The 72,089-nt window shown below is 34.7% G+C and overlaps 5 protein-coding genes across 6 annotated transcripts; 2 read left to right on the top strand and 3 right to left on the bottom strand.

Moving 5' to 3' along the window:
• Positions 1–6,381: 6,381 nt before the first annotated feature.
• LOC108846328 (protein-lysine N-methyltransferase EFM3) lies at positions 6,382–8,406 on the bottom strand. Of its 2 annotated transcripts, none has more exons than XM_018619551.2 (9): positions 8,254–8,406; positions 8,028–8,116; positions 7,871–7,938; positions 7,669–7,788; positions 7,324–7,397; positions 7,190–7,247; positions 7,005–7,106; positions 6,804–6,915; positions 6,382–6,727 (listed from the first exon to the last, which is right to left on the bottom strand). In XM_018619551.2, the coding sequence occupies exons 2-9, from the start codon at positions 8,108–8,110 to the stop codon at positions 6,607–6,609; spliced, it is 738 nt and encodes a 245-aa protein (XP_018475053.1). In that variant the 5' UTR covers positions 8,111–8,116; positions 8,254–8,406; the 3' UTR covers positions 6,382–6,606. The 2 variants fall into 2 exon arrangements, with proteins under 2 accessions (XP_018475053.1, XP_018475054.1); XM_018619552.2 differs by having other exon boundaries at positions 8,028–8,157; positions 8,254–8,380.
• Positions 8,407–10,455: 2,049 nt separating this feature from the next.
• On the top strand, positions 10,456–11,502 carry LOC108845094 (uncharacterized). The gene is made up of 2 exons (XM_057006282.1): positions 10,456–11,053; positions 11,126–11,502. The coding sequence occupies exons 1-2, from the start codon at positions 10,456–10,458 to the stop codon at positions 11,500–11,502; spliced, it is 975 nt and encodes a 324-aa protein (XP_056862262.1).
• Positions 11,503–20,072: 8,570 nt separating this feature from the next.
• On the top strand, positions 20,073–22,039 carry LOC130509457 (uncharacterized). Its single transcript, XM_057005459.1, has 5 exons — positions 20,073–20,305; positions 20,401–20,944; positions 21,028–21,127; positions 21,191–21,525; positions 21,595–22,039. Exons 1-5 carry the CDS (start codon positions 20,212–20,214, stop codon positions 21,926–21,928), a joined length of 1,407 nt encoding a protein of 468 aa, XP_056861439.1. The 5' UTR covers positions 20,073–20,211; the 3' UTR covers positions 21,929–22,039.
• A 19,478-nt stretch (positions 22,040–41,517) lies between these two features.
• Positions 41,518–43,412, bottom strand: LOC108832548 (uncharacterized). The gene is made up of 4 exons (XM_057006281.1): positions 43,220–43,412; positions 42,658–43,133; positions 41,937–42,377; positions 41,518–41,838 (listed from the first exon to the last, which is right to left on the bottom strand). The coding sequence occupies exons 1-4, from the start codon at positions 43,410–43,412 to the stop codon at positions 41,518–41,520; spliced, it is 1,431 nt and encodes a 476-aa protein (XP_056862261.1).
• A 1,774-nt stretch (positions 43,413–45,186) lies between these two features.
• LOC108832550 (Holliday junction resolvase MOC1, chloroplastic) lies at positions 45,187–46,519 on the bottom strand. Its single transcript, XM_018606026.2, has 5 exons — positions 46,146–46,519; positions 45,955–46,060; positions 45,819–45,871; positions 45,608–45,739; positions 45,187–45,529 (listed from the first exon to the last, which is right to left on the bottom strand). The coding sequence occupies exons 1-5, from the start codon at positions 46,479–46,481 to the stop codon at positions 45,347–45,349; spliced, it is 810 nt and encodes a 269-aa protein (XP_018461528.1). The 5' UTR covers positions 46,482–46,519; the 3' UTR covers positions 45,187–45,346.
• Between the last annotated feature and the right edge of the window lie 25,570 nt (positions 46,520–72,089).

Here is a 72,089-nt window from a genome sequence, read left to right as displayed (position 1 = left end):
TTCAGTTGTTGCTCCGGGAAGTGGAGGCTCAGATAGCTTCACCGTCGCCGTTCAAGCTTCCGGGGAGGTGGAGGCTTCTACAGCTTTATCGCCGCCGGCTTTGTCTCCGAGACGAGAAGGCTTTCCTCGCCTTTCGTCTTCGGCTTTTGGTTCCTTAGTTCTGTTCTAGGGTTTAGTTTATTCTGTTCTCGCGGTGTTGATTGAGACTCGGTAAGGAGTTTTTGTAGCAGGAAGAGAGAAGCTCCCTGGTGGAAGGCAGTGATGTTTCTCTCCGAAGGTCTTTGCTTTGGTGTGTGTGCTAGAACGGTAACGGCGAGATCTCGCAATAGCGATGGAGGCTCCCGATAAAGTAAACACCAGTTTCAAAGGCGGTTGTGGTGAAGAAGCGGTGAAGGTCATGAACTCCGGTTTGGTCCGGTGTGTCGAGTGAGGTTGACGGTTTCAGGGGCGAATCCGGTGAACCGCCTTGGGGTTGCCGGCGTTCGAGAAGATCAAGGGAATGAGTGACGCGTGTCCCGTGTGTCGGGGATCTAAACACGTGGGCCTGAAGAGTGTCGGTGGAGTCGACGTTTCGGGTGGTCATAAGGCTTCTCGTTTGGGCCTGGCCTATTCTCCCTTTATTTTCTCTGATCCCTTTCGTTGGGCTGTAAGCTTTTGGTGTAGAAGTTTGATGTGGGTTGTTTGTATTTCAGTAGTTTCTTGGGCTCGGCCCTATTAATAAAATATAACTTGACGGGAAGAAAAAAAAAAATGGTGGAGGCTCGTTTGAAAATTGACTTCGGAACAAAACTCTAAACAAGTGGAGTATGGTGCACCATTAATATGGTTAATGGTGGAGGCTCGTCATGCCATGGTGCACCATGGCATGACGGAATTACGGTCTATTAGTTTATGCAACGTTGGTTACAAAATTATCTCAAAAAGGCTTACTTTCCGGTTTAATATCAAAGACGCAATCTGTTTTCGTTTCAGGGAGATTAATTTCAGATAATATTCTTATTGCTCATGAAATGTTTCATGGTTGCGGACAAATAAGGCTTGCAAGGAAAAGTTTATGGCTATTAAGACGGATATGAGCAAGACCTATGATAGAGTAGAATGGTCTTTCATGAAAAGACTTCTTTTGAAAATGAAAATCTGTTCAATATGGGTTTCTAGAGTAATAAAATGTATTTCTTCGGTAAAATATAAGGTGTTATTAAATGGACAACCTAAAGTGAGTATTGTTCTAGAATGGGGGCTGAGGCAAGGGAATTCTTTTTCTCCATATCTATTTAGTTTGTGTATGAAGCTCTCATTGCAAATATTAGGAAATAGGAAAGAGAAAAGCGATTAACATGCTTAAAAATATCAAGGGGAGAACGATTAGTTTCTCATTTTCTTTTTGTGGATGATAGTTTATTTTTTTGCAAGGCTAACTCGGCTGAATGTGGAGTTATCCTTAAGCTTCTCAAAGATTATGAGGCTGTGTCAGGGCAGCTTATTAATTTCGACAAATCTTCTTTACAATTTGGTCACAAGATGCTGGATATAAAGTGGTTGGAAATCAAATCTCAATTAGGAATTACTACAATAGGAGGTATGGGTAACTATTTGGGTATACCAGAGAATATAGGAGGATCTAAGGTCCAGGTATTTGGTTATGTGAATGAAAGAACTAACCAAAAGATTAATGGTTGGACAGTCAGATTTCTTACTAAAGGTGGAAAAGAAGTTATGATAAAATCAGTAGCATCTGCATGCAATGTCAAATCACGTCATGTCTTGTTACAGATTACCTAAGACGGTTACGAAAAAAATTACAGGTGCTATTGCACATTTTTGGTGGGGTGGAAACGGAAACAAGAGAGGGATTCATTGGCTATCATGGGATAAAGTATGTAAACATAAGTGTAGAACCTAAAATGTACATTCAGTATTTTGTAGTGTTTGTAAAGTAAACTGGGGAATGACAAAGGATGTAGGCAACGATATCCTGAACACAACGATGTAATCGGAAATCAGTTGACAAAAATGAACTTTTATTGAATAAGAGATCGATTACAAGGAATAACAAAGAGATCGATTATAACAAAGAGATCGAACAAGATCGATTTCTAAGACAAAGTAAGAAAGGTAAAAGTGTGTGATATGCTCTCTCTCTCTCTCTCTCTCTCTCTCTCTCTCTCTAGGGTTTTCGCTGTGTCTCAAACGTTAATCTTGTTCTCCTTTTATAATCTCAACTCCGTCATCTTTGTAACCGGCTCCGCGATCTCCGGGATTACGGCGACCTCTCCTCGACTTCGTTGACGTCACCATGGACTTTTTCTATCTCGGCCCATCTGCTTTGATCACAGCCCATTTAATCTGGACTACAAAATTGGGTCCAACAATAACGACGAAAGGGGTTTGAGTTTTCAAAATCTACTAGGATTCAATACTGCTTTGTTGGCAAAAAAGTTATGGTGCTTGATGGACAAACCGGACTGTTTGTTTTCAAAAGTTTTTAAAGGTCGATATTTTCGGAAAACAGATCCTTTGGATCCACACAGAACTTATTCACCATCTTATGGCTGGAGAAGCATTTGTTCAGCTAGATCGCTAGTTAAAAATGGCTAATTAAAAGAGTGAAAATGGTCAATCTATATCAGTATGGAATGATCCTTGGATTCCCACTCCTCGTCCGAGGTCAGCAACTCCAAAAAATTCACCTCAGGTTTTAAACAATTCTCTGATGGTGGAAAATTCATTAACCGGACTACGTCTTCGTGGAATGTGGATATGCTTAATGCATACATACATACAAATGATGTTAAAATCATTAAAGGTTTGGCTATTAGTCGGTTACATAGGCTGGATTCTTATGGTTGGGCGTTTATGGATACCGGTAAATATATGGTTAAATCAGGTTATAAAATTGAATCTTTATATCCAGATAAGATCCTTCAAAGGGTTCCTTACGGACCAAGTATAAATCTTTTATTAAGTTATACTTGGAAACTTCAGTGTCCACCAAAATTACGACATTTTATTTGACAAGTTATTAAAGGAACTATTCTGGTTGCCAAAAATTTAAGGTCAAGGGGTAGTGATTGTGATTCACGATGCAGTATCTGTGGTGCTGAGGAAGAATCCATTAATCATGTTCTTTTTGAATGTCTACCAGCTTTGCAAACATGGGCGTTGTCGAATATACCTTCTCCTGTGGGTGTTTTCCCATCCCCATCGATTTTCAATAATATGGATTATCTTTTCCGGAGACTTCCAAAGGATTATGACTTTAATTCTTTTCTGTGGATTATGTGGTTTATCTAGAAGAATAGGAACTCTAAGCTCTATACAAATAGAAATGGTAATATGCAGCAAATTCTTCGTATAGCGGAAGCGGAAGGGGTTGTATGGACAGAGGCTCAACTTACAGTTCCTGAACGGAATCAACCAAATCTTTCGTCCTTTGATTGGCTTCAATTAGAGTGTTCCAAAGTCTATTTTGTTGGTGGTGGATGAAGAGCACAAGATAAGTTCTCAGGACACAGGAATGGTTCTGTAGACAGAGTGGTTCAGATGAGAAGATGATGGAGCGTAATGAATCTCCGAAGAAATTTATCCGCTTTACATGCATAATGTGGAGCCTTGATATGGGTTATGGAGTGCATGAAAATCCTTAATTTCTCAGACGTAGTTTTCGCAACCGATTGTTCCCAATTGGTGAAGATGGTGTCATCACCCGAAGAATGGCCAGTTTTTGCTATACACTTGGAAGAGTTCAGGCACAGTAAGATTTTCTTCCCTACCTTGGAAATCCGATATATTTCGAGAGCTCACAATCTAGTGGCGGACGAGCTTGCACGCGGTGCTAGATGTTCCCCTTCTGCTATGTTCTATGTCGACTCTATGTCACCGGCTTGGTTCTTTAAATCGGTAGAGCATATATAATAGTTTAGTCCTCTTTTGTTGTCAAAAAAGTGGAGTATGTAACATTTTCAGTGTTTTAAATAATAGAAATTGCTTGAAATAATTGGATATCAATTTTCAAAAATATATTTAATTAAAATATATTGAAAATTAGGTTTAAGGTTTATTGATTACAATTTAAGGTTTATTATTTAGATGGTAGGAGGTTTTTAAACTTCTAATGATTTATGAGGATTAATTGTATTTTAAAGAATTTATGAAATAGTTATTGTTTAAAGGTAAATTTAAAAAAGTAGTATTAATATTTAGGTAATAGTTATTTATTTTTAGTCAATGACAATATTAGTTTATTTAATACCATAGTATTTAGTATTAAAATACATAAAAGAGAGAAAAATTTCTAATAACTTTTGATATTAACACTAACTCTAATTATTTTATGATATCGTCAATATATTGCAAATAATTTTTCACAATAGTTTCATATTACCTAAATGACCTTTTCAGTGTAGAAATCCCTTTATATCTATTAATTCTGTATTTTTAAATATTTAAACTTTAGAATTTAAATAAATATTAATAAATTTTTAAATTCATATTTTTATTGCTTTTTAGTTTTGTTTTAAGTTTTTTTCTTCCCAGTATAATTATATTACTCATATTTTAGGATTTGTTTTTGTTAATTTTGAAAACCAAATAAATTACAGTTTAAGAATCAATCTTTTAAATACAAAAGCAAAAGTAAAAACATCAATATATTGTGTACGGCGAAATAGTGATTAATGAACTAGAATTTAGATTATAAAAATGTAATTTAATATACAATATAAAAATTAACTTTTTATAAAATTATTGGTGTGATGAAACTATGTTTCGTAAAAGTATACAAAATGGTGTAGTACTGTTCATATAAAAGTTCTTATAGTGTATAATAATAATAATAAAATAACTTAGTTATAAATTGCAATTTTAGTATAATAACTAAAATTTATTTAGCATCTGTGAATTTTATAATTACTAGGTTATAATAATTATAATATAAACTATAATTTGGTAGACTGTATTTCAAAATTATTTTGGCAAGTTTTTCAAATTTTAAAAATTTCACTAATAAATACTAAATTACTTTTGCATGCCATCTTTAAAAGTGTTAACATTTTCAAATATCTATATTTTAACTTTAGAAAATTTATTTTATATTTATATTAGATGCCCGTGACGTGTACGTGTAGGATGAACCAAATCCTCATTAAATTTGATTTTACTATTTTAATTTTGTTTAAAAATGAAAAACGTAAAATATTTTCCTTATTTATTTTTATTTGTCTTTCTTACACGAAATTTTGATCTAACTAACTCACATATATCAAGATCTTACTAAATACTAAAAGAAAAATGAAAACAGAGCCACCTTTTTCTTGATTTTATTATTTGCGTATTTTTAAATTTTAAGTTTAAGATATCAAAATTTACAGAATAAGATTCGACAAATTAAATTTCATAGCCTTTCTGAATTAATAATTTCAGAATTTATAGTTATAGTGACTTGGTGACTTGTTAAATAAAAACTCTGACTATGTGCTATAGGTGACTATCCCCAACGAAATATATTGGCCAGAATGCCTTTATAGTTGGTCAATTAGCCAACATATGCAACCATGTGTGTGTATTCTACCTAACCCTGACTGAACTTTTGATTATTGTGATTAGTTAATTGTGTAAATAATATTTTAACTAGAAACTTTTATATTCCTTATAGTATAATCGAATGCTCTCAACAAAATTTTAAAATTATTAAAAGAAGAAAAAAAAAAACACTTTGTCCTCCTAGTTTTTCTTAAAGGCTACGAAAGTTAGTACTATGTGAAATATCAACATTTTTAATGTCTATTTTTGGTGGGACATATCTGAAATAGAGAATGTAATGTTGTATTTGGCTTATGCGAAATACAAAGTTTCAACGATCCTTTATTAGCAAAACTCGAAGCCGAATTCTTTATCCTTATAAACTGGTAAATACTATTTAAAATAAAACATTTATAGACAGTACAGTTCACTCTCCGTCATCATCGTATGGTACAAAAGAAATCATGAAAGAAAGATATCTCCCGGCAACAAATCTTGCCAAAGCTATTGGAGATGGTAAATCAACTAGAATTTAGTATGATGACCATGGATCTCAGTTACCAAACATGTTCAGTCAATAGGACTGCCAACAGAGAGCACCAGTAAAACCAATTGTACTGTCGACAAAGAACACTTGTGACCTGAATTATATAGCATATAGCCAATCGGGGTTCTTATGTAATGCTTCATTTTGTCTTCTTTAAATTTAATGCTATAACAATTTACAAACCTCGTTATAAAGTATGCTAATCTCTTTAGTGCGACTCAAAGCTCGAATCCTTACATGATGAGACTGATATCACAGCTACTACTAGCCTACTAGGATCTATTCAAAAATTACTTTTGAAGGTCACGCAAGTGTATTAGCTCCAGTAAAGAGAGAGAAAATTCAGATCATAATAACGAACTGTATATAGTAACTCTATCAAAAAGAAGATAATCAACATTTCCTCACCAACCGGTGTGAATTATCTTCAAAGCATCCACAATGTCAATGCATACTTTTCAAAGACCAACTTGACTAATCAAGTTCACCAAATGTATACAGCTACAAAACCATAAAAGGAGGAAACTAGTCCAAATATTTTATTTAAGAGTGATCTCAAATATAACACCTTCCAAGTTTCCAACGGTACATCGAGTCCCAGGAACCTCATTCATCAGCATCCCGTGCAGAGAGCCTTCCCTCAAGATTGCTGAGTCCATCCTGAAACAATATTTCATTTACTTTTAACTTTTGGGACACAAATGAAAATCGATAACGTTGTGGCTGACAAGCTTACTGTCTAGCCCGAGATACGTATGCTAGTATGAACTTGCAATTTCCATGTCCTCTCATCCGCAGAAGCTGTTCTACACTGTCAAATAGCAACGGCACGCTAGATTGCTGAAAGCGTACGTACTGTCAAGGCTACAATTTTTCAAATCATATAGGAGTTAACTGAACCAAAACCAAAACCAAACCAAACAGAGGATAAGGATATAGATATCAGCTCCAAGAATAAGATCAAAGCCATCACTGTGTTTCTGCAAAATTTCACCAAGATGATCACTGTTTCCCCATTCTAGCTTTGCAGCCTCTAATTCTGTAGATAGAAACGCCAAACACATAAATAGGCATTGTTAAATATTGAGAATCAATAACAAAGTTGATTTCTCTCTCTCTCACCAGCTGAGGGGTCTAGACCGCTTGAATGTTCATGAAGCTCGATGTTTTTCTTCAGTATCTGAAAACAAGACCTGATTACGTTCAACCAATGGTGAATTATTCTCAGAGAAAATCTTTATCCAAAGCGACGTTACCTTGAGCACTTCATCGTTGTGGTCAGTAAAAACAACTTTACGGCAAAATTTGCTACAGAGGACTCCTGTTATACCTGTTTTATAACAAGATCAAAGATCAACGACTACAAATGAATTCAAACGAGAGGAAAAAACAAAGAGCCTCTACGCTTTGAAAGAACATTCAATATGTCATCAAAGACCAAAGAAAGACCAAATGTTCCAAAAAAAAAAACATTTCTATCACGGATTGTTGGTGTTTACTATATCGAACATTCCTATCTGAAACTTACTGGCACATAGCACAGGAGGAGGTGATTTGCTAGAAACAACTAGCATTAAAAAAAAAAAACAAAGAGGAGTTACCAACGCCAGATCCAAACTCCAAAACAGAACATCCCTGGAGAATGTCAGCATTATCAGAGAGATAACCGTTCATAAGCATAGCACCAGGCCAAACCAGTTGCCCTGTTAAATCAAAATCAGCTGCCCAAGATAACTTTAATGTTAGATAATAAGTAACTAAAGATTTGATATATATAAGAAAAAAGAAAATGAAAACACTCACTTGAAGCTGATTGGAGACAGTAGAGCTCAAGAACGTTGGACCCAAACGTAAAGCTCGTCAACTGATAACTGCATTAAAAAAAAAATGTCTACTTTACTAAGCAAACCACCAAAAACACTTTAAGTTAGTCAAGAAAAAAAAAGTGTTGAATAATTACTCATCGTTGACGAAGAAGGACTCATCTAAGCAAACTATATCTTCCTCTTCTTCTTCTCTCTCTTTCTCAATTTCGCTGCCCATCTTTGACTGAAGAATGGAACGATGCCCCCCAGTAATCAGACCAGAAACTGTTCAGTTTCTTAGATTGAATCCTAATTCATAATTTCGAGCCAACTATGCAAAGATAAGAGGTAAGGTAAGAAGGTAGGTAAAAATAGTAGTACATGAGAGAAGCGGAAGGCGCGGCAACAATGGCGTCGATGGCTACAGCTTGCGGCGGTGGGAACTGGGAACAGAGAAAAGTGTGTGATTATTTTGGGGGTTATTTCATTTTTTCATCCTTTTAATGTCGGTTTGTGGAGCAAAACCTCTGATTTTGATTTTAAACCGTAAGAGACTGTTGACAAAATATAAAAACCATAGGAGACTCGACTCAACCCTAGATGAGCATGATTTTCTTTTTTTATCATCTGTTAGATTAATAATATACTAAATTTTAACCCGTCTTTAACCGGGCAGGATTATTTTCGAATGATAGAAATTTTTATTTTTGATTGCGTATATACTTTTAAATATTACACATGAAGTATTATATTCAGTGTTCTGTAAGTCGATCCGGATCCGCAGTTAACCAATAACATCAATGACTCTATATGTAATCTGGTTAAACTCTATCTAAAAGTTATGCTAGTAACATTTAGTTCTCATAGCTTAGCTTGTGTAATAGCAAAATATATCCAGCGTTAAAAAAGATTAAAATAGAGGAAAAATTTCTCCTCTCGAGAGCGATTAAAAAGACAATCTTCTTTCTCTCCGTTTTGTCTCCGCCGTACTAGGTCATCATCCAGATGGCTCCGCCATCCCCTCCGCCACCGCTCCCGCCAGATCCGTCCGATTTATCTCTCGGCTCTGTCTCCGCTTCTATTCTAGGCTCTGTTCCCGGCTCAGCTCCTGCGGCTGGTTCCGTCTCTCTTGAAGCTCCGGCTTCTTCAGTTCTGTTCTCCGACTCGGCGGCTGGTTTTAAGGCTGGGCTTCTCAATTCCCCTGCAAATAGCGCTCTTTCTCCTATGGATATGGGCTCTCCTCCAACTACTGGTCAGGTTTCAAACAACCCAGTGCCAGGGTCTCCTCAAGACAAAAACTTCAGTTGGGCGAAGAACCTTCATTCGGCTGCCCATTTCCCTGTCACTGAGGTTCCATTATCTACGTCCGCCGAAGGAAGACCTAGAGTCCGTGTCTCAAATGGGATCTTTGAACGCGGTGCCAAACTCCATAGTGATTATATAGTGGGTATATTCTATGGCAAAGCCCCCTCATACGGGAAGATTTGGGGTGTGCTTAATTACTTATGGGGTAAGAATAAAAGGGTCACCATTCACCACTTATCAAAAAATGCCTACTTATTCTACAATTCCTTCGCTTACCTTAAGGAATCGCATCCTCCAACATGAGCTATGGCGAGTGGGGGACTCTCCTTTCTTTGTAACCAAGTGAAAGTCCTAATTTAGCATGAATCCTCCGTCGCTAGACAAGGCGCCGGTGTGGATTACGCTACACAACTTGTCTTTTGACCTCATCACGCCTGAGGGTCTGAGTTCGGTCTGCTACCCTCTTGGAAGAGTTGTGGACTCCAAACCGTTTACTAGTGTGACTTCGGCTGACGTCAAGGTTATCGTCGATCTGACCAAACCCCTTCCTCCAGAGGTTGAAGTCGAATGTGACGATGGGAATGTGTTGCTGATCTCTATCACCTACCCATGGTTGCCCCCCCCCCCCCCTTTGCTCCCTCTGTAACCAGATAGGTCACAAGGCTAATCTCTGTCCTCTGTTAAAGTCTCCGGAGAAAAAAAAAGGAAAAACAAAAAGGAAAACAAAAAGTGCATTCTGGTCATCAAGCAGGGTTCCAGAAGGACGCTCCTCCTCCTCCGGAATGGAGGCCTAAATCAACAGTGGAAAAAGGATCTACGTCTAACGATATCGACCATCCTACTGCGGTGTTGGGCTCTACTCCAGCTCCTGTTGAAGTTGCCAAAGTTTCTACTGCTGTTCCCACTCCCTCTCAAGAAGGAGAGTTAACCATAGCTCCAGTTTTTGGCCCCCGCCTCAAGGCCAACCTGAACTCTGTAGAAGACCGGATCAGGAGGAAGTACCCTTCACAGAAATAAAATCAAGAGCTTCCTCTAAAGGTAGAGCCCAGGCCAATACTCAACCGGTAACCACCACAAATCCGTTCCTGGTTCTTCAGATTGAAGGTCCACCTTTGGAAGATAAAGATAAGATGTTAGTTTGTGTTAATCAAGTTATATCTCCTTCCTCTTCGGCCTTGTTGAATCGGTCTCAGAAGAAGCGAAAGCTCCGAAACTCTCCAGGTCTCGGTGGTTTACTTCCCATTGCGTGGAAGGACAATCACCCCCTATATAATTTTAATGTCGGATACATTTTTTTGGAACGTGCGTGGATTAAACGAACCATCAAAACACTGCCCACTATCTAACTGGCTGTATAGAAGACCAGTATCTTTTGGGGCGCTTTTAGAAACACATGTTAAGGTTGAAAGCAAGCATCATATTTTGTCAGCTATTAGAGGGGGTTGGTCTGTGGTGACTAACTATGAGTTTTCGGATCTTGGAAAGATTTGGGTGCTATTCAGGGCACCAACGCAAGTGAGAGTTCTTTTTAAAGACCTGCAATCTATCACCTGCGATGACGGGACGGTTTTCTGTTACACGGCAATGTACGCTTCAAATGATGAGGATACACGGAAGGAGCTCTGGATTTCTCTGCGTGATACCTATGCTTCCTTTAACCTTCAGAATTTACCATGGTTAGTTGTTGGTGATTTTAACGAAATACTGCATCCGGACGAGACTTCTAATGCTAACATCTCGTCAACAACTAGAGGAATGAGATGTTTTGGTGATTTATTATCAGACACTAGATTATTTGACCTGCATTGGACCGGCCCTAAGTTCACATGGCTCAACAGCAGACCTTCTGATCCTATTGGCAAGAAGTTGGACCGCTGTTTGGTAAACGGCTGCTGGCTTCAGAAACTTCCATCAAGTCACTGTCAGTTTTAATCTCCCGAATTTTCAGACCACTCCCCGGGATTTATCAAGCTATCTTCTGACCCTCCGTCCTTCGGTACGAGGCCTTTCAGATTCTACAACCTTCTTCTAAAGAACTCTCAGTTCCTGAACAAGGTGGAACAATCCTGGTCAGTTGTTGGTTTTCGAGCTGGCTCCCTAAGGGACTTCGGTTACAAGTTAAAAAATCTAAAGCGCCCTATGAAATCACTGCTCAAAGACAACTACAGTGACATTGAGAAAAGAGTGGCAGTAGCTATGGAGGACCTTTCATTGAAGCAGTTGCTGGCTCTAAACGATCCCTCTTCTCTTAATGTTCAGAACGAGGTTGACGCTCGCAGAGTCTGGTCTGAATTAAGAGTAGCGGAAGACAGTTTCTTCCATTAGAGATCTCGCATCAGATGGATGGGAGGTGGCGATATGAATACTCCGTACTATCATTGTATCACCACCTCTAGAAATGCTGGAAATGCCATCAAATTCCTTTTCAAGCCGGATGGTTCGCTGACCGTTTCCCTGGAAGAGGTTCATCACGTGGCAATTGATCATTTCCAGTCTAAATTTTGCTTAGTCAAGGATGCTTTCTGTCCTGACCTTCCTGATTTTCTTGAGAGCCTGATTGTGGTAACATGTTCTACTGCTCAACAGTCCTTGTTCAACGATAATTTCTCGGAGGAGCAGATTCAGAGCTGTCTATTTAAGATGCCAAGAAACAAAACTCCGGGGCCAGATGGGTTTCCAGTTGAATTCTTCAAAGGTGCTTGGGCTATAATTGGACAGGAATTTATTGCTTCGGTAAAGAGTTTCTTTGTCCACTGGTTCATGCCAACTTCTCTTAATGCCACCTCGCTGATTCTCCTAGCTAAGCATCCAGGAGCAGATACTATAACCGAGTTTCGGCCTATTGCTTGTCTGAATACTCAGTACAAGCTCATCACTAGACTGCTATCAAACAGACTGGAGATGACTCTGCCAGGTCTGATTCTACCCAACCAAACTGCCTTTCTGACAGACCGGTTACTGGTGGAAAACGTCTTACTAGCCTCTGAAGTTATCCAAGGTATCATTTGACCTCTGACCAACCACGGATCACGCTGAAGGTAGATATAGCAAAGGCTTTTGACTCGGTGAGATAAAATTTTGTGCTGAGTGCGCTTGCTGCTTACGATTTGCCGGCAAAATTCATAACCTGGATCAGAACTTGCATCTGCTCCCCCTCCTTTTCAGTCAGCATCAATGGGGTTTCATCGGGCTATTTCAAAAGTAGAACTGGTCTTCACCAAGGGGACCCCCTCTCGCCTATCCTCTTTGTCATGATGATGAACATCTTATCTTTGATGTTAAACAAAGCGGCAGAGGACGGGAATTTTGACTATCACCTCGGCTGCGGAGATTTGAAACTAATGCACCTATGCTTCGCAGACGATCTGCTAATTTTCCTTGATGGCTCTGAAAAATCTCTGGAAGGAGTCTTGTAGGTCCTAGCTGATTTTGAGCTCATCTCTGGTCTTTCAGTAAATATAGCAAAGACTTCCTTGTTTAGCTGTGGAGTTCCTGAAGATATAATACAGAGGTGTCAGACAAGATTCGGTTTATCTCAGGCTGCTCTACCAATCAGATATTTGGGTCTTCCTGTAAGCTCAAAGAAGTTATCGCTAAAGGATTATGATCCCCTTCTTCTGCAAATCAAAAGGAAATTGGGGTCTTGGACTTCAAAGACTTTATCGATGGCCGGGAGGCTAACCTTAATATCTTCGGTTATAGCGGGAATAACTGGATTCTGGATGTCGGCTTTCCTGCTTCCCAAATGTGTTATGAAGATGATAAATAGTCTATGCAGCTCGTTCCTTTGGCATGGCACAATAGGCATATCCACGGGGGCAAAGGTTTCATGGAAATAACTCTCTATCCTGAAGGTGGATTGGGCCTTCTCAATATTATACATTGGAATGAGACATGTATTCTGAAGCTTCTATGGATGATCTTCTTCAGATCGGGCTCTCTTTGGGTAGCGTGGATCAGAAATAAGTACATCTCTTCTTCTTCCTTCTGGGCGTTGAATGAAAGAAACTACAACTATTCTTGGATGTTCAGAAAAATCCTTGGCCTGAGACCAAAAGCTTTGCTTTTCTTGAAAATTTCTGTGAGTAACGGTGACTCCACATTCTTTTGGTGGGATCCTTGGACACCTTTTGGGCCTCTTATTAAATTTTTGGCTTCTGATGGCCATTCTTTGCTGGGGATTCCCATTGACTCAACGGTGGCTGATCTCAGGACAGTATCGGGTTGGAACTTACCGCACGCGAGATCTGAAAAACAGCTACGCCTAAACGTGTACATCTCATCAGTTCAGCTTCGTCCGGGACATGACACTGCGACTTGGTCGGTTCATGGTACGCCTACAACATTCTTCTCTGCAAAGAATGTCTTTGACGCTATTAGAACTCAGCGCCCTTCCAAAGATTGGGCTACCTTGATCTGGCACAAAGCGGTGATTCCCAGGTACGCAACAACCGCCTGGCTTTTCACCCTGAACCGTAACTCCACCTTTGACCGTATTGCAGCTTGGAGTCCTGACGCAGAAACGGTGTGTTTGCTGTGTGGGGACAGCTCTGAAAGCAGAGATCATTTATTTTTCTCATGCCCCTACTCTTATGCTGTTTGGAACTCTGTTATGAGCAGATTCAACATCAATGCTTGGCCCTCAACATGGTTGGAGGTCTTAAATTGGTTGCTTCATTTCCAAGGGAACAATGCGCAGAAGACAGCCATTCTTCAAGGTTGGCAGGCAACAATTTACGAGCTTTGGAGAGAAAGAAATAGGCGTCTTCATGATGGCCTCACGTGGCCCCACTATCGGGTGTTTAAGTTCATCCTCTCTGCCTTGCGGGAAAAATGCTCTGCTATGTCTGCTCAAGGTCTTCTGAGAGGTCCTTTGCTGGCTTCGTTCTAGTTCGATCCACTCTAATGTTGTCCCTTTATCTTTCTTCTCTGGTTGTATTATTAGCCTAAACTGATCCTTCCCCCTTTCTTCTTAGCTGTAAACCTTAATGCTTGCTTGCAACCTTTATTATTAATGAAAACCCTTTAACAAAAATAAATAAATAAAAGTTATATCAAACCCGCAAATTTTTTGTAATATTTTATATTGGTAAAATTTATTTTATTATTATATTTTTTGGTCAGAATTATTATACAAATTAACTACTGTCATTCGACCCCCTTATATTTGATAATAATTTAAAAAAAAAAAAAATATATATATATATATATATATATATTAACTTATGAAATTATTTATTAGTTTATATATCATACTTTAATATTTGTTTTAATAAGTTGAGGTATGTTGAAAAATTCTTGCATTTATTTTATTATGTTATTTTATAATTTAGAAAATAGTTAATAGATGGATTAAGTTACTTTATATTTATTACTTGATGTAGCAATTTAATTAAGAATATAAATTATGTATATATAAATACTATAGAATTTTTATTTCTTAGTATATAAATAAAAATGAATTAAAAATCGTTTTTAACTACAGTTAGTTATTAATTATGACTTTTATGATTTAAAAGTAAATATTAAAAAGAAATGTGTATTTACGTTTTAAATAAAAGATATTAAAAGAAATTATTAAGATGTAATATTAGTAAAAAATACTTAAGAATATATTTTTAAAGTCTTGTTTTGAAAATTTAAATAATTGATTAGATATAGTATATATATTTAATAATAATTAAGTTATTTATAAGAGAAATAATAGGAAATTAAATAAATGTAAATGTATAACCTAAACTATTTTTAAATCTATACTATATAAAAGTTGAGGCTATAAGCCATTGAAAGCGTCCACATAGGATTTAGAACAACCAATCATATTATGACAACTTGTTATTTTACATAATTATTTTCAAAAATGTCAATAATTTCAAAATATAATGATTAATATGATAATTCATCTTTATAATTTATAATTCTACAAAATGTTAATATTTCCAAAAAAAACCTAAAATTAAAACGAATTTAGTATTGTATATAATTAAAACTAAAATAAGTATTAACATTTGACAAGTTACTGAAAATGTTAACTTTGTAGTAAAATAGAGATTCAAAAGCCAAATACAAAATATTAACAAAATTATTAGGTTTGCTATTTTGTATATATACTTATAGAAGTTGAGGGTATAAGCTATTGAGAGCGTCCTCGTGGGATTTAAAATAATCAATTGTATTATGAAAAATCATTATTTTACATAATTATTTTTAAAAATATCAATATTTCAAAAAACTATTTATTTCATAATAAAATAGAAACCAATTCGAATAAGGCAAACTAACAAAAGTAAAAACATTATACATATATTAACCCAATATATATATAATAATTTCGAAATTTAACATAAATAATTAAGAATATAATAATTAATATGACATTTCATCATTATTATTCATTATTTTTTATAATGTTAATATTTCTGAAAAACCAAAACTAAGACGAAAGTAAGTATTAACATTTGAAAAGTTACCTAAAAATCTTAACTTTAATAGTAAATAGATAATCAAAAGCCAAATAGTAATATTAACAAAAATATTACGTTTGCTATTTTGTATAATAAATCCAGAGTACATTTTTGGCCAAACTAAAATAGTAAATCAATGTAAAAATAGTTAAAGTAACAAAACATCTAAAAACATTGGCAATGTATAAAATAAAATTCTAATACCACTTAAATTACATAAATTATTAGTGTGATTTTAAGTAAATATATGTTCTTAACCATTTAGATTGTTTACGTCAGATTTAAAACCATGAATTGTCAAATTGTCAAAAGTTTATGTTTCTAAAATGTCAAAATTTTCAATTCTAGACTTTATATATAAAAGCTGAGATTATAAGTCATTGAGGATGTTCATATAAGAGTCAAAACAATCAATCAAAATATGACAATTCATTATTATAATCTCAAATAATAAAAAATGAAATTATTATGTTATATATAATTAAACTAATAAACAAATATTAAACTTTTACAAGTTACTTAAAAATACTAACTTTTATAATAAAATAGAAAATTAAAGGCAAAACAGTAAAATTAACAAAATTATTACTTTAGCAATTTTGTATAATAAATCTAAAATACATTTTATGCCAAAATAAAATGGTAAATTAAATGCTAAATTGATTAAAGTAATAAAATATTTAAAAACATTTTCAATGTATGAAATAAGAAACTTCATAATATCATTTAAATTACATAAAGTATTAGTGTGCTTATAAATAGTTGTCAAAATTTCATCATATCATTAAATAATTTATTATATACGAAAATTGTGGTTATAGAACCTGGATTGTCTACATCAGATTTAAAACCGCAAATTGAAACATGTCATATTATTACAAAATTTTATTATTTCTAAAATGTCAAAATTTCCAAATATCAAAACACTACAAAATGTTTACTATTTTTTTAAAAAAATTTCAGAATTTACAATTGTCAAATCATTACAAAAAGTTTTACTATTTTCGAAGATTTCAAAATTTTGAGAAACAATTCTTTCAAAATGAAATAGAATTCCATATAATTTAGATAAACAAAAATAAGAAAACTGATTTAAAAGAAACTAAATGGATATGTATACTAAGTTGAAATTTAACATAAAAATAATAATCTTAAAATGATAAAGTTAAGAATCAGAGCAATGAGTATTCAAAACAGATATATATTAAAATTTGAAGCTATGTAGTATTAAAAACTACATATAATTGTCCACAGATTTAAAATCACCAGTGAAAATATGAAAGCTCATTACAAAATTTTATTATTTTCTAAAACTAAAAAAATTCCAAGTATAGTTACCTCAAAATATTAGATTTCCATAAAAATTAAAAACTCAGTAGAAGAATCAACTTATTATAAACTAATTTTTGAAATTTACAATTAAATATTTTTAAAGAATACAAACTTTAATAATCAAAGCTAGAAATTTAAACACACAGTTCAGAATGTATAGCTACATAATATTAAAAATCTACACACAGAGTTTAAAAAATATCAAGATTTACAAAAAATATTTGAAAATAAAAATAAACAGATATCAAATATTGTAAAAAACATAGAAAAACTTATTTTTAGAAGATCTTTTAAATATTAAGGTCATTAAGATACATCTAACCAAATGATAACTTCTTAATATTATATATATATATATATATATATCTATAACCCGATTCAGTGATAAAAACTATGGACTTCATATAATACACAAAACTAAAATGATCTCATACGAATTTTTTGGATAAATATATTTAGATAATAATTTTTATAATAAATAATTTAATAATAAAATGTCTAAAGACGCATGTTAATAAGTTGGTTTCAATTTTAGATTAAATTTATATAGAATACCAATAAAATATTAGAGTGTGAATGGCAATTTAAATACAATATGAAGAATGGTTCAATATATATTTATTAGTATGATATATAATATAGAAATGCTAATAAATTTATCAATAAAAAGATAGGTAAAATGTATAATTATTGTATGTAACTTTATCATACATATTTTATAAACAATACAAATTCAACAGTGTATTGACACTACAAGAAAACAGCATTTTGGCGAGGAAAGTTAACGAGGAAATATAATCCTCGTAAATTTACGAGGAACTTACGAGGAATTTACAAAGAAAGAAAAAACCTCGTTATTTTCTCGTAAACTAACGAAGACAAGATTTTCGTCGTAAAGCCCACGTAACTTTACGTGGTCTTAACGAGGAAATACACTTTCCTCGTAAAGACCACGTAAAGCTTGCATTATCTTTACGAGGAAAAGTGAAAATATACTTTCCTCGTTAAATCAACGTAAGATTACGTCACCTTTACGAGGAAATGATATACGTGAACTTAACGAGGAATTTTGAAGCACGTTTTTTTTTTGCTACCTACCTTTTCCTCGCAAATTCATCGCAAAACTTCAACTACCAGATTCGAAAATTTTCTATAAATATGGAAGTTTCAACATCATTTTAAACACACCAACAAGAAAAAAAGAAAAACGTGAAAGGAAAAAAATGTCAGGCTCCGGGAATGTCTACGAGTTGCGGAGGTGGATGTATATGCATAGAGATGCTAACGGGAGAGTGACGAAAGAATACATTGCGGGACTGGAGACATTTATGCATCAAGCAGATTCCACACCGCTCGCCCTAGAAAGCGGTAAGATGTTCTGTCCATGTCGGAAATGCAACAATTCGAAATTGGCAAATCGTGAAAATGTTTGGAAGCATTTAATAAATAGAGGTTTCACGCCAAATTACTATATCTGGTTTCAACATGGAGAAGGTTATAATAATTATGATCAGAATGAAGCTAGTAGTAGTAATAGCAATTTTCAGGAAGAACCGGTTGCTCTTCATTTGCATAATGAACCTAGTTACCATCAGGAGGAGCAGATGGTAGATTTTGATAGGGTTCATGATATGGTAACTGATGCATTCGTAGCTCATGATGAAGATGAAGAACCTAACATAGATGCAAAAAAGTTTTATGAAATGTTAAATGCGGCGAATCAACCACTTTACAGTGGTTGTAGAGAAGGTCTCTCTAAATTGTCGTTGGCTGCTAGAATGATGAATATTAAAACTGATCACAATCTACCTGAAAGTTGCATGAATGAATGGGCAGACTTGTTCAAAGAGTATTTGCCGGAAGACAATGTGTCTGCTGATTCTTATTATGAGATTCAGAAACTGGTGTATAGTCTTGGGTTGCCTTCGGAGATGATAGATGTTTGCATCGACAACTGCATGATCTACTGGGGAAATGATGAGAAGTTAGAAGAATGTCGATTCTGCAAGAAGCCACGATTCAAGCCGCAAGGACGGGGACGTAATAGGGTACCGTACCAAAGGATGTGGTACCTACCAATTACAGACAGATTGAAAAGATTGTACCAATCAGAGCAGACTGCTGGAAAGATGAGATGGCATGCCGAGCATACTCAGACGGATGGTGAGATGACACATCCATCAGATGCAAGAGCCTGGAAACATTTTAACAAAGTATATCCGGAATTCGCTAGCAATATCCGGAATGTGTATCTCGGATTATGCACAGATGGATTTAGTCCATTCGGAATGTCAGGGAGACAATATTCATTGTGGCCAGTCTTTCTTACGCCATACAACCTGCCACCGGAGATGTGCATGCAACGGGAGTTGCTATTCTTGACCATATTAATACCTGGTCCGAAACATCCTAAAAGGTCGCTGGATGTTTTCCTGCAACCACTGATAAAAGAGTTGAAGGATTTGTGGTCAACAGGGGAGAGGACGTATGACTGCTCAACGAAGACGAATTTCACGATGCGAGCGATGCTTTTGTGGACCATAAGTGACTTTCCTGCCTATGGGATGTTGTCGGGATGGACTACACATGGGAGATTAGCTTGTCCATATTGTAATGGAGCGACAGATGCGTTTCAACTGAAGAATGGGAGGAAGACAAGTTGGTTCGATTGTCATCGTAGATTTCTTCCCATTGGCCATCCGTACCGAAGAAACAAGACATTGTTTAGGCACAAAAGGGTTGTGAGAGACACTCCTCCTCCATATTTAACTGGAGAAGAAACTGAAAAGCAACTCGATTACTATGGAGCTTTGGAAACAGTTCCTCGTGGTGGTAATTGGCATGTTCCCCCTAATATGCCTGATTCTTACGGTGTTCATCACAACTGGCACAAGAAGAGTATATTTTGGGAGTTGCCATATTGGAAGGATCTTCTTCTGCGCCACAACCTCGATGTGATGCATATAGAGAAGAATTTCTTTGAGAACATCATGAATACAATATTGAATGTCCCGGGGAAGACAAAAGACAACATAAAATCGAGGTTAGACTTGCCGGATATTTGCTCAAGAAGCGAGTTACATATAAACAGCAATGGGCAAGTTCCTGTTCCGATATTCAGATTGTCTTCAGAAAAAAAGTCGGTGTTGTTCAACTGGGTAGCATCAGAAGTGAAATTCCCGATGGGTATGTTTCAAATCTGTCTAGATGCGTTGAAAAGGGTCAAAAGTTCTCCGGGATGAAGAGTCATGACTGTCATGTCTTTATGCAACGACTACTTCCCTTTGCTTTTGCGGAGCTACTTCCTACAAACGTACATGAAGCACTTGCAGGTACTATATTATATATTGCAGTTATTTTATATATAATGATTTAGTTTGAAATATATATGACTAATATGTGTATAATTGTTTTTGGAATATACAAGGCATTGGAGCATTTTTCAGGGATCTGAGCACCCGCACCCTTAAAGTAGAAGTCGTGGAACAGCTTCAAGAGAACATTCCCATCTTATTGTGCAACTTGGAGAAGATATTTCCTCCTGGGTTTTTTGACGTAATGGAGCATCTAGCTGTCCACCTTCCATATGAGGCATTGCTTCGTGGACCTGTACATTACGGATGGATGTATCAGTATGAGCGAGCCATGAAATATTTGAAGGGAAAAGCAAAGAACCTTGCAAAGGTTGAAGGTTCTATAATTGCTGGAAGTTTGACGGAAGAAACTTCTCACTTCACATCGTACTACTTTGCGTCAAAAGTACGTACTCGGAAAAGAGCTCCAAGGAGATATGATGATGGTGGTGTCGCGCCAACATACGCAGTTGCTGGTGTTCCAGACATCTTTAGCCAGATTGGGCGACTGGGTGGGAAATCAAAAGAGGTTTGGTGGTCGAGTGAAGAAGACGCTCATAGTGCACACACCTATATTCTACTTAATTGTGAGGATCCATTGATTCGTTATTTTGAAAGGTAACATAAATGGACACGTATATATAAATTAACACATATATATAATTGCCAAATATTAATTAATATAAAATGTGATTTTACAGCCTATTTGTTTCACAAGTCGAAGAAACATTCCCTGGTATATCCACAACTGACGTAGACAAAAGGAAAGATCAACACTTTATAAAGTGGTTGAAGAGTCAGGTATTAACTCAAACTCTTTATTCATAAATGATTTGTATTTTAACGTTCACTTTGTTTTTGCAGGTTGATTTTGACGACGATGCAGATTATCCTAAGTGGTTACATGAAGTAATTCAATCTCCACATGTAAAGGTCACCACTTCACAGATGTATTTCACACGAGGCTATACTTTTCACACATATGAGTATGGTAGACAGCGGGCGACCAGTAACTATGGAATATGTGTGAAAGGGGAAACCGATTTCTACGGTATCTTGACAGAGATTATCGAAGTGGAATTTCCAGGGATATTGAAGCTGAAATGCGTCCTCTTCAAATGTGAGTGGTTCGACCCCGTCGTCAACAGAGGTGTTCGGTTTAACAAATTCGGTGTAGTTGATGTCAATGGTGGACGAAGGTACAACAAATTCTTTATTTGGCATACATGAGCAGAATAAGCTTACTTCTATGTTTTCTTTATTTTCAGGTACAACAAATTCGAGCCTTTCATCTTAGCTTCACAAGCAGATCAAGTTAGCTACCTTCCATACCCTCGGATGAGAGAATCGGGAATAAATTGGTTATCCGTGATCAAAGTTACACCTCGAGGACGAATCATTAGTGGAGAAGAACCACCATTGCAAGAAGAACAGATAAATGAAGTCGAGGAACCTGAACAACAAATTGATGACATTCTTCTCATTGATCCGCATAATCATGAGTATGAAGATCTTACCGACGATGGCACAGACGAAGCTGTTGAAGACGAGTTTAATGAAAATGATGATGTTTCTAGTGATGACGAAAATGTATCCGATTGATGTATTTGTGTTTTAATATGATTGATTTTCAGACTTAATGCATGTGATTCGATTATAAAGAAAAAAAATATTGAGTTTGAGGTTTTGAATGAAAAATAAAAGATTGAGGTTTGGGATTGGAATATGAAGAGTAGAAGATAGGAAAGATGGTGTTTGTGGTTTGGGGTTTTTGATTTTAGGGCGTTTAGAAAGCAAACCTCGTTAATTCCTCGTAGGTTACGACGAAATAACGAGGAAACTAGAAAAAAAGAAATACACGGGCCTCGTTAATTCCACGTAAGCCAGAATCGTCGTAAAGACCTCGTAAGCTTACGTGGAATTAACGAGGCTTTCTGTTTTTTTTTTTAATTCCTCGTTATTTCCACGTGGTTTTACGAGGTTTTAAACGAGATATGTTGTCTAAACCCCTAAACCCTAACCCCAAACCCCATCTTTCTTATCTATTTTGTCTAAATCCCAAACTCCAAACCCATTAATAATTTTATAATTTTCAAAAGATTATATTTTTAAATCTTCAAAAGATTATATTTTTCAAATCTTCAAATGATTATATTTTTCAAATCTTCAAATGATTATATTTTCAAATCTTCAAATGATTATATTTTCAAATCTTCAAATGATTGATATTAGAAGTTAAAGAATTGTGGTTATAAATTTTGAGGTTTGAAATGTTAAGAATATTGAGGTTTGAGGTTTATGAATGAAAAATAAAAGATTGAGGTTTGGGATTGAAATATGAAGAGTAGAAGATAGGAAAGATGGTGTTTGTGGTTTGGGGTTTTTGATTTTAGAGGGTTTAAAAAAACCTCGTTAATTCCTCGTACTTTACGAACGAAATAACGAGGAAAGTAGAAAAAAAGAAAATACACGGGCCTCGTTAATTCCACGTAAGCCAGAATCGTCGTAAAGACCTCGTAAGCTTACGTGGAATTAACGAGGCTTTCTGTTTTTTTTTTTAATTCCTCGTTATTTCCACGTGGGTTTACGAGGTTTTAACGAGATATGTTGTCTAAACCCCTAAACCTAAACCCCAAACCCCATCTTTCTTATCTATTTTGTCTAAATCCCAAACCCTAAACCCTAAAATTTCCAATCTTCAAATGATTATATTTTCAAATCTTCAAAGGATTATATTTTCAAATTTTCAAAGGATTATATTTTTGTTGCAATTAGATTAAAAAATTTTAAATAAAAAATTTGATTTTGTATAAGTTTATATTAGAAAGAAGAGATTGATATTAGAAGTTAAAGAATTGTGGTTATAAATTTTGAGGTTTGATATGTTATGAATATATGAAGTAGAATATAAGAAAGATGGGGTTTAAGGTTTTGGGTTTCGAGTTTAGAGGTTTAGAAAAATAACCTCGTTAATAACTCGTAACTTACGAGGTTTTTACAAGGAACAGAAAGACGGGCCTCGATATTTCATCGTTTTATTTGGGACGGGCCTCGCAATTTCCTCGTAAGGTTACGAGGTTTTACGAGGAACAAAAAGATGGGCCTCGCTAATTTATCGTTTGATTTGGGACGGGCCTCGCAATATCCTCGTAAGCTTACGAGGTTTTTACGAAGAACAGGAACACGAGCCTCTTTAATTCCTCGTAAACTTACGAGGAAATTGCGAGACCTCCGTAAGTTATATATACAACCTCACAAACCTCACACTGTCCATTCCTCCCAACTTCCTCTCCACTTCCTCACCTATTTCGTCTCCAACTCCTCCCCCATTCCTCTCTCCTCCGAAAATGGTAATTTCCTCGCCCCCATTATTAGTTTAGACAATTTAGATAGGTGGTTAGTTTAGGTGGTTAGTTTAGGAAATTTAGATAGGTTTACGGATTTTATGTTCGTTAGATAGATTTTTTAAATTATTGATGATAGCTTTTTAATTATTGATGATCATAATCTCAAAAAAATATATTTTTACAGGTTCGCCAGCGCATGCTTTCTGCTCACAACAGGGAGATATTCGGTGAGCCTGGTAGTCAGTTAGACCCGCCAGGTTCTTCTTCAGGTGCCGGCGGTTCAGGTTCTTCGGATCAGGAGTCTGTTCCCGAGACTCAGCATTTCTTCCCTCCGATGCCTCCTCCGATGGCTCAGCCGATGCCTCAGCCGATGGCTCAGCCGATGGCTCCTCCGATGGCTCCTCCGGTGCCTCCTCCGATGGCTCCTCCTGAGATCTCCGCCGCTGTTCATTCCGATCTCATGGTGCCACCTACTGTTCCCTTCTCGCAGTACACTGTCGAGGATATTCTCGGTATGCCAGGCAGAGCTGGTTTACCAATCATAGACCCCGACAGACCCGACGGGACTTTGTGGTAAGTGCATTTTTTAAATAATTATTTTAATTTATAACTTCTTTAAATAATTTAAATTTTCATTTTTTTCCAGGTTTGGGGTTGACAACTGCCTTGCGACAGATGTAACCGAGACGATTAAAGGTTACTTCTCCATGGCGCATCCAAACTGGAAATTGACGCCGATCTACATCCGAAAGACGTGGTTCAAGATTTACGCTGTAAGTAATTTTATTAATTAATTTTTTTTTTATTAACCAATTATTAATTTTTTTTTTGCAGCAAAAGTATCATTGGTCCATCGGGGTCAGTGAGAGAGTGAGGAAGGCATTTTACGAGAAGGCGTAAGTTCGCTTGTCGGACACGGTTTGCAACTGGAAGGGTGCCTGGATCGTCAAGGGGTACACCCGTGGCAAACCCGCTGAGCTTACCACGGATGTTTGGGACGGCCTCATCCGTTACTGGAAGGATCCTAACTCCATTAGGATCGCAAACATTTGTGCTGCCGCCCATAACACGGTAGACGAGCACGGTAACGGCCCGATGCTACACTCTACGGGCCAAAAACCCCATGCCGGTGTCTGTTTGAAAATGGTACGTAATTAAATATTTAATTTTTAATTATTATTTTTAATATAATTAAATATATTTCTAACAATTTTCTTAAATGTTTTTAGGCCAAAGAGTTGGGACGTCTCCCGACTCTTCCGGAACTTTACGAGCGGACCCACAAGAACAAGGCGGGCCAGTTTTTAGATGGCAAGTCCGAGCAAATCTACAACAACGTAATTGCTCGGGTTGAGGAGCGCCAGACTCAGCTGACCCAGCAGTCCGGCGACGGATTACCGGTTACCTTATCCACAACTGAAGTGGATAAGATTTACGAGGAGGTAAATTTTTTAACATTATATCTTTTTAATTATTAATTCATTAAATTTACCTTTTAAATTTAACTAACAAATATAATTTTTTTGTTTTTAAGGTTGTCCCTAAGAAAAAGGGACGTACGTTGGGGATCGGTTCCGTCAATGATGTCCCGAGAGCGACATCGTCTTATGCTCAGAGACAGACCGAAGAAGTCACTCAGTTGCGTTCCGAGCTGGGCGCGACCAAAAGCCGTGTGAGTGGACTCGAGGCCTTCATCGACGTTATAGCGTCCATAAATCCGGAACGGGAAGCTTTGTTGAGGAACATGAAACAACAAAATCCCATTCCAGGCGAGTCATCGGGCACACATAACGAGGAGGATGTTACGAGGAGGAGCGAGGAATTCTACGAGGCGATGAACGAGCCTTAGTTTTTTTAGTTTTTTTTTCGGTTTATGTATTATAAAATCCAAAACTTAATTATATATAAAATATTTTGTTGCTTCTGAATTTTATTTAAAATTTATTTATAAATCCAATATTTAAATACTTTTATTTTGTTAAATTAATAATTATTATATTTATCAAATAATATTTTATTAATTCGAAAAATAGCAGTCTACGAGTTATTTACGACGAAAAGGTTTCCGAGGAATTTACGAGGAAAGGCTTTCGAGGTTTTTACGAGGAAAACCTTTCAACGATTCTACATCGACTTTACGAGGAAATCTTTTCAAGGATATTACATCGAATTTACGAGGATATGGTTTCAAGGATCTTACATGTAAGTAACGACGCGTGTTTCGCGTAGTTTGTACGAGGAACCTCGGCGAGTGATTTACGAGGAAAAGCGGCGAGGAACTTACGACGAAATTTTAACTTCGTCTTTACGAGGAAATAAAATACTTGCTAGTCTACGAGGAAATGGCGACGGACCTTTTGTTACGACGGACGATAAACGACGAAACTCTTTTCCTCGTTAATTCCTCGTAAACATCCTTTTACGAGGAATTAACGAGGAAAATGGCCCTCGTTAATTATATGTTTTCTTGTAGTGTGACAGTTTTTAATCATACATTTATCTAGATTAATCAAGCATCATGATAGGTAACTCTAATGTTTGGTTATAATGTACAGTAAAAAAATAAAATGTATGATAAAACAGTAAACTTGCAGTTATATTAAGCAAGCAAAATTATAGGCAAAAAGTATGATAAATATATTTACAATAGTGTATTGCCAGTTTCTAGGCATCAAGAAATTTACATAATATTATATAAACTATAATCATCATAAATACATTTATAAATAAATTTTATTCATTTTTCAAATCAAACAATAAATAGCTAGGAACTAATTATTTTAAATGGAATAATTTGATTAAAAACATATATTAAAATACAGAAAATCAAATTTTAAATAAATTTTCACAAAAAATATTTATTTAAATTTCTATTCAAATAACTTACAATTATTATAAAACATAAAAGAATTATTAATACAGACTCGCGCGTATCGCGAGTATTAAATCTAGTAATATTAAAAACGTGGTTACACAAACCATATGTATGTGTATGCAGATTGGTATGAAAATATTTTACAGGAAAAAAAAAAAATATATATATATATATATATATTATTAAATTTCTTGATCAAACTACATATAATTGAAGTACGTGCTAGGTTAGTATTAGATGAAATATGGTGGACTTAGTATATGATAATTTTGATGTTATATATTTGACCAACATGGTTTATATAATAGCAATGTACGTCACTGGATAGATTGGATCTATTACAAAAAGATGCCATTGTATTTTTTGCTGTAATAACACGAACTATAGAAGAACAAAACAAAGACACATATAACAAAGACAATGACGAACTATTAGTCAATAAACCTTAGACTCTGACTTCTTTCCCACTCCTCAACATACTGGTTAAATGAAAAGATAAGTGGTTAAGATTTTTAATTAATTCTGATTTTGGTAATTCAAACTGACGTAGTGTTTGGTTTGTTTGGTTAACTAATTAATTTAAATTTAAGTGGTTTGATTTAAGTATTAAACATGGTTAGGTTAGTGACATATATTTGTAATTATTGAGGAAAACTTAGGGTTATTTCTAATTTGTAATTCACTTTTAATAGTTTAAGATTTGAAAACATCGAACCAAAGTAACATACAAATTACAAAAGATGTGAGATTGGAAGTAAGAAACCAACCAAGCGATATAACCCTTTTTCCAAAAAATAAAGCCATGCCCAAGATCAGAGAAGATAAACCACTGATCACAACCCAAAAAATATTTTCCCAACCACCAAAAGAGAGAACAACTTTATAGAGGGGTCAATTTCTTCAATAGCGAAGAAAGCATCCATCCAGTAAGGGGAATTTGGAGTTACAAAGAGAGAACAACTTTATAGAGGGGTCAATTTCTTCAATAGCGAAGAAAGCATCCATCCAGCAAGAGGAATTTGAAGTTACATATGACTGAAAATAGCCAAGCTTGAAAACACTTTGAGTAATGAGGAAAGCCCTTCTATTAATTTTTTATCTTCTTTAACTAATCTCCACCAGTTTAACTTGCTCAATTTCTCCATCAAAAGAACCTGTTGACATCTAAAATTTGGCCAGACCTTGGATCTTAGAGCACCCACAACCACATATCCTTGACAACAAATCCTTAACAACCAATTTTGGAGTATTTTATTATTTTTCTCCTTTTCGTCCGAATTAAAAAAAAAAAGATTGGCCAATCGCGTGGGAGCACACGGCGGGGGAGCCCATGCACAGTGAAGGAGCTAGCTGAGGATCAATCCTTATATTGGGGGTTTTTGGATTCAATCCGGCACGTTCTTCAACAGAATCAATATTTTAATATTTTTTTTCTAAGGATCATGTCAACAGATTGCCGTTGCACATGCTCTTAGAATTACCTTAGTGAATGTGTCATCGTCCAAAGTAAAGATCACTCTGTTGAGATGATGATCGTGCATACTTTCTATTGTCCACACCAAAACACGAGGTTAGCTTCCTCTTTTGATGTGATATTAGAAAAGCACGACGACTATGTAACACAACTCTGCATGTGTTATTTGGCACCACCCAAGCTGCACCACAACTCTTGGTAGCCTTGATCCAAGACACTCCAATGTTGCATTTTAACCATCCAATCTGAGGAGCAGACCATGACTTCTTAACAACTGTCACTGCCTCATGCTCTTCACGACATCTTCGCTTTTCATTCTTCTGCGCCACTAACAAGAAATCAGCTTCTTCTCTAACCTTGGCCACTAGATCAATATCACTGCCCTGTTTTCCTTCAAATATAATCTCATTTTTGTATTTCCAAAAGTACCATACAATCCACGGGATAGAGTTTTTCACCTCTTCTGGAATATTAGAATTCTTCATGAGGAGAAGCAAAAGATGAAAATTTGCATCGTGAGAAACCTCATCAAACCCCTCTTCCGGATGTGGGACATTGGCCAGAGCCCACACTTGTCTTGCAATCGAGCTTCTAAAGATAATATGGTTGATCGACTCTCCTTGAAAACCACAAGCTTGGCATACTGGGTCCATTTTGATCCCTCTTATCACCAACGATTCCCCAACCGGGATTGCATTGCTTATCGCTCTCCATATGAAATTTCTGATTTTTGGTGTCGTAGGGATCTTCCAGACTTCTTCTTTCAGCACATTTAACGACGGTCTAGCTTCAGCTTCTTGAATTTCTTGGCCTATCCTAAAACAATTGATGAACCAATACCCCGATTTGACCGAGTAACTTCCATTCATGTTATGGACCCAAACCCAATAATCTTCCTGATTGGAAGCAGTTCTCATTGCCATTATGCTTCAGACATCATCCTCATAGAAAAGCTCCTTAAGTTTTTCCACGTTCCAGCATCTTTTCTGATGATCGATCAGATCATTTACTCTGAGCAGCAAATCAACAAAGATATTATTCATCAAGAGATTTCTCTTTTCTGTTCCACCAATCCATTTTTTCCGTCCAGACAAAGACAGATCTTCCATCTTCCAACTGTTTTCTCAGACCAAGACTTAGAAGTTCCTTCCCGAATTGGATGCTTCTCCAAGCATAAGAGGGCCTAGGTCCATTCTTGGCAGAGAGAAAATCAGAGTGTTTAAAGTATTTTCTTTTGAATACCTTTGCAAAAAGGGACTATGGGTGGTTCAAATTCTCCATGCTTGTTTGGCCAGAAGAGCTTGGTCGAAACTTTGGACATCCTTGAAACCTAGACCTCCCTGTTCTTTTGCGAGACTCATCTTTGTCCAACTGAGACAATGAGTTTTCCTTTTGTGTTCCAAAGAGTTCCACCAGAAATCTACCATCGCTTTGGTGATGTTTTCACAAGACTTTTTGGTCAATTTGAAGCAGGACATTGCATATACCGGCATGGCCATCGCTACTACCTTTAGCATGACCTCTTTGCCACCCAAAGATAAGAGTCTAGCAAACCATCCAGATAACCAATATTTTAACCTGTCGTAGATGTAGGCTAAAATCTTAGTTTTTGAGATTCGTTGAAGCATACATGCAAGCCTAAGTAAGAACACATTCCTCCTTCTTTGTTGATGCCCGTGATACCTTGAATTAAACTCTTGGTAACGTCATTTACCTTCGAGCCAAAGCTTATAGAAGATTTTGCGATGTTAACCTGTTGACCCGTGGCCTTTTCGTAAATCTAGAGGATCTTCATCAGTTCTAATGCCTGCTCAGATGATGATTTACAAATCAGAAGGCTGTCGTCTGCAAACAACATGTGATGTATCATTGGGCCTTCCGGAGAGAATTGAATGCCTTGAATAATTCCACTCTGAACAGCTTTCTCTAGCAAGTGAATAAGCCCTTCAGTATAAAGTACAAAAAGGAAAGGCGATAAGGGATCTCCATGTCTAATCCCTCTTTCTGGTTGGATGCTTCCAAAAGGCTTGTCATTGATGAGAGTCGAGTATCCCTATCCATTTAGTCTCAAAGCCCACTGCCAGTAATAGAGCACGAAGGTAACCCCATTCCACACGATCATACGCCTTCGACATGTCGGATTTGATAGCCATGAATTCTTTCGATATACTCTTGTCTGTCTTCAAGGCATGTATCATCTCGTGGGCTATTAGGATGTTGTCAGTAATGGGCCTCTCCTCAACAAACACAGATTGTGTTGGTGACACAATACCAGAATCTTCAAGATGATCTTATATTGAACCGAGCAGAGACTGATAGGCCTCAAATCAGACATAAGAACCGGGTCTTCAATATTTGGTAAGAGACAGAGATGCATGTAGTTCCATTCAGTAGGAAATAAACCAGTGATGAAGAAATCCCGAACCTCTTTTGTAACTTGATCACCAACAGTACTCCAGTATCTTTGGAAGAATAAACCCGTCATACCGTCTGGTCCAGGGGCACTGCATGATTTAATAGAGAAAATGGCTGCTTTTACCTCTTCCTTGCTCAGTTTCTCATTCATACAATCAGTGACTCTGCTGGTGAATCCATCAAACATACTCGTGAAATCTCCAGGATTAGTCGAAGTAAACAGCTTCTGAAAGTACTCAGTCTCTACCTCTCCTTTAGCTGCCTCAGAGAAGTGTTCTTGGCCCCTATCATCCATCAGTTTGATTATTTTTCTTCTTGATCTGTTGGATTTGACTGATGCATGATAATATTTGGTGTTTAAATCACCTTTGACCGTCCAGTTATCTTTGCACATTTGCTTCCAAAAAAGCTCCTCCTCTTTGTAAGCCTGGACAAGTTCAGACATTAGAAATCTGATTCTCAAAGTCGAGGTATACCTCGCTGATTGCTCCATCTCTAAAGCACACTGAATCTGTTTATCTTATCACGAGAGTTCAGATTCTCTTTCTTCTTCCATCTACTTGGCGCCTTTCTACAACTCTTCAATTTATCAGAGACTCTAGTTTCAAAGAGAGGATGATTTGTTAGCCAATTTTTTCTGATTTCTTCTTGAACCCCTGGCTTGTTCAAAAATCTTCCATCGAATCTAAAACTCCCTCTATAAGATTCTGACGCCGTTACTAGCTTAACCATTACAGGTCTATGATCGGACCCACGGTTGTCCATGAACACCTGATTGGAGACCGGGAAGAGGTGGAACCACCTCTTGTTTACAAAGCATCTGTCCATCTTAGACTGAATCGACAAAGTACGTCTCTGCCCACCCCAAGTGAAGATGTTCCCAGTACTTGACACTTCCTTCATGTCCTCAATCTGGAGCATATCATTAAACGCTTGAAACAATGCTTTACTTCTCCTTGGCCCACCAATTTTTTCTTCATTGTTTCTTATCTCATTGAAGTCACCAACCATGCACCAAGGATCTTTCATGTAGGCACCAATCCGAGAAAGTCTCTCCCACAGCTTCAGTCTACTACTAACAACAGGCTCCCCATATATACAGGACACAAAACGCAATCATTCCCAAACACAACCTTGAAATCCACCAGATGTTTATCTACAAATTTAAAGTCAATATAATTTAAAGTCAATATTTACATAATTTTCCCCATCAATGCTAAGCCTCCGCTGTACCCGATATGATTTACTGTCATTATCCAATCATAGCCTAGCCACGTGATAGACCATGGATTTTATCCATTTTACACCATGGTTTATAAGTATTTTTACTACTAAATATACTATTATAGAATATATTTAGCATATTTACAGGTTCAGGAGTGATTTAGAAGAAAGTGATGTTTTGGAGCATTTTGGAGATATTTGGAGAATACACCCGAGCTGACCATCGAGCAAGCCAAAAGTCGACACAGAGACATGTTAATCGATCGATGTACACTTTGTACCATCGATCGATACCGAGAGCAAAAGAAGCCCATATTGGTTCCAGCCGACTTATTGCCCAAGACTTCACCAAATTACGAGACTACCCATGACGAGTTTTAACCTAATTATAAATATTCTGCCAAAGTGTTTAGGGCAGAGAGGAGAGAGCTTTCATATTTTATTATTTTACAAAGCAAAGGGTTTTAGGAATTATAGAGTTGGAGAGAATCCTGAGAGATTTGTGATTGGAACTCCATTATTATCTATCTATCTATTTATGCAGTTTTCTTTACACCTTGTTGTTATGAATTGCTTAGCCATGTCTGAGTAGTTCTCTTGTTAGATTTAGGGTTTAAATAGGTTATGAGGGATAATCCCCAACTATAGATTGCTAAGTTGTGATATTGATTGATAGGATTGTCACTAATGCTTGATTTTTAGAGTAGCTAACTAGAATCATGATCTAAGGAATTGTAGGGATAAGTGATAACATATAACTCACCCTGAAACCATCCTAATCAAGCTAGAAGCGTTAGAGTAAGGCGAAAGCTGATCTAAGCAGCCTAGTGAGCATATTCAACTTGCGCGCAAAGCTTGATAGAAGCGCATCGATCGATATTCCTATAAAATAATCGATCGATGATGCGAAAGGTGTATCGATCGCATTCCTCTAGAATAATCGATGGACAATTTCTAGTGTCCGACCTACTGTCGTTGAAACCATTAGATCTGTCAACCGACAAGCTGAGAACGCTATTACCTATTATATTGTTTATAAGTGTTGAGCTCTATAATATCATGCAAGCAAATGATAAGCATCTATAGGACTATAATCCTGATTACCTGAATAGAAATCCTAATCTAGCTATTTCATATTATTGTCTAAAACCCAATCTGAGTTACTTGAGCAAATACCTTGCTCGCCTTTGCAATTGAAATTAACTTTAAAACTCATAATCAACCTAGCTTAATAACCTGAGTAGATTTATTGGTTCCCTAGCTCCTTGTGGATTCGATCCCTAAGTACTACAAGTGAACCTCTTATTTGATAGAGTAAAGTCACTCCTTAGGATACTTTGAGTGATATCACCACGTCTGTAGATCAACTAAAAATCTATTTTCTGCTTCGTCTCCATCAAAAACAAAATGTCAGGAAAATGTTCTTTACGCATTTGCCTTAGTCTTGGAATCACCAGATCTTGTACACGGCCCAGTCCCTGGCAGTTCCAACTAATCATCAACATTTTAGATACTGGACGGTCCCTCATTTGGGACCACCAATGGTTTCTTAAACCTTGCAGAACTTTGAAATGGCTCGACATCTTCTTGAGCTTTCCTTTTGGTATCTGTTACCAGCTCCTTCTCCTACCTTTTTCCCTCTCGCCACATCATCCTTTAAAATCTTTTTACCAGCAGCTCTCCTTGTGAAAGTACTTGGCCTCTTTCTCCCTTTGCATTTTTTATAATGGTCCCGGAAGTACTAGTATGGAACAAACCAGCACTGTAACTCGCTGGACTTTTAATCGAAAACCCAAGGTGAGTGGAGGCAGAGTGGTCCATTAGTGGGTGCGCCGCTGATACCACCTTTCCGGATTGAAGCACTTTGATTCCAGCGGAGATCGCACTCGCCATGAGTTTCTCAGTACCTTGAACACTCTCCTTTTGAGCACTAAAGTCAAAAATAATCCCTTTTCCTCTGTCAAGATCTTTAGTAACTGTTGGTGGAGGCTCCAACCTTAGAAAAGTCTTCTGCGCAACCAGATCTTTCTGAAGATCTTCGATGGACTTTCTAACCCTTTCCTCTCTAGCCACCATTTCAGGTCCTACAGCTGCCATATCATCCAAGACTTCCTTAGCAATCTTGGGCTTTTTAGAAATAGGATCCGATGAGCAGGATTCTTATATCAACTATTCTCTTCAAGTTTTTTTGGTTCAGTTTTTTTTCTTTGGTCAATTTTAGTTCTGTTTTATATATCTAAATTTGATTCATTAAAATTTTGAAAACTTTACAGAAAACATATCCAAACAAGCAAAATAAAACCGCAAGTAAAGTTGGCATAAAACATGTTTTCAGTTCATTTTTAAAAAAATAATACATGATATATTTCAATTTGAAAATTAGATTTTAATCCACGTTTAGAAAGCGCCAGATTATTTTGTTTTTTTGTAATTCTTTTAAAATAATTCTGTGATTTTATAATTTCTCACTACTGTATACAGTATTGAGATCTTTCTATGGATTTATATTTTTGTTTGTTTCATTTTTTTGAACTTCATTTTTCTGAATTATGTGAATCGATTGAACCACATGGACTTGCCTTTTAACAGTTGTACCAACAACACTTCAAAATGCATTATCAGCTATTTTGCAACAATGATTAGTTGTTTAATAGAAGGTGAGCTTTTGTCTATTGGAATTCATTTTTGGTTTTCTTCGGCAGCGCCAATCTGCAATAGGAATTACAATGTCTTAATTTCATGATTGAAGACATTCTTTTTGGTATGTGAAAGTATTGAAAACCCACAGATGAAACCAATATTTATAGGAATATGTTTTTAGGTATGCTTAAAGTAAATGTATTAGATACAACCATCATAGGATTTTGGCAGTATGACATTCTTGTGAAAATAATTCCCAAATGTTTGAGTTCTAAGGGCATCTCCAACCCTACTCCATTTTCTACTCCAAACATCATTTTGCAGTAAAATCCTCTCCAATCCCACTCCACTTTCAACTCCAAAATGGAGTAATAGCTAGGGTTACTCCATTTATCGAGTAATCTTATACATTACTCTATTTTAGAGTTAAACTTTTTTTTTTTATAAAATGGTCTTTTAAATCTTTAATGTTCTTATTTCTTATTTAAATAATATTTTGAAATGATAAAATAACATGAAAACAAAATATTTCATTATTTAATAATTTTACATAAAATGCATAACATAATTAAACAACCTAAATAATATAAAATAACATAACATAAAATAAAATAAGTGATTTAAATGTCAGATTTCAAAATTTTCTTACTCGATTTAGGAATATCAAAGATAAAGAAGCTCATTTTTTTCATTACAAAATGCATTAATTGATCATTTGTGAAAAAAAATTCTAATGCTTATTATTGAACCAACTTATATATTATGTTTTATTCTATTTTTATGATTTCTTGTATCTTTTAATAATAAATTCTTAATTTAAATAAATTATATTTTAAGGTATTTTTGCAAACATAAATTATATAGAGGAACCCAAGTCATAAGCTTTGGTAATATTTGCTTGTTGGATGGATCATGGACATCTCATGCTCAATTTAGTGGGTGTGGATGGGTCTGGTTGGATAGTGGAGGAAAGATGCAACTCATGGGATCACAGAACTTCCCAAGAAGAGAATCAGCTCTGCACTCAGAAGTGGAAGCACTACGATGAGCGATGGAGAATATGCTTCAGCACTCAACATGTCAGAGCTTCGGAACAGACTGCAAAGAAATGATTGCAATGATCAAGGAACCCCACGCTTGGCCAAGTTTTGCCACGTAATTAGAGAGGATAGTGACACTGCTCATATGCTTCCCGGATTTCAAGATTTCATACATTCCAAGAGCGCAAAATCAGATTTCAGACTTTTTAGATAAGACAGCTAGATCTTTCCATAGGAAGTTACAATTTGTTGGTTGTTCTATTCCGGTCTGGTTACCCAGACCACCTCAAGTTTGAGTAATAGAATAGCCGTTTGCCGTCAAAAAAAAAGTTGAAGTTAATTAGTAAACTTTTATAAGTATAAGATATTATTAACAATTATTAACAATTTTTGGAGTAAAAAATTGAGTAATACATTAGAGTAAAATCTTATTCCATTTTGAAGTTGCACCATTTTGAAATAAAATTTGGAGTAATACATTAGAGATGCTCTAAAATCTAAACATAATAATTTCATTGAATATTTGTATCGATGCAAACACAATTCTATGAAAAAAATTAGATTTTACAGTTCAGTTTCTTGTGAAATTCAATCCATTTCGAAAAATGACCTGTTAAAAATGAACTTTAGCTCTGAACAATGTACCAAAAAACTGAGGGCTTTTTGCAAAATTGACTCAAAACTCAAAGTCAAACACAAAAGTAACCTCTCATTTTTCTTTATCTTTCTTTTGCCTTATTCACCCCACATGTTAACAGTATTTACGAAAATGCCTTTAATTTTTTTTTTATGTTTTTCGAAAATGGCCATTTTACTCTCTCAACCTCATCATCTTCAAGTATTTACATGATTTCCATCGTCTTCAATACCCCAACTACCATGAACAACCAATTTGAAGCTGTTAATGCACCTGAAATTGATTTACTATCTCTCTCTCAATTGTTATGAACTGAAAACAACATCTCTTTCACTTTGTCTCCATATTCATCTAAAAAACTCAAGCTTTTGATTTTAATTTTTTTTTTGGTTGATAGAGACATTCAAGCTTACTATTCTTGGTGGGTTACTCTCGTTTAAGGTTCTGGGTGTTTGGAGAAGACTTCTGTGTGGTAAGGAAGTCATCTCACTAATTTAATGTATGAAATTGGAAAAATTTCCAGATCTGTCCGCGTAGAAGACTTATCTGTAAGTCGTCTGACTGTAGTAGACTTACGGTTAAGTCTTCTGGACAAAGAGACGACTTACTTGTAAGTCGTTCATCTTTCTTTGTTTAGAAAAAAACCCGAGAATATCCTAGACGACTTACTAGTAAGTCGTCTTTGGGGAAACCAAAAAATCAATATTTTATTAAAGATAGACGACTTACTGGTAAGTCGTCTCAGGTTAGTTTTGCAATTAGAAAAGAAAACTTAAATATTTATTTTCTCCCAGACGACTTGCTTGAAGGTCGTCCAGTCAGAAGACTTACTTGAAGGTCGTCCAGTCAGAAGACTTACTTGAAGATCGTCCAGGAAAAGTAAAGTCGTCCAGATTTTATTCTGAGATTCTGGTCAAACCTTGCTTATCTCAGACGACTTCCGTGTAAGTCGTCTATCTGGACGACGTCCGTTTAAGTCGTCTGGGAAAAATAAAAATTTCAGTTTTATTTTTGAATTTTAAACTAACATGAGACGACTTACAAGTAAGCCATCTCGTTTTAATAACATATTGAGTTTTTTGTTTTCCCAGGGACGACTTACTAGTAAGTCGTCTAAAAAAGTTAATTTTCTGACACAATTCGGTCAAATACAAAAGTAACCCGTTTATCCGAGACGACTTATAAGTCGTCTAAGACGACTTACTGGTAAGTCGTCTTCGTCAATGTTTAGTAAACTTTTATTTTCTCCAAAACTATAAAGACTTTTTTACATTTTCTTATTAATTCATGTATATTAATCAATATTGGAGCTACTGAATTAAATTTATAACATAATTGGTGATATTTAAGAGTTTACCAACATCACTTCATGTTAATCAAAGTTTCTAGCTAATTTGTTTTTATTTTTGATTTTTTGCAGATGATACGTCGGTTACCTGCAGTGTATGGAGAATGGTTGTGGAAAGACGGCTGTTGGGATTTTGTGGTTGATGATTCCAAAGGAGCGAGAATGTTTTTTTTTGAGTGAAGGTTCGACACATGCTGAACTTGTTGTAATGGCTGAAGAAGATTTTAACTTGGATATGAGCATAGAGTTTGTGGAGATAAGTTACTCAGTACCAGAAGCAATGATGCAAGATATGGCTCCAGATACCCCTCATATTCATGTTACAAGTGATAGACAAGTTGGATACTTGCTCAAGATAACCAAAACGCACAGAGTACGGCTTTGTGTATCAAGCCGTAGCAAGATGAGAAGTCGTAACAAGATGAGAACGGTTTCAGAGGAAAGGGAAGAAGTTAATGAAGCTGGTGGGGAGGAGGTTGATGGCGAGGAGGATGATGGGGAGGAGGATGATGGGGAGGAGCAGGATGAGGAGGTGGATGATGGAGAGGAGGATGATGGAGAGGAGGATGCTGATATCTGTGATGTTGCTGATGCGGTCGAGGATGGTGAGAATTACAGTGTTTATGGAAAGGTCAAAGATGAGGACCCAGAAGAAGATAGTATGTGTTTTGAAGATTTCAAAGAAACATATGCTATTGAAGGAGAAAGATTTCAAAGAGACAAGCTACATGTCAACCAGAGTTTTGTTAGCAAAGATGCATTGGTTTCGGAGCTGCGGTTGACAGCAGTGAAGCGTGGATTCACCTTCAGATTATACAAGTCATCGAAAACTCTCCTTGTGGCAATATGTCGGGTTAGTGGTTGTGGATGGAGGCTCAGAGCGAGTGTGAAACATGGGACAAACACGTTTTGGGTAACAAAGTATGTGCAAGCTCATACATGCTCAATGGGAGATAGAATCGCTCAGCGGAAACATTGTACTCCGAAGTATGTTGCTCGGCTTTTCATTGATCATGTTGGAATCATTGATGGGTTAAATCCGCAGCATATCACTGATGCTATGAAGAACATGTTTGGTATGACGCTTAATTACACCACTTCATACAGAGCACTGTTAGATGCACAAATGTTGGTGAGAGGATCAGCAGAAGATGGGTATTCGCGACTGCCATCATATCTCGAGCAAGTCTCCTTAGCAAATCCCGATTCTATCACGGATATAGAACTTGATTCTCTGAACCGATTTAAGTATCTATTTATCTCCTTTGGAGCTTCTATCAAAGGTTTTAAGTATCAGAGAAGGGTCATTGTGGTGGATGGGACTCACCTAAGTGGGAAGTATGGAGGTGTTATGTTAGTTGCAGCGGCACAAGATGGGAATTTTCAGATATTTCCATTGGCTTTTGGGATCGTAGATGCTGAAGATGGACCTTCTTGGGAATGGTTTTTCACAAAATTGGCTAGTTGTATATCCCATGATTCTCCTCTGGTGATAGTGTCCGACCGGCACGACGCAATTAAAAGTGCGTGTGATAAGGTGTTTCCTTGGGCAACCCGAGGAATATGTTATTATCACCTTCAAGAAAACATTGTCAAAACTTATAAAAGGAGACATCTTTTGTACTTGGTGAAAGGTGTTGCTTATGCTCACACGGTTTCAGATTTTGACCGATACATGGCTGAGATACGGAGTGCAAACCCGGACCTTGCAACGTATTTGGTGAATGCAGACGTTAGCCTATGGTCAAGGGTTTACTGTACGGGAGACAGGTACAATATAAAAACGAGCAACATCGCTGAGTCTATTAATTCTGCACTGAAGCGAGCTAGGGGATTTCCGATTGACTTCTTGTTGGAGTTCATAAGGGAGAAGCTAGGAAAGTGGTTTTGGAAAAAGAGAGACGATGCATTGAGTCTCCCAACTCAAAATAAGCGGGGTGTTGAATACTTGCTTGCTGTTCGGTCAGAGATAGCGGATAAGATAAGGGCCCAACCAATTGATGGATGGAAATTCTTTGTGAAAGGTGGCAAAATAGACTGTGTGGTTGATTTGGAACATGGAAAGTGTGATTGTGGTGTCTATGGAGTGGAGAAAATACCTTCCTCTCATGCTATAGCAGCTGGAACACTTGCTGGTGTGCATGTCGACACACTTGTATCTCCAGTGTACTCAAAGAATTATTTGTTTGCAGGATACTCAGAGAATATATATCCTTGTAATCGACAAGCGGTTGAGGCACGCACATGCTTTCCTCCAGATGTAAAGCGTGGTCCGGGGAGACAAAAGAAATCAAGATGAAAATCTTGGTTAGAGCTATCCAGGATGAGAGCAAGCAAACCCCGGAAGAAACACATGGCTTATAGATGCTCAAACTACAAAGAAACCGGCCATACGAAACCACAATGCAAGTCGTCTAACCCAGACGACCTTTAAGTTAGTCGTCCAGTCAGTCGTCTAACCCTGAAGACCTTCAAGTTAGTCTGCCAGACGACCTTCAAGTTAGTCGTCTAGTCAGTCGTCTAACCCAAAAGACCTTCAAGTAAGTCTGCCAGACAACTTTTATGTGTTATGAACTTTTATGTGTTATGAATTTATGTGTTATGACCTTTTCTGTGTTATGAACTTATGTGTTATGAGCGAGTGTGTTATGACCTTATGTGTTATGAACTTTCATTGAATAACTCACTACTTAAGGTGTTTACTTAATATTTTCTGTTCAAGAGAGTAACAAAAGGTCCGTGCACAGAAGACATTCCAGACGACTTAATTATAAGTCGTCTGGAATGGAAGATTTATTAAACCACCTTCAAATATTCACAAGACTTAAATACATACATACAATCAAGTTCATACACACAATCACCTTCAAATATTCACAATCACCCTAGTCTAAACCCTAATCCGTAACTCAAACTTGAGGCGCATACGTCTCCAGGTAATCATCATTGTCCGTGTTGTCAAAGTTATGCGCGTTTGGAATCTCTCTAAATATATCCACCGCCATCGTCTCCCTCATATTCTTACTGTTGCTTTGCGCAAAGTCTTTTGGAGAAAATGGCAACCCCAAAGAATGAGCCTCAATGAAGTTTAGAGCATACACGCCACAATCACCAGATTTTGACTTTGGTAAGACCGGTCTTTCATATGTGTATGGCTCCATGAGCATTGTTTCACGTTCTTCGATGGAGGAGCACTCATATAGCAAGTAGGGGACCATGTGGCAAAAGACTCCATTATCACATCGAGGTTTGCTGGGGCTATACAGGAATGATCATGTCAAAAACCACTATGTGCCTATCAGGAATCGATATCCAGATAGAAATCCAATAAGTGTCCTTGTAATTCACTGGCGCATAGCTATCGTCAATATCCTTCCCCCAAACCTTCATAGATCTGCAAAATGATGGTGTTTTTCCACTATAATAATTCCAGACACCACCAGGGAGTCTTCTTCCTAGACCTATGTGGTCGGGTTTATCAGCCTTAAAATCGTCGTAGTTTTTACTCCAATGCCGAGAAAAGAGATGATCAAGGAAGCAAATTCTCTCGCTCCTGAACATTTCCGGATTAGCATGGTACCTCTTCCTCAGCACATTAATCCAAGCATCCAAATGCTGCATAACAAAATAATACATGCCAAACGACTTAACTATTAGAAATTCTTCTGCGTAGAAGACTTAGCAGACGACTTAACTATTAAGTCGTCTGGAAAGTCTTCTACGTAGAAGACTTAGCAGACTACTTAACTATTAAGTCGTATGGAAAGTCTTCTACGTCCAGACGACTTAGCAGACGACTTAACTATTTGTAGAAGAAAACTTACTGAGTCGTCCAGCCAGTCTTTGGAAGTCCTGAGTGTTTTATACCACCGAGAAAGACTTCTCACCGGGCGTTTCTCCATAGGCTTCTTAACTTCACTGCAAAACAAAAAAGTGGAAAACCAATCAGAGCTGAAGACTTAAAGCAAGCTATTATGGGAGAGTAATTCACTTACGGACAAGTTTTGCAGTGATCAATGAGCAACTTCTGTGCCGCCTTGTCGAGTGGGTGAAAAGGTGTAAAGGTAAACTTGTTTGAGTTTGGAATGATCGTTTTGGTCGTGTTGTTCCCTTATAAGGAGACGACTGTGTGGGAGCAAGTTTCCTTGTTCGCTCACTCCTTCCACGCTGAACTGCCAAAGCAGCATTCCGCTAAAGTTCCAAATGAGCAGCATCCCTCTTTGACTCATATCTAGCTATCTCCTTTGCTTTATCTGAAAGAGTAGATTTTTCTTTCTCCAATAGAAGAACGCTCGGTTCTTCGACTTCTTCGGCAACCACTAGACTCGACACTTTCGAGGAACTAGCACCCTCATTAGCCACCTCACTGGCATCCTCCTTAGGATCGTCCTTAGCAACCTCACTAGCATCCTCCTTAGGATCCTCCTTTTGATCCTCCTTTTGATCCTCCTTAGGATCCTCCTTTTGATCCTCCTTTCTCTTCTTAGGATCCTCCTTTGGATCCTCCTTCCTCTACATTCTCTTCTTAGGATCCTCCTTTGGATCCTCCTTTCTCTCCTTTCTCTTCTTTCCGGATTTCTCTTTCGCCCCATTAACACTTTCTCTTTCACCTCTGTACGAACATCGGAACGACCCTGATGAGAAACCTCTTCACGAGCCTCTTCAGGAGCCTCTTCACGTTCACGAGCCTCTTCACGACCCTCTTCACTAGCCTCTTCACTAGTAGCCTCTTCACTAGCCTCTGCAGTTGCCTCTGCAGTTGCCTCTAAACGAGGTTTCTTCCGAGGTCTTGGAGTTGGACGTTCTTCAGCTTTCTTCCGACGTCTTGGATGTTCTTCAGCTTTCTTCCGACGTCTTGGACGTTCTTCATCTTTCTTCGTTGGACTCGCATCACAAGTACCGGTGACTTCCCAGCAATCCATGGTCCACTTCCACGGTCTCTTATACATGACTTTAATTATGTTCTCCGCGTCCGGGTCCTCAACATCAGAGTCCCATTGTGGAAACAGTTCACCGATCTCCTCCTTCTCAACAAAGTTTTCCACTCTAATCTGCAGTAAATAAAAGATATGAACTTAGATATAAGTCGTCTGGAAAGAAAAGACTTCACAGAAGACTTATAATTAAGTCGTCTGGAAAGTCTTCTAGCTGGAAGACTTTGCGGACGACTTAAATATAAGTCGTCCACAAAGTCTTCCAGCTAGAAGACTTTCCAGATGACTTAATTATAACGACTTAATTATAAGTCTCCTGCGAAATCTTTTGGATAGAAGTTTAAATACCTGTCTGCAGATAGCCTGTTGAAAGCATCTGCGTCCTTTCCAGTCCTACGGGATTACCATAACCAGCACCAAGTTCCGGCAGAGCTGTGTACACCCAGGACTGGAAAGCTTGTACAAACCCATCAATCGTGTAACAACCCGTGATATTTTTGGCCTTCAGAGACTCAATCAGCACCTTAAAAGTGACTCTCCCCCATGGATAATTCTCAAACTGTTCTAAATCTATCACTAGCCTCGCCAGACTAGCCCGTGTAGAGGTTGTGACCTTTTTCCCTTCAATGTATCCAGCGAAGATGGCAAGGTACGCTAGCCGCTTGCGATCATCCCGAGACCAGTCTTTGCATCTCTTGAGTGCTGCTATTATCTGGTCAGTAGATGGCCCAGCATCGATATTAACTCCCAACTTCTCCCAGAAAGCAGACATCTCCTTTGTAAAAGGACAGTACGGACTCTCAAGGTCCTCGATGTACTCACAGTTTAGACCAGTGAGGTTTTCAAACTCTATCAGTGAAAACCCCAGCGGTTCTGGACCAACGAGACACCACAGCTCATACTTCTTCTTTATGTCGAGCTGGAAACCGAGCATGAAGTGAACCAGCCTTGAAGCCAACCAAATTCCAGCTCTTGGAACTTGATGAAAACTCCCAACTTCGACTCCTTCAGCGCTTCATATTCTCGATGATCAAGAGCATCTTCTAAAGCATGATGCAACGTCGTACAATCCGTGTGATACGAAATGCTCTTAATTGGGTTGGGCTCTTTCCCTAATGTATATTTCCTCCCGGGGAGTTTTGGAATATCCATGTTTTTGTCTGCAAAACAATCAAAGACAAAAACAATCAAAGACAACAACCATCTCAAACAGACAACCATCCAGTATTGAAGTTCAAGTTATAAGTTTGGAAGACTTTCCAGACGACTTATATTAAGTCGTTCGCAAAGTCTTCCAGCTGGAAGACTTTCCAGACGACTTGTATTAAGTCATCTGGCTTATATTTAAGTCTTCCGCAAAGTCTTTCAAGACATCCAATAGAACAGTTTAAAGCCCACCTGGAAATTCAGAGAAGATATAGTCGCCTTCGACACAGCGGTTATAGATCTGCCAAAATAGACGACAAATTAAGAAGCGCGGTCAGAACGACTATAGATAGAGACAACGTTTTATGTTCTGAATTTCCAACATCAATCACTCGGCAGTAAGAGAAATAACTTACCGGCGGCGGAGTTCGACGAGACGCCTCTGGGAGTCTTGGCGCTAGGGTTTACAGAGAACCGACGGACAGAATGAGACACGAAACGGCGCTAGGTTTACAGAGAAACGGTGTTAGGATTTATGGAGAAACGGCGTTAGGGTTTTCTCTTAAATCTGAAATAGAGGAAGCGGCGTTAGGGTTTCCTCTCAAATCTGAAATAGAGGAAGCGGCGGTGAGAACGGTGCTTAGAACGTCGGTGATAACGGCGTAGATATAATCGGCGTTGAGAATGATGGATTAGAGAGAATCGACGGAAATCGCCTTCTAAATCGTCTTTAGAGTTTTGAGAGAAACGACGTTAGGGTTTTTTTCTGAATTTCGCAAAACAGTGAATAAAAAAAAACATCTTATATATGTCCGGTAAATATCCGGTTAGGGGTCTGGTTTGCAAGACTTACTGATAAGTTGTTTGTAGAATACTATACATCAGACGACTTACTAGTAAGTCTCCTACCGTAAATATATTCACCAGATGACTTACTAGTAAGTCGTCTAGACCCTAGATTTAACCCCTAAACTAAATTGACTAAAATTAACTAACTAAACACGTTATAAAATCAAATTAAACTTGCTTAGTGTTTACTATACACAGAAATAAACACATTTGAGTAAATTTCATATTTTTCAAAAATACTTTTATGCTTTCCAAAATCTAACCCTAAAAACACATACAATACTACAACATATGTTGGCAAAACCTAAACCAAAGAATATCATGACTCACTACTTTTCACTCATCTATGTCGAAAACAATTCACTTTTGTTATATCTTAATTTATATCACTTAAAACATATGTTAGTTATATGATTTTAATTTTTCACTTATCAAAATATTTTTTACAAATTTTTTAAATTATTTAAAAAAAACAATACCAGACGACTTACAAGTTAGTCGTTTGGACTGACTTACTTGAAAGTCGTCTGGACGGAAGACTTACGGGGGTTAGATACATAAAAAGCATTTTGGTTTTTTGTTTCTACACAAGGGACATGTTGTAATTTCAATATCCCCTAAAGTCACTTTTGCATTTGATTCATGTTTGGATTTACTTTTGCATTTGAAATCAAGTTGTGAGTCACATTTGCCAATTTTCCCAAAAACTGAACCTAACCCTCAACGATCTACAAACATGATTCTAGAGCCATACGATCTAACAATTCCAAAATAGCTCTATCAGCCTCAAGTCGAGCGAAACTAAATCTTTCAATCTAGTCACCAGCAAAACTAAGATTGTAGGCCATCATTCAATATCTCCATTCCTATCATATATGATATATCTATCACCATTTCCATGTATCATAAAAATGAAGCAAACATCATCAGATTTCATGCTAACTTACAGCTTCTTACCAGAAGCACGATATTTGATCTCGAAATGTTATTTGAAAGTCTAAACTAACAAGTTAGCAATGGTAAGTATCGAGTACAAATCAGAATTGTTTGATAAGAAACTAATGAGTTGAGAGTGAAAAACATTAAAATGACTAGCTTTCTAAACAGTGAACCTCAGATACAAACTCTTGAGGCGTGATCAACAGTTTGGAGGTTTTAAGAGTTTCACCATATGCCGCAATGAGCAACGCTTCAGCTCGACCATGGTCCTTTTTTCTCTTGAGTTGCGAACTAAGCAAAGGAAACAACTCCGATGCAACTCGTCTACTATCATCCTGTAACAAGAACAAAAATAACTTTGTGATTGCATTTAAATAATATAACTTTCCGCAATAAAATAATAAATCAATCACCTTTGTGCAGTTTCCACCAGCAAGTTGAAAATGCCTCTTCCACAAGGCTGAAGAAACGGGAACAACCGAAAAGCCAGAGGTAACAAGTGTTCCTAACCAAAATCCAAATCCAAAACCTCCGCTATACCAACCCTAAGACATAGAAATCACACAGTCATGTATGAAATAAATATCATGATATAATTGGAGATAAAAAAAAAGTAAAAGGAACCTGTTTCCCATCTTTAGGAAAAGGAGTTGATTGCTCTATATATGCCGTACTTCCTGCAACGTGGAGCACAAATTGCATCTAATATTTTTATGCCGAAGAAAAAACAGAACAAGAATGTGAAACATTGGCTTCTTACCAGAGGGTATATCTAGACTTCGAATCAATTGAACTATTGACTTCGCATCCAAACGTTTCCGCACTCTATTTCCAACTAAAACCGGCAGGTGAGGAGTATCAAAGACCTAAATCCAAACACAATCGACTTTGAAGTCTGTTTCAAAATGCTTCATTCATTGAACGTTAGAGACGAAGAACTATTATCCTGACCTGAGCTTCGGAAGAACCCAAGAGGTGGTTAAATTTCAAGAGAGCCAAAGCACCGGACAAGTCTGGGTCTACTCCAATGACATAACTCGACTCGGTATTCCCCTGAGTCACCACGTGTTCTTCTGGGGAGGGAGGAAGAGTGAGAGACTCCAACCACTTCTCTTTCATCAACGCTGCGTCCATGGCTTTCGTCTTTGTAGGAAGAGCGCTAAACGCCAGACTCTGGCGCCGCCGGAACGGAGCAGTGAAAAGCCAGGGCGAGGGCGAGTGAGAAAGGAGAGGTCGGAGCTTAGGGAAGAGACTATACATCGGAGGAGGCTGTGACGCCGTTGGCATTGCAAGAGTCCCTAAATTATTAGATGACCCTTTTTTGGGTTTCTCAATTTATGCTTGCATCATCAATCCCCTGTATATTATTCGAGAAGTTTTTCTTAAATTAACCCACCACCAATTAGAATTTAGTTATTTCAAATTTAATTAGAATTTGTTAAATTATATTACTAGTTTAAAATAAATAAAAATAAATAGTTATTACCAAAATAAGATTTTTTAAAATATTTACAATACTGTCAACAAAATATTTATTATATAAAACTTGGTTATTTAAAGAAAAATTTGTCAAAACAAAACAAAAATTCAGCATGGTTGTCCCTATAATATAAAATCATCGTTTTGTTGTCTTTTTAGTATATTTTTTTTCATAATCCAAAAATAACCCTTAATTAACCTAATTAAACACATTAAACTAATAGATTTTTTTAAAAAAATTAACTAAAAAGTTTTAAAAAAGAAAAATAAAAAAAAACTTTCAAAAAAGTTTTTAATAAAATAAATTCGTAAATTTTATAAAATAAAAATAATTTACAAATTGTTTTAATAAAAACGTTAAGTTTATAAAAAACGTTTGACAAACTTTTATTTTTAGAACATTTAAAACTTTTTTGATAAAACTTTAATAAAATAAAATTGTAAACTTTATAAAAATATAAAAAAATAAAAATAAATAATAATATAAAAATAAAAGTAAAAATGAAAATAAAAATAAAACTTTTCAAAAAAATTTAATAAAAACTTTAAACAAACTTTATACAAAATATTTTACAAAGTTTTATTTTTAAAAAATTTTAAACGTTTGTAAAGTTTTTAATTTTATCAAACTTTTTAATAAAAATAAAACTTTTTAACTTTTTTTTAATAAAAGTAAACTTTGTAAACTTTATAAAAATAAAAATAAAACTTTACAAAAATTTTTAGTAAAAAACTTTAAATAAACTTTATAAAAATGTTTACAAAGTCAAATCTTATAAAAAGCTTAAACCATTTGTAATTTTTTTAGTTTATTATACTTAAAAAATAGAATAAGAGTTTTGAAAATCACAAGACAAAGTATGGAGATATCATAGATTTATGAATAAAAAAATGCAAAATCATTTTATTCTCAAGTAAAATCGACCATAACATGTTTTAGGAAGTTAGAATATTTTAAGGATATTTTAAAAATATTTTCTTTACTGAAATTTCATTAGTTTTATTAATTTAGGCGCCTTTATAAATTTTTGACAAGTAAAATCAAAAATAACACATTTTAGGAAGTTAGAATATTTTTAGGAGATTTTTAGAATATTTCTTTAACTAAAACTTTCATTAATTTTCGCAAAAATCATGTACTCTTATCCGTAGAAGGCACATTCTAAAAATTTAAAAGATTGACAAAAATTCTGAACACGCTTTCTACTTTTAGTAGACGTAAGAGTATATTTTACAAAACACATTCCCCGACATTTAGAATACTTAATAAAAGGGAAAATCCCATGTAAAACTTCCAAAGTGGCAAGCACTCCCACTTTAAACCTCAAACTGTTATGCTTCCATAATAAACCTTAAAACTAAAATCATTCTTAATAATAACTGCAAAAGTGGCTTCCCTGTTTTCCGTAGTATCAAGATGTACAAAATTAAAAAAATTTGTTAACGTCGCAGTTAGCTCCGTTAGATTTAATGAAACATGTGTCTTATTATGAAAACACAAAACTCAGCAAGACTTTCGTATGAAACAGTTTCTACGCAAATTTAAGAGTTCTTCGTAGGCTAGAGAACAACAAATTTAAATCAAAGTACTCCATTATGTTTCATATAGTAGCAACTTAAGATAAAGTAAAGTAAAAAAAGGCTAAAATAAAGTAAGAGTACAGAAAAAACAGAGAAAAAAACAGTTTAAGAAAACAGAGTCACCAACTATTCAGTTTTCTTTATTGCGGGGGTTGTGAATCGGTAGCAGACCGATCATAAATTCTGTTTCCAAATACTTCAAAAGGTCGATCTGTGAAGGGGCTCCAAAATGTTCCACTCCCACTTGGGATGTTCTCGATCTTTCTTATCTTCAAGGGTCGTCCACGCGAAGCCTTCTTCACATGTTTGGCTGGTTGGGTCGAGGTGACAGACTGTTGAGGGGCAGTAGAAGCAGCAGGAATTGCAGAACTTGATTGAGGGGTTTTTAACAGCTGAGAGCTAGATCCAACTAATGGATTGTTTTTATTTTTTCTTGGTTTTGGTTGACGCTTGGGGTGAATCTGAATCATGAAAATTCAAGCCAAACATATATCACAATACGAACTAGCTACATTTCTAAAAATAATTAAAAAGAAAAATACCTCTATAGGATGTTTACGAGCTCTACCACGTCTATTTTTTGGGCCTTCTACAATGACCGGTTCATTTTTACATCCACTTTTAATATGTCCAGCTTGACCGTGTCTTGTAGATTTACCTGGATTTTGTAGTGATTCAAAAGGTTCTTTTCTTCTGTCGCGTTTTTAGGTCTACCTCTTGGCTTGCGTATGTCGGGTATTCCAATTGGAGGATTGTCCATCTTATTCCACAACTTCTCACCATTAACAGGTCTGATGTTATCAGCATATGTGTTTTTGAGGCATAAAGTTGAATAATAATCAGGGACATATTTCTCAGCATCGTCTTGGTTATCATCTAACACACATATTGCATGTTTGCATGGTATTCCTGCAATTAAAATAAAAAACAGCAACACAAAGCATAGTTTAAATATCAGTGAATCATTAGAAAAATGTAAAGAACAAGACAAACTAAAAGCTAAACATAAAAGATCATTAGAGTTTGTTCCACATACCTGTAAGATTCCAGCGGCGACAAGCACATTGATGTGCTGCTAAGTCAACAGTATAGCCAACATTAAACTCATTTACCTCGTACAAAGTTGTTCTGCTGCGTATTGTTGAACAAAACTTCTTAGCAACTCTTGCTTTCTCTAGTATAGCCATTGTAATTGGAGTGAGATTGGTGCTACACTTCTCTGCTTGTAACCATCTACATGATATCCTTTTCATTGCTTGTCTTTGTATGTCTTCTAGCATACTAATCACAGGCTTCGTTCTTGCAATTTTGATCGTCCTGTTGAAAGCTTCAGATAGATTGTTATGCACATCAGCACAATGTGACTCTGGATTGAAAAATGCTCTACACCACTTCTCTGGCTCTGTTTTAAGCAATGCCTCATACGCAAAAGGATCATATGTCTCTAGCATCTTCATTTTGTCCTTATAGGCCCTGTTTGTTTCTCCATTTGTAATTTCCATTCAAATGCTCCATCTATGTGATCTAGCTAAATGATCCATTCAAATTTTTGGGGTTGTTTGTTTCTCCATTTAGATGAATCATTTGAATGTATTTTATGTTTGTTTCTCCATTTGTAATTCTCATTCAAATGAGTTTAATAAACAAATTACATATATACCCTTATTTTGGTTTAATTATATGTTTGATATTAATTTTACCAATACTAAATTTTATTATTTACTAAAATATATTTACACTAAAATTATTTTAAAATTATCATTTTGACATTTATAAAATTTTATTTCATAAAATTTTATAATTTCATTCATTTATTTAAAATTCATATATTCATTCATTTATTTAAAATTGCATAAACTTCCAAACAACTCAAAGTTGGAACTTAAATTTGAATAAATGTCTAAACAATTCAAAGTAGAAACACAAAGGGATCCCAAACACAAAATAGAAACTCAGATTTTATAAAACTGAAATTTAAAAGATGGTTTGCAATCCAAGTAACAAGTATTTGATCACAACCTGAAATTTAAAACTGAAATGATATCTCATTGTCTTTGAACCACACACAAGAGCTCCCACACTCCAAGCAATATGTTTATCCCACTCCCACACTCCACTACCTGCCATATATAAGAGGTTTTGGTCAATCAACAATGGGACACAAAAATTAAAAAAAAAAGACTCGTACTTGTGTTACTACAGATCTCTATATCTGATAAGACCCTGTTCTGTCTGTATACATTAATGCCATAAACACAACCACACATAAACCACACAATCATACATCATCCTAATCATCCAGCAACAACAAGACTATGGAGACAACTTGCGATTCTATTAACTGCTAACCTGAGTTCTCTAGCTTACCAATTGTGATTCTTCTAACCTGCTAACAAGATTCAAACCGGTATAAGCACCATATTTAACAGTGTAACAAAACTGATCTCATGAACACAAGACTAACATTTAAGCATACCTGTATGATGCTAGTATGGAAGTCTAGTTCCTCTTGCCATCTCCATAGTAATACAGTGACGCACACTCTCCATCACTCTATCACCTTGCGGAATGTATCAATGTGCAAGACTGTTATAACATTCAAATATTCAATGTGCAAGACTGTTATAACTAAACTAAGAGAACCATTCAGTTTAAAAAAGTACTTACATCAGTACCAGGGACAGACGTCATTGCTCCAATTATCTGCAAGGCATGGCCAAGCAAGTTATATAAAGCAACATCAGAGAGAGAGACCAGCAGAGAACACAAAAACAAAGCACGATGAGATGGGGGAGAAAGAAACCTGCTTCTTCGCCTTGGTTTTCAAAGTTAAGTGGTTCGTCAGACTTGAAACCTGCAAAAGAGAAGAAGCAAGATGCTGACAAAGCTAGCCAAAATCATTAATATGATCAGAAACATGGTGCAGCAAATGTGACTACTGAAGAAATGATTGCTAAAAAACTTTGTGCTTGACTACAAACAGTGTATCCTCATTGCTCGTATAGCTTACAAATGAACTGGTTATGACCCTAACATTCTCAAAACCAAGCAAACCCCATCAAATATTTCAACTCAGAGAACTATACAAACCAAGCAAACCCATCAGTATATCAACACATTCTTAAGCATAAACCCCTGACAAATTCAAAAGGGAAACCCATATAACATAAACAGAAGCAAAGCCATCAACTCAGAGACTGACAAACTCTATGAACAAAATGATTTCTCTATGAACACAAGCAGATCAAATTTCGAGATCTCTCTATGAACATCTCAAACAAGCTCGTAACTCTCAACCAAGTGAATCTATAGAGATGTAAATGAAGAAAACTCGAGAGAGACTTCTAGAGATACCCGAGAGAGAGTGAGATGCGGCGAGATTGAGATGCGGTGAGAGAGAGACAAACGGAGAGAGAGAACCGCGAGAGAGAGACAGACCCACGAGAGAGAGAGACAGGCAGAGAGAGAGAGATGCGCGAGAGAGAGAGAGAGATCCGGCGAGTTCAAAAGCTTAAGCTCCTTTCATGGAGTTCGAGAGAGAGACAGACCCACGAGAGAGAGAGACGGAGAGAGAGAGAGAGAGAGAGAGTATCGTCTTTGCGGCTGGAGTGAGAAGAGATCGAGACTGAAGAAGATATTAGGTTTGTAATATTCAAGTTAAATGAAGGGCAATATCGACATTTCTGAATTTTGACTGAACCAGTTCCAGCCAAATGATTCGATTCGGTTCAGTCAACTGGTTTCTAAAATTTAAACTATATTTTAAAAAGTCATTCAACTGATCCATTCGGATGAGTGGTAGATTTTGTGTCCAAACGAACAAGAGGCTCAGTTCCATCCAAATGGATCAGTTGAATGGACAAACGAACAGGGCCATATTCTCCTTCATGATAGCTGTATGCTACAGCCCAAAAAAGATTTTTATATTCTGATCGCGAAAAGGATTTTTTCCAGTTACCGTATATATGTCTTGCACACATACGATGTTCTGCTTTTGGAAGCTCAGCAGCTATGGCATGGATAATACCCTGTAAAAAGATATGTAATCATCAAACTCAAGTTCAGATTTTACTATTAAAATTGATATTATTATGAAAATTAAGCATATAATAAATTACCTTCTGCTTATCTGAAATGATAGTAAGGTTATTGCCTATACCTAAGTTGAGATCAATTTTGAGTTTTCTAACGAACCAGCCCCAAGTATCCTTGTTTTCACGTTTTACAACAGCCCATGCAATTGGATACATCTTGTTATCTCCATCTCTACCTACAGCTGCAAGCAAATCACCTTCCAAATCCCATTTCAAAAAGCATCCATCAAGACCAATTACTCGTCTGCAACATTTCTGCCAAGTCTTCCGAAATTCCTCAAAGCAAATGTAGAAAGAAACAAACTGTTGTACACCATTGACGTCACCAGTGCAAATCTCTGTGGTGACACCTTTGTTTGATCGCTTAAGCTCAGCCTCATAATCCCATAGCTTACCAAACTGAATGGTTTGAGCTTCAAGGACAGTGTCCAAAGCAATTCGTCTGGCTTTGTAACACTTTGAAATATTCACAAAAATGTTATAACGCTCCTTCATCATGTCCTTTATCTCTGCGGCTTGTAAATTAATATTTCTTCGAATTTCTTCTCTAAACAGCCCTGCAATCACACCTTGCTTCAGCATTGATACTCGACTTGATTTTCCATGGTTATGCTTGTTGTGACAAACTTTCACCATCCACTTGTTCAGTGGTCGCTCAACCGAACAATATACTCTCCAAGGGCAGTCACTTTTGCAACATATAGCAGCTATCCTTGTTGCTTCTGATTTTGCCATTTTAACATCATATTGAGTATTCAGCGAGTAACGTAGTAGCTGATCCTTGAACTTTAATCCAGTATTGAATTTCTGAAACATCCATATGTAAGGCTCTTTGTCAAAATCTCCATGAAACTGTTCTTTTCCTTTTTCTCTTTTCGGATTTTTCCATTGCTCCCACTCTTCATCTGAGCTTAACGGTGTATCTGGATATTGGACGTCTTCTAAACCAAATTCAGGATCAGATTCTTCTTCGTCTCTTTCTTCTTTTGCCTGTTCTACAACTAACTTACGAGTTACTTCGTTCAGCTTTGGACTTCTTCTTGTAGCCTCCTCAAACAAGGACTGAAATATATCATCACCACCACCATTTCCTGCATCTAAAATAATCTCATCATTACCATTGTCCACCACGTTACCAATGCCTTTATTGGCACCTTGGTTTTCATTGAAATCACCACCTAGATCATGCTTATCATTCCGATCATCACCAATATCTTGCTTCTCATTTTTAGATGTATGAGCTTCATCCTCAGATTCCTCATGCTCATCCTCTTCTCTTGGTGGCTTATCATCATCAGATTCATCGCCACCGTCCGATGATCTCTCATCTGCATCAGTTTCATCACCTTCTTCTCCTTCAGCTACATATCCACTCTCATCTTCATTTTCAAGAAAAACATCAGTCGCACATGCTATTCTCGCAGAAGAACACAACTCTGAGATATCACCATTAATATCCTCAAACACATAATTGATACTCTTCATATCCTCACTTGCTTTTTTGTACCAAATCAATCTTAACATTGTCACAATGCCTTCAGCCTTACTGAAATCTTTAAACTTCTTCCAACTGATCTCAGACATTTTCCATAAAACACTCTTAAATTCCAATTCATTAAGATAATTGTATCCACCAACTTCTTTCTTCATCGTTCCACCAAAGTGGATATTCAGTTTCATTGTATCATCATATCTGCATTGTAAATATATAAAATTTCAGTATACACCATCCGTAAACAAAGAATATATCAATCCATAATTATCTTGCCCACTACAAATTAAACATAACTAGATTTTGACCCGCCCTTAGAAGGGCGGGTATATTTTTTTTTTTACATTTTTTTATAAATTTAATTTTTATATTTATGTTTTTATTTACGTTTTTTATTATATAATATCAATATACTAAAACAGGAATATGACCTATTGATATATGTGTGCTCAAATTATTTTACGATAATTATTAAAACCTTTTATTAATTATTTAAAAGAAATATTATACAAATAAAAATATAAATATGATTAAAACATAAATATAAAAATGAAATTTCTAAAATATGTAAAACAAAAAAATATACCAGCTCTTTTAAAGGCGAATCCGAATCTAGTCAATACTATTAAAATAGAAACATAACATATTGATATATGTATGGTAAAACTATTTTAATACAATGATTAAAACCTCCTATTAATTATTTAAGAGAAATGTTATACAATAAAAACACAAATATGACTAAAACATATAAATATAAAAATTAAATTTCTAAAAGAATATAAAACTAAAAAATATAAAAAGGCGGGTCCAAATGTAGAAATCTATTTAAAACCCGTTAAACTAAAATCTGTTGAATATCGGATCATGATAATAATTTTTAATTTTAATTTTAGTTGTTTAGTTTTAGTTTTAATTTTATTTTTTAAAGAAACATAATTTTTATGTTTGTGTGTTTGTATAATCATATTCTGTATGATATGAATTTAATAGAATAGATAAGTTTTGTAAGTATGTACATGTATCATATGGTAAGGCTTCGTTTTTTTGTCAATATTCAGTCCAAATTATTTGTTTTTTTTAATTGAACATAAAAACAGGAATATAGGGAAGTTACGAACGGTTAACAATGCTCTAAAGGACCTTTTATTAATTGGTCATACATGATAATTAATAGAATAGATTTTGACCCGCCCTTAAAAGGGCAGGTAAATTTTTTGTTTTACATTTTTTAAAAGTTTAATTTTTATATTTGTGTTTTTAATTATTTTTGTTTTTAATTTGTATAATATCTTTTTAAAATGATTTATAAGAGGCTTTAATAATTATAATCTTTGTATAATATCTTTTTAGCCAGTTACGTGATTAATGATCATGATTAAGAAATTAAGAAATATAATTATGCAGTAATGGACGTTCACAAAAAATACGATATTAAATCATATTGAATCATACGCCCTTTTGGGCCGTTACGTGATTAATAGCCAGTTACGTGATTTGGCAGTTATATTAATAAAAAGGTATATTAAAGATGTATTTAGTGGCAGTTATAAAAATTAAAAAGGGGACATAACCCCATATCAATTGGACATGTTGAAGAATTAATAGAATAGATTTTAATTGTTAACCTAAACGTTTTGGAAATCTCAGCAGAAACAAACAAGAAAAAAAAAGACACACCACATGAAAACTCGTAAACTTGAAATCAGAAGATTAAAATATTAAAAATATTCTTACTCCATATCTTACGAAGTTTTCTTTTTCAATGCTCGGTATACTTTTCTGAGTTTATGTTCTTTGCTTTCACGAACTTTCACGACGGCTAAACCCTATAAACCAATTTAGGGATTTTAAATTAATTTCTGTAATTAAAATAAAAATACAGACTTTTATAAATAATTTTAATAAGGCACATGTTTTATTAAATCTAACGCAACTAACTATGATGTTAACAAAATTTGTAATTTTGTACACCTTAATATTACGAAAAACACGGGAGCCACTCTTGAAGTTATTATTAAGATTGATTTTAGTTTCGAGGTTTATTATGGAAACATAACACTTCGAGGTTTAAAATGGAAGTGTTTGCCACTTTGGAGGTTTAAAATGGGATTTTCCCCTTAATAAAAGTAGAAGATGCATTCAGACAAAAAGTAAATAGCTTTACGATTAGTAGAATGCACATTCCACTTATTTAGAAATTTAGTAAATAGTAGAATGTGCGTTCTAAAAGAAGAAGATGAACATGTTTATTTTAGAAATCGTTTTCTACAATACCATTTTCCGTAGAAGATACATTCTACCTTTAGTAGAACGTATTTTCAAATTTTTATTTATCAACTTTTTGAAAAAACAAAATACCAGCTTGTGTATATGGATGTTTTATTAATTGTTTATATTTTTAATATATTTTTGATTCACAAAAGTATTTATTTCATTAGTTTTCTGAAATACAAAGTGTAAAAAGGAAAAAAATTGGACAAAAAAGTATTTTTACCAAAGGGACAATACCCTTAATTTTTTGTTCTGTACTGACAATTTTCCCTATTTAAAATTAGTTTTAAGAAGATCGTGACACATGTCAATTATGTATTTAAGATTATGAAATGTGTTAAATTTTTATTTAAAAAAAAAGTTAAACCAAAAGATTTTTAAAATTTAGTCTTCTTTTTTTTTAAGAAAAATCTTAAACAAAAAACTGCAAAGAAACAATATAAATAATTATTTAATAAAATATTTATTTTTTTTAAATGTGGGTTTAAGATAATTTTAATAGTATTTTCATGTTAAAAATTAAAATATTTTTTCTTATAAATATTTAATAGTATTTTCATGTTAAAAATATCAAACAAAAGAGAACCGTAAAAAATCTTATAATTTAAATAAAAAAGTATTCCTTTTTTTAAAGAGCTTTATTTTCAAGGTAAAATAATATATCTGAATTTAAGATAATTACAAATTAGCAAACATTGGTTTAAGATGAAGAATTTTCTTAGTAGCAAAAATAATTACAAGATGGGCTTTTTCTTATAAAAAGTTTGGTTTTTTGGTATCCAAAGTTGTTAACTAGTATAATCATGACACATGGTTATTATATATTTAAGATGATCATATGTGTTAAATAACAATTTTTGTTTTTTTTTTTAAACTTAAACCAAGAGAATTTTTTTTTTAAATCCTTTTTAAAAGTCGTTAACAAAAAATATCTTAATATATAAAGTTCGGTTCTTCAAAGTTACTAATTAACAAGATCGCGACGCATATCAATTATATATTTAGGATTGTGACATGTGTTAAATAACAATTTTCTTTTAAAAAAATAAACCAAAAGAATTTGAAAAGTTAGTTTTCCTTTTTTCAAAAAGTCTTAAATAAAAAACTGTAAAGAAACAAACATTTTCATATAAATAATTATTTAATAGTATCTATTTTAAAATGTGGGTTTTAAAATAATTATAAGATACAGAAAATATTGTAAGATAATTTTGTTACAGATTAAAATATTTTAAAAAGAATTTTTTTCTTATAAACTTATTATATAAAACTTGATTCTTCAAAGTTTTCAAGATCACAACACATGACAATTATATATTTAGATGTAAAATGTGTTAAATAATAATTTTCCTTTTAAAAAATTAAGCCAAAATAGTTTAAAATCTTAGTTTCCTCTTTTAAAAAAGTCTTAAACAAAAAACTGTAAATAAACAAAAATTTCCATATAAATAAATATTTATTTATAGTATTTCTTTTTTTTTTTCAAACGTGGGTTTAGGATAATTATATGATACAAAAAAATATTGTACGACAATTTCATTACAAATTAAAATATCATTTTCTTATTAATATTTAATAGTATTTTTCATGTTAAAATATATTAAATCAAAGAGAACAGTAAGAAAATCGTATAAGTTAAATAAAAACGTATTGGGTTAAAAATTTATAAAACCTATCAATTTATTTTTAATTATCGTATTCCTTTTTAAAGAACCATATTTTCAAGGTCGAATAAAATAAATGGATTTAAGATAATTACAAAATCAGTAAACATTGGTTTAATATGAAGAATTTTCTTAATAACAAAAATAATTACAAGACGATCTTTTATTATAAAATTTGGTACCCAAAAATGTCCTAATAAGCATAATCATGACACATGGTAATTATATATTTAAGATTATCATATGTGTTAAATAACAATTTTTGTTTTTTCTTAAACTTAAACCAAGACAATTTAAATAGGTTTTTTTTTTAAAGTCGTAAACAAAAAAAACTGACAAGAAAAAATATATTTTTATATAAATAATTATTAATAAAGTATTCTTTTTCTAAACGTGGGTTTAAGATAATTAGAAAATACAAAATATTATTTTCAAGATACGTTTGGCTGCAAATTAAAATATTTACAAAAAACAATTTTCTTATAAATATTTAATAGTATTTTTTCTGTTAAAAATATTAAACCAAAGAGAACTGTAAAAAAATACTCTTATAAATTTACTTTAGTTGAGGTATTCATTTTATAAAGAACCTTATCTTCAAGGTCAAACAAAATTCATAATTTCAAAATAATTACAAAGTCAATATTAGTAATTAACAAGATCCCGACACATGTCAATTATATATTTAGGATTGTTACAAGTGTTAAATAACAATTTAAAAAAAAATAAACCAAAAGAATTTTAAAAGTTAGTTTTCCTTTTTTGTAAAGTCTTAAACAAAAAACTGTAAAGAAAAAAAATATTCTCATATAAATAATTATTTAAAGATTTTTTAAACTACTGTTTTTCTTTTACAATTTTTTTTTGTTCAGGATTTTAAAAAGGTAAATGAGGATTTATTAAAAAGGAAAATTAGTTTCATAGAGATTTTACAATATTTTAGGATTCAAAAAAGGAATACTACTATCAAATATTAAATTATTACATATTAATGAATTTCGTTACATTACATTTATTGTCATGTGTCAAGACGTTGTTAATTAACAACTTTCAAGAACCAAGTTTTATATAATAAAATAAAAATTATATAAATTTCTTAAGTTTATAATTTTGTAAAAAGGAAAATAACTATCTACGAATTGTATATTTATAAAGAAAATCACTTAAATATTTATAAGAAAAATCTAATCTTGTAATTACTTTGTTTATAAGGAAATTCTTTATCTTAAATCAATGCCTAACGACTTTGTTAAAAATATTTGACATATTGGTGTTTGCTCATAAAAATAGATTATCATTACTGTCACTGTAAGTGATATTATATATGCTTGGTCAATACCAATTCAGACTTCATCGTCATATTATTCTTTTTTTTACTATATCGTATTTTTCTAATTCAATTTTAATTAAACTGTTATTATGGAAATATATCATTAAATAATGAATTAAGAATTTTTTAAATATAAAATAAGTTTAATATAGATATGAAATATTTGTAGATATTTTTGGTTATAATTTTGTAACGTACAATTATCTATTGAAAAATGAAAGTTATTTACTTATAAGAAAGTAAAAAGAGTACCTTTACAATTTTTTTTTTGGTATTTTTTTGGGTTTTATTTTAACACTCTTACATAATCGCAGGATTGGGCTCGGATCTACAGCCCACCAACCCCAACAAAATCTTAAATGGCCCAAACCAGACCCAACTTCGATAACAAAGCCCAAAGGCAAGAAAAGCCGAATGGGGACTGAAACCCTAAATCCAGAAACAGACGCGCCAAAACCGCCGTCTTCAGAGAAAAGAGCTCCGCCGCAAGAAAACTCCGGGAGCACGAACACCGACCAGAGCCGAGAAGATATAGACCATCTCCTCGAGCCTAAGAAATGAGTTAGGTCCGACACGCGAAGAAGCCACCGCGCCGGCACAGAGAGCCGCCAACAACCACCAACACCAGATCTGAAAAGTAGAAACCGAAGCGATCCACTACAACAGAAGGAAGATGGTTCAAACTTACTCCACGCATGTAAAAGAGAAGGACGAGGGAGAGAGGACCAACGAAGGAAGAGAAAACGCCGGGAAAACTCCAATGAGAAGCAATCCACCGTCCCCAAGCAGATCGACAACCTAAAGGCGACATCCGACGAGCTTCCACCACAGCCCACATGCCTCCACCCCAGATGCGCGACTTCAGGGCCACCACACCGCCTCCACGCGCAGCATCAAACGCCAGATCCGAGAGCCAGATCCGAGATAGGGGAAGAAAGAGAGAAGGTGCAACCAGAGCCGTCCTCAAGCCACCGGAAAACCACCGAGCACTCAAAGCCCCTCACGGACGCCAAACCAAAACCACCGGTCAAAAAAGATTTTGTAAAGGTTAGAGTTTTTGATCCACAGATGAAGAACATAAGGGGACAAAAGAGGCGGAGACGAAGTGCCTCTCACACCATCGGAACCGACGGCGGAGAGGCTAGCGTTTCAATGTAAGCGGCGCCTAGGGTTTTGAAGTTTTAAAGAGAAGGTAGAGAAAAAAATCTCTCTCTACCCACTATTATTTCTTTGTTGTTGAGTGTACCTTTACAATTTTGTTTTGTTTAATCTTTTAAATAAATAATATTATTTATTTTATAGTTAGTTTTTCTTCGTGATTTTAATTAAATAGTTTTGTTGTACTTGTAGGATTTTATTATAAGTTTTTGTTTGGTATTTTTTTAAAAAGTTAATATTTATCTCCTATAGTTCTCTTTCTTTAGTATCTTTTAAAAGCAAATATTTTTTTGTAAAAAAAAAGAAAAATTACTTTTCAAATAGATTTTTATAATTAATTTTTTGTTTATAAAAATTTTAAGATTAAAAATTATAATTATATATTTTTAACAATAAGTAATTGTAATTTTTATGTGTATTAGTAATTTCCTTTTCTGAAATCCTAAAAAGAACTGTAAAAGATTATTTTTGTAATGAGAAATTTTTATTTCTAAATATTTTTTAAATCCTAATCAGAGAGACTGTATCAAATTTTTCATACATGTCACATTTTAAAAATAATAATTTTAAATAGGTCTTTACAAATATCTTTTCTAGAATTGTTTTTAAAATGAAAATTGCTTTCAAATATTTTTAGCAATATATAAATGTAAAACTATGTAAGAGTAATTTTCATTTTTTAAAATCCTACGGAGAACCTTAAAAGACCATTTTTTGCAATGAGATTTTTTAAAAATCTCTTTTAAATCCTAAGCCAAAGAGAATAATATAATATATTTTATACACATGTCACAATCTCAAAAATTTATTGACACATGTTTCAATCATGTTAATTAGCAACTTTAGAAAACCCAATTTTATATAATTAACATATTTTTGACACATGTGACAATTTTTTAACGTTTGAATCGATTATTATCGATAAATTATGCTATTACAATGATGAAAATATTACAAACACGATTATACAGCCGACAATTCTACCACCATGTGAGAATACACGCCTGACTGCACCACTCTTAGCCGTCCTATGAGATCCATGTTTGATGGTACGCCATGCACCAAGCTGAAGATCTCCTGTAACATGTTTCTCCATAATCTGCATAATTTGGTATTTTCTGGGGTTTGAACCCTAGACCTCCGGTGTAGAAGCAATTGAATTCTTAGTCAAACCACTGGACCAAGGGGGCTTCCACATGTGACAATTAAAAATATATTATTAAATAATTATTTACATGAAAATATTTTTTTCTTTACAGTTTTTTGTTTAAGATTTTTTAAAAAAGGAAAAGTAACTTTTAAAATTCTTTTGGTTTTTTTTAAATTTTTATTTAACACTTGTAACAATGCTAAATATATACTGGACACATGACAATAAATGTAATGTAATGACACATGACAATTAATATGTAATGATTTAATATTTGATAGTAGTTTTCCTTTGAATCCTAAAATATTGTAAGTCTATATGAAACTAATTTTCCTTTTTAATAAATCCTCATTTACCTTTTTATAATCCTGAACAAAAAAATTATAAAAGAAAAACAATAGTTTAAAAAATCTTTAAAAAAAATTATAAAATCCTAACTTTTTATTTCTTACAAATATTATAAAATCCGAATTTTAGATAAATTCATAATATATGAATGTTGTATTTTCTCTTATTTTCTATTATTTTAATATCAATATATGTGACTCTTTTTTATTCCCTTAATATAATTCAAAAACATTTGTCACTACTATTCTTTGTATTATATATTTTTTGGTAGCATTTACTGTTATCTTATTCTTCATGAATAGTCATAAAAAAAATTAGGATGTTTTCATGTTTGGGTTTATATGTGTTTGTTCATATGGAAATCAGATACATATTTGATATTTTTTTCAGAGTTTGGTCACTAAATATTTATTATTATTATTATTTATTATTATTATATTATTATTATTATTATTACTACATTATTTATTATTATTATTATTATTAACGCCCTAAATGATCTTTATATGTGTTTGGTAAAAAAATAAAAAATTTATGCATTATTTTATCATATTTTATGCTTTAATATGTTGTAATTTTCTTATAATTCATTTTAGTCAAGATGTTATAGTGGAAGGTAGCATCAAGACACAATGAACACGAAAATTAACTAAACTGAATTAGTTTAATAAAAAATATTTATTATATTTATTGTTATTATAAAGTGAGAAGCAAATTATTTGAAAAAAACAAGTTAATGAAAATACTAAATTAAGAGCATAAGAATGTGTATGACGTTCTCTTCGACTCGATTCAACTTTCTAATTCACTGTATTTTCACTCTAATTCATATTATCGAGGTTGGGTTTGATTTAAATTTTCAGCTCTATATTGTTTTATCTAACCTTCAATACAAAGTTTCTAATAATTGCTTACGCACTATATTTATAGAAACTTATATACCAAACAAAATTTACATGGAAACAAATTTTTATTCCTTAAATAAGTTTTACGCAATATATATAAAAACGCTCCATTTATGATAGAAAGTTTTCTAATTTTTATGTTTATCTTGAAATTGAAATATCAATCAAAACTCGTGCAATGCACGGATCTATATCTAGTTTTATTATATAAAACTTGGTTATTTGAAATTAGTAATTAACAAGATCGTGATGTCAATTGTGTATTTAGGATTATGACATGTGTTAAATTTTCATTTAAAAAAAATAAAAGCAAAAGAATTTTAAAATTTAGTTTTCCTTTTTTACAAAAATCTTAAACAAAAAAACTGTAAGGAAACAATATAAATTTTATTTATTAATAATATTTATTTTTAAAAAACGTGGGTTAAGATAATTTTAATAGTACTTTCATGTTAAAATTAAAATATTTTTCTTATTAATATTTAATAGTATTTTAATTTAAAATTAAACAAAAGAAAACCGTAAAAAATTCTTATAATTTAAATAAAAAGAGTATTCCTTTCTTTAAAGAACCTTATTTTCAAGGTCAAATAAATATATATGAGTTTAAGATAATTACAAAATTAGCAAACATTGGTTTAAGATGAAGAATTTTCTTAGTAGCAAGATGGGCTTTTTCTTATAAAAAGTTTGGTATCCAAAGTTGTTAACTAGCATAATCATGACACATGGTTATTATATATTTAAGATGATCATATGTGTTAAATAACTATTTTTTTTAAACTTAAACCAAGAGAAGTTTAAAAGATTTGTTTTCCTTTTTAAAAATCGTTAACAAAAAAAAACTGAAAAGAAAAAAAAACATTTTCATAGAAATTGTTATTAATATAGTATTCTTTTTAAAATCTTGGTTTAAGATAATTAAAAATACACAATATTATTTTAAAGATAAATTTCACTGAAAATTAAAATACTTTCAAAATTATATTTCTTATAAATATTCATAGTATTTTCCCTGTTAAAAATATTAAACCAAATAGAACTATAAAAAATGCTTATAAGTTTACTTTAATTGCAGTATTTGTTTTTAAAGAATCTTATCTAAAAGCCTAAATAAAAAGCATGGTTTAAAATAATTACAAATGTAAGTTTAATTTAATTGTAATATTCCTTTATAAAGAAACTTATTTTCAAGGTCAAATAAAATACATTATTTTAAAATAATTACAAATTCAGTAGACATTGATTAAAGATAAGAATTCCTTATAAACAAAGTAATATAATATTATATTTTCTTATAAAATTTAAGTGAGTTTCCTTATAAGTATACAATTAGTAGATAGTTATTTTCCTTTTAACAAAATCATAAAATTAAAAGATTTATATAAAATTCTTATAAGTTAAATAAAAAAAGTATTGGGTTAAGAATTTATAAAACCTATAAAATTATTTTAATTGCAGCATTCCTTTTTAAATAACCTTATTTTCATGGTCAAATAAAATATATTGATTTAAGATAATTATAAAATAAGTAAAGATTTCTTTAAGATGAAAGAATTTTCTTAGTAAAAATAATAATTACAAGATGATCTCTTTCTTATATAAAGTTTGGTAATTATATACTTAAAAAGAGGATTAAAAAGTTTGTTTTCCTTTTTTTAAAGTCCTAAACAAAACAAAACTGAAAAGAAAAGGATATATAAATAATCATTAATAAAGTATTTTTAACGTGGTTTAAGATAGTTAAAAAATACACCATATTATTTTAAAAATAAATTTCTCTGCAAATTAAAAATATTTACAAAAATATATTTTCTTATTAATATTAAATAGTATTCTCCTGCTAAAAATATTAAACCAAAGAGAACTGTTAAAACAATTCTTATAAGTTTTCTTTAATTGTAGTATTCCTTTTTACAGAATCGAATTTGCAAGGTTAAATAAAAACATATGGGTTTAAAATATTTGCAAATATAAGTTTATGTTAATTGTAATATTCCTTTTATAAGGAACCTTATTTTCAAGGTAAAAAAAAATACATGATTTTAAAATAACTAGATTATGACCGCTGTTAAAAGACGGATATATGTTTCATTTTACATTTAAAAAAAAATTATACTTGTGTTTTCTAGTCATATCTATATTTTTCTTTGTATAATAATTTTCTTAAATGATTAATAAAAAGTTTTGATAATTGTATTAAAATAGTTGGACCACACATCTATCAATAAGTCATGATCATGTTTTAATAGGATTAGACTAGAGCTCGATCCGCGTTAAAACGCGGGTTATGTTTCTTTTTTATTAAGTTTACAAAATTGGCAAAAAAATATTCTAGAAATTATATTACTAGATAATATTTTTTGGTTATTTAGGATGATGTTGCTGTCGTATCTGTGTAGACGATAGCGGATATGTGTTGTATTCTAAATAAGTTGTATTTGATTCCATTTCTGCAGTGTCCCTAATATCTTGGTTCTTGTATGGTTTAAAACAGAAGAATAAATATACCTTTCTAAAGCTATAATTAGTATAATATAAAAAATAAATAGGAAGGTTTCAATATTTTTAGAAAATATGGTTTGTTTTTAGAAAAATATCGTTTGTTTGATTTAGAGTTATTAGTATAGTATTTAACTTCATAAAATATATTTAAACAAATACCTAAAACAATGGAAGAAATATTTGTTAGAACCTAACATTATTGATTATTGATGAAATTGTCCTATTAAGATTTTTCTTTATTAGATAAAAATATTGACTATCTATCTATAAAAATAAAGTTGAAGTATCTGCCTTCTTAGGCGTTGTGGGAACCGAAATTCGCACCGTCAATATTTTGTATATTTTAGGAAGAGAAATTTTCACTCTAAGTCACATTTTGAGATTTTAGTACACCATAGGTCACTTTCTACTCCTAGAACACTTTCTTTTAACTATTCTTTTCTATTTCAACTAAAGCATAACTAAGACATAACTATTAGGACCCACTATTTAATTTTATCTTCTTCACCATTTTTTTGTGAGTCCTTTACATATTAAGACATTTTTTGTCTTTTGTTTACACCGAAAGATACTTTACGATGGAGAGACACATTCTTTGTACGGATTTAATTTTATGGACAGTTCTAGCCTTAATGAAAAGGAAAATATGTTTGTAGATATGGACAGATGAATTATGTTTGTGGATAAAACATTGAGTATCCACACTTTCCTAAGAACAAACAAAACAATTGAATTTGGTAGGCTATAAAAAAAACATTGAGTACACATGGATGGAGCAAGTTGTGGTTAAGACAGTATAAACTATGGACATGAGAATTGTGGACGCAGATATATGGACAAGATTTATACTTTTTGAAAAAATTAAAAGTTTCAGCAAGACATGAGAAGAAAGGTCTATACTTTATGAAAGATTAAGCATTTATCTACGTGTGTGTCAATGTCAAAATGTTGAACAAGCTACCCAAGTTCAATAGAACCCTCACAACATCAACAGCCTACTCCACACAAATGTCACGTTTTCGTCAAAGATCATCAGGACAAAATCCAAAGCACACAACTTTCCAAATATTTTGACCTTACAGTAATAAACTTCTTGAGCTTAGAATCCACAACACGACTGCAATGAGAGCAGAGAACATACGGCTTGGACGGTGCTTGTCGGTGGCTTGGAGCTTTGATTGGAGCTGCTTCATAGCGGTGAACAGAGGATGACGACCTGAGTTGCAGACGCTATGGGGGATACGGAGAAGACTAGGACAATTGTTGGTGATGGTACTTGTGGTCGTGGACAGTGTTCCAAAATTGTAGTGACCACAAACCTGCTTCAAAGACAGCAACAACAATTGCCTTAACGACAAAACTTACTCATCTCTTCTGAAATCACCGGCTACCACAACGATCTTGACCATAGAATCCACTACGTGGCAGTGAGAACAGAGAACGACAACACAAGAGACTATGTGGACGGTGCTCGCCGGTGGTTCAGAGCTTTGATTGTGGCTGCTTCACAAATCTGAACAGAGGATGGTGACCTGAGTTGCAGACACTGTGAGGATGGGGACATTGTTCCAATATTGTAATGAGCACTAACCTGGTTCAGAAAAAACAACAACAATTGGAATTAAAAAAAAAACAAAACACTCTGTAACTCCAAAAAGATCATACTCTCAATCTATTGATAAGATCCAAGTGATTTGAGAAGCTTTTTTAAATACAAACATCAATGATATATCAATTGATCAGAAAATGAAGTCTCAACATAGACCAAACCAGATTCAAGAAAGATTAAACCTTTAGAATCCAATCTAGAGCCTGGTTTCTAACAAGCGGCTCTACCTCTAGTTTTGATATCTCTCTGGCTCTTTCTTCTCCCAACGATGATGGAGAAACACATCATCGGAATTGATATGTTGCCGTCAAAGAAACCAAATTCATCAATATGGGACTTCGATTTTCATGGCATGAGAGAGAGAGAGAGCGGATTAGGAGAAAGAGGTTTACGGAAGAAGAGGTTTACGGAAGAAGGTGAGTGTGTTTTAGATTTCAATTTCTTTGAATATGAATTCATAAACAAGAATTTTTCGGGGACAGAGGAGATTTACTCGAATTAGGGTTGATAAAATGTGAATTGGGAAAGTGAAATAAGAGTTTGTGAGATAGTTACGAGAGAAAGAGAGCTGAGAGAGTTGTGTTAAAGGGTATAATGGTCAAAGAACACAACAAAAGTGTGCCGCATGTGCAATGTGTCTTAGAATGAAATAAGAAAGTCATAAAGTGTGTCAGAGAGTAATTTTTTTCTTTTTTTGTAACTGTATCAATAATAACTAAACCTTAGAATAAAAATCTAAAAAAGCAATAATAACGGGAAAATCATCACCTGAAATTAATGGAGAGTTCTGTTACATTAATGTCGTGACTCTGTCTCCACCATATTTTTCTCCCCGGTGAATTAGGATCTTCCATGATGAGCTTCAAGTCACCACCGCACTCTCCGACCTGAGATCCACCGTCGCGTCGATTCATCTTCAAGCCATGGTCAAGCTCAATTCACGAACATGTCTCCGTAAAAAGCCAGCACCGACGTGACGGAGCAGCCGGAGAGCTCCATTGTCGACGACCTCAAATTGCGAGACCCACTTTAATTCACAGCCATGATGAAGCTAAATCCGAGACTGCTCTCCTCTGCCGTTAAGCTTCTTCCACACTGAAATCGTTGTTGTTTCATTAACAGTTCGAAGAGAAAGCTCGGTTGGAGCAACAATGGTCAACTTTTGACTAATTTCACATTTGGTCTTCCAACTCTTGTTTGTTCTCCAATTTATCTCAGACTTTTAATATGGTGAAGTTTCTTCACCAATTTTCCCAATAATTTTAATTGTGCAATCTAGTCCAAGAATTTTTTTACAAATTTTGTATTATTGGTCCCTGCTATATGTTGTTGTAATGATATACATATGTAGTTATATGTATATGACATGATGTACATAAAATTTCATAATCCACATGTACAAATATTCACATGCATACTATGTTTTATTGTACAGATGTCCACCAAGAATTTTAATTGTGCTCTGTCAACGTCTTAGTTTACATTATACATTGTAAGATTTTTAGAACATGTACACTTTTTTTTTTGACGAACAAGAACATGTACACTTTATATAATATTTACGTGTACATTAATTTTCTTGATATACAAGCGTACACCACTTTTGTGATTTCTATGTTGTACATGTATGTTGTACACATCAATTTTCTTGATATCCAAGCGTACACCACTTTTGTGATATCTAGATTGACTGTGGTTAAATTTTTTTAAAAATATGAACATGTAAAAACTAGCAAAGTGTACACATAGGGTGTGTACACATACTGTGTTATTGGGTTTGTGTTATCCACATATACAGTTGGATGATTATAGCTACATGTACAACATGTGATTGATATCCACTTGTACACTACAACCCACAATGGAGTTTGCATATATGGTTTCAAACTCATCAACCCAAAATCCATAGTTATTAGGCCAAATGACCTTAGGAGAAGTATCAATGATATCTCATGATTTTAATAAGTTTTAGATTTATATTTTAGCTAATTATGATCATTTTAGGTTGCATTTAATTCATTCAATTGCATTTTCTTGCATAATTGCATATCCCAGGGTTTAAAGTGCACAATTGGAAGTTTTGGATGGCACTACAAAGTTATTTCTGCAATTGTTATAGTTCTGGGGTCAAAGGGTAAATATTCGAAAGATGAAGGACCAGGCTTGCAAAACGGCCAAAAATGGCCATTGGAGCTCACGATGATCTTGAGTCCAGAGCCCGACGATTCCGACGACGAGCACGACCTGACGGAGGAGCTAAACAGAGATGTAAGAGCTCACCGTGAAGCTTGGTCCGATGATTCACGGCGACGGGGAATTCGCGATTGGTCCTGATGGTTTAAACTACGAGCTGGAGCACGACTGGTTGAACACGGGCTGAGTTCGAGACTGCGGTGAGGGACCCTGCTTATCGGAGACGCATCGTCTTGGTTTTACAGCAACAAAGAGAAGGGACCAGATAAAACGAATGCATATAAATCATCAACCATGGAGAATCTGAGGCTTTCTATGGTGGAGGAGATGGTTGAGAGTTTCAGATTTTGAATCTATTGTGGAAAAAGCAGATCGGTGATAAGTCTTGTGAAGCTCGTGGAAGAAAAAATTGTCAATTTAGTGTTTTTAACTATAAAGAAGAAGAGAAGAGAAGAGAATAAATAAATGGGGACCACCATAGATCTGTTTTAGTTGGAATCCAACGAAATTGAAGGAATGGTTAAGAAAAAGTGTGTCTATAGAATAAAGTGACCCATGATGTTATTATAAAATGCAAAAGTGACTCTAGATGTAATTATTTCTTTTAGGAAAGTAGGAAAACCCTAATTTCTCAGAGGTCTCGGATTTCTGAGAAACTACACGTCAAGCAATCAGAACACGACAATAACGGAAAAATAAAATAAAAATCGTAAAAAAGAGCAAGAAGGATTTTATTCCGAATCTGCGTATGAGCTTGACAACAACAAAGTAACGTGCTTCGGCTACGAGAGCTGTCGGCGAGATCCTAGTTCTAATACCCGAAGGTGGCTAAACCTAATTGAGTCGCAGCTCGAAAAAGAAAAACGGAAAGTTGCCTAAATTGCTCTAAGTGCTAAGTTGCTCTGGAAAAGTGATCCCTCTATGCCTCTCGCCTTTAACTCCTTATATACTCCCTCCAAGGTCGGTTTACGCTTCCCCCTTTTGCCCTTAAGCCGTCATAGTCGAAAAAATGGGAATATTCCATTTTTTCTGATCTTCATGATTATCTGCGGAAAATTTCCATTTTTTCCGCGGAAACTGATGCTTATCCTCCAAGCATAAACCGTCATAAGGTTTATGGGTTTTGAAGAAATCGTAAGTGGGCCTCAAATCAAGTTTAGGACCCCTTTGGGCCGTATTTTTGATTTGAGATGTTTTTACGATTTCTCCAATAAGGTTAAGTTTCCGCGGTTTTATCGTAAACCAAACGGACGATTCCATTTGATCGAGAGATCAAGAAACGGATAGTCGTGAGTTGCGGAGAACGGGTATACGGATAGTCGAGAATGCATAGTTTTACGTCGTATCGTCGTTTCGGAAGACTTCGGACGTTTCGGAGAATGATCGATACACGAACGCTCGATCACTATAGCGACCGAACTTTGTCCACAGCTCGGTCGCTATAGCGACCGAGATCTATCCGCAGCTCGGTCGCTATAGCAAACGAGCCGTGTACGTGGCTCGGTCGCTATAGCGACCGAGCGTGGTTTTGTGATCCGTTCGCTATAGCAACCGAGCTCTCGTTCGTGACCCGATTGCCATCGCGATCGGGTTTATGCCGTGGTCTGAGTTCCGTTATCCAAGTGTTTGAACCTATCGCAAAGTTACGATTCTCTTAGGATGCTTGTTTACGGAGGTTTGGTCCTTTGATAACAAAGTTCCGTTTGACTTCAAGAAATCGTTACTTTCTTAAATCGTTGATTTCTTAAATCGTTGATTAGGAAATCGTTGTTTTAAAGAATCGTTGTCTTAAAACAAGATTTTAAGGAATCTGCCTTGGAACTTCAAAGAGGCCGTTCCCTCAAACTGTGAGGACCCAGAAAACGATCAAGATATCAAATAGAAGCCCTCGCCGAGACGGCTGTGGTGAGCTCGGTCGCTATAGCGACCGAGCTTCGTATGACCCCTTGTTGTCCGCCGATTGCCAAGCCGCATTCTCGTGGTTTAACGATCTTTTGTTATCTCCGATGATCGTGTTTAACGAGAACTTGTAGTTCGCGGAACCTTTTGCAAGGAGACGATTTTTAAGAAATCGTAGATTTAAGAAATCGCAGATTTAAGAAAATAGTTGATTTTAAGAAATAGTTGATTAAGAAATCGTTGATTTTCTCTTAAATCGTTGATTTAAGAAATCTTGTTTTTAAAAACAAGATTTTCCCGCAAGTTTTTCGTAAAAGTTTTCCTTGAAAACGTAGAAATTCTTAAGACGCATATTTTTATCGAATGTTTTGATACTAACTTCGTCGTCAACACTAACTATTGGAGCTTGTTTCGACGCTGCGGACAATCTATTCAAGAATTTTATCGTAAAAATTAGTTTAAGCAATTTTTTACGAGAATTATCTTTTTCGAGGAATATTTTCGAAAGTTAATTTCGTTGTGACCGTTTTTGACCCCAACAGTTAGCCCCCAGCCCGTTAGAACCGTGGATCGTAGATGCGAGGTTCTAGCGGGCAATAAGACAAGTTAGTCAAGTTAGGCGGAATTAACGGTTGAAAATGTCCGTTGAAAATGTCCGTTGAAAGTTGTACGTTCATTCTAAGAAGAGTGGATCTTATAAGATTGGGGCTGCGCTTGATGAAAGCTGCCTACGTACCCTTGTCAAAAGGATCAAGCCATTCGTAGTTCGTTCTTGGAGTTAAGATTCTTAGAATGTTTTCCAGTGAGACTTTATTGTCTAGTTATGTGTAGTGAATTTTGAGCATGTTGTTGTCGATGGTATTTTGTATTGACCTTTTGGCGCCGCAAGAGTAGCCTCGGAGGCTGTTTTTTTGGCCAAGTTTGGCCTAAAATTTTTTGCTCAAATCTATAAAATCGTGTTTTTATAAATCGAGAGAACTTCCGCTTTTTAGAGGGACAGAGTGTGAGTTGTCGTCTTATTCCTGCCTCTCCGATGATCACCGTATCCATCGATTGTACAAAGCGAGATTTTTCGCGGTTTACTGATTACGCGAAGGTTCGGGAAACGGATAACTTAAGTGAAGAGACAAGTTTGGGATCTCGTATCGCGTGTTTGATACTATGCCTGTGAGATGTTAAGTACCAGCAAGGCTGGGTTTAGGGCAAGACCTAGG

This window comes from Raphanus sativus, chromosome 3 (assembly GCF_000801105.2).
Source record: "Raphanus sativus cultivar WK10039 chromosome 3, ASM80110v3, whole genome shotgun sequence".
Taxonomy (NCBI): Eukaryota; Viridiplantae; Streptophyta; class Magnoliopsida; order Brassicales; family Brassicaceae; genus Raphanus; species Raphanus sativus.
The sequence above is the reverse complement of the archived record's forward strand: the minus strand, read 5'-3'. Positions and strand labels throughout refer to the sequence as shown.

What these genes read in the sequence shown, in the direction of transcription:
- LOC108832548 (XM_057006281.1), bottom strand. Translation starts at nt 43,412, where the DNA reads ATGGATATTCCAAAACTCCCCGGGAGGAAATATACATTAGGGAAAGAG. An exon ending in GTGCTGGTTATGGTAATCCC is followed by an intron (nt 42,378 to 42,657) that starts GTAGGACTGGAA and finishes TATTTACTGCAG; the next exon opens with ATTAGAGTGGAAAACTTTGT. An exon ending in GTTCCGATGTTCGTACAGAG is followed by an intron (nt 41,839 to 41,936) that starts GTGAAAGAGAAA and finishes AAGAGAATGTAG; the next exon opens with AGGAAGGAGGATCCAAAGGA.
- LOC108845094 (XM_057006282.1), top strand. Translation starts at nt 10,456, where the DNA reads ATGTCGGATACATTTTTTTGGAACGTGCGTGGATTAAACGAACCATCA. An exon ending in TGGCAAGAAGTTGGACCGCT is followed by an intron (nt 11,054 to 11,125) that starts GTTTGGTAAACG and finishes CCGAATTTTCAG; the next exon opens with ACCACTCCCCGGGATTTATC.
- LOC108846328 (XM_018619551.2), bottom strand. Translation starts at nt 8,110, where the DNA reads ATGGGCAGCGAAATTGAGAAAGAGAGAGAAGAAGAAGAGGAAGATATA. An exon ending in CTGTCTCCAATCAGCTTCAA is followed by an intron (nt 7,789 to 7,870) that starts GTGAGTGTTTTC and finishes TATCTTGGGCAG; the next exon opens with CTGATTTTGATTTAACAGGG. An exon ending in TACGTATCTCGGGCTAGACA is followed by an intron (nt 6,728 to 6,803) that starts GTAAGCTTGTCA and finishes ATATTGTTTCAG; the next exon opens with GATGGACTCAGCAATCTTGA.
- LOC130509457 (XM_057005459.1), top strand. Translation starts at nt 20,212, where the DNA reads ATGAAGAGTCATGACTGTCATGTCTTTATGCAACGACTACTTCCCTTT. An exon ending in TTGATTCGTTATTTTGAAAG is followed by an intron (nt 20,945 to 21,027) that starts GTAACATAAATG and finishes GTGATTTTACAG; the next exon opens with CCTATTTGTTTCACAAGTCG. An exon ending in TAAAGTGGTTGAAGAGTCAG is followed by an intron (nt 21,128 to 21,190) that starts GTATTAACTCAA and finishes TTGTTTTTGCAG; the next exon opens with GTTGATTTTGACGACGATGC.
- LOC108832550 (XM_018606026.2), bottom strand. Translation starts at nt 46,481, where the DNA reads ATGCCAACGGCGTCACAGCCTCCTCCGATGTATAGTCTCTTCCCTAAG. An exon ending in TTCCTAAAGATGGGAAACAG is followed by an intron (nt 45,740 to 45,818) that starts GTTCCTTTTACT and finishes TCTATGTCTTAG; the next exon opens with GGTTGGTATAGCGGAGGTTT. An exon ending in CTGGTGGAAACTGCACAAAG is followed by an intron (nt 45,530 to 45,607) that starts GTGATTGATTTA and finishes TTCTTGTTACAG; the next exon opens with GATGATAGTAGACGAGTTGC.